General features: G+C 31.2%; 4 protein-coding genes and 1 pseudogene across 5 annotated transcripts; 3 read left to right on the forward strand and 2 right to left on the reverse strand.

Moving 5' to 3' along the window:
• Positions 1-2,625: 2,625 nt before the first annotated feature.
• On the forward strand, positions 2,626-6,377 carry LOC114386623 (cyclic dof factor 1-like). The gene is made up of 2 exons (XM_028346657.1): positions 2,626-3,213; positions 4,908-6,377. The coding sequence occupies exons 1-2, from the start codon at positions 2,992-2,994 to the stop codon at positions 6,153-6,155; spliced, it is 1,470 nt and encodes a 489-aa protein (XP_028202458.1). The 5' UTR covers positions 2,626-2,991; the 3' UTR covers positions 6,156-6,377.
• Positions 6,378-25,066: 18,689 nt separating this feature from the next.
• LOC114370857 (probable calcium-binding protein CML30) lies at positions 25,067-25,941 on the forward strand. 2 transcript variants are annotated; one of them, XM_028328265.1, is made up of 2 exons: positions 25,068-25,281; positions 25,377-25,941. In XM_028328265.1, exons 1-2 carry the CDS (start codon positions 25,279-25,281, stop codon positions 25,824-25,826), a joined length of 453 nt encoding a protein of 150 aa, XP_028184066.1. In that variant the 5' UTR covers positions 25,068-25,278; the 3' UTR covers positions 25,827-25,941. The 2 variants fall into 2 exon arrangements, with proteins under 2 accessions (XP_028184057.1, XP_028184066.1); XM_028328256.1 differs by having other exon boundaries at positions 25,067-25,941.
• Positions 25,942-29,233: 3,292 nt separating this feature from the next.
• On the reverse strand, positions 29,234-31,679 carry LOC114386633 (transcription factor CSA-like). The gene is made up of 3 exons (XM_028346668.1): positions 30,900-31,679; positions 30,153-30,713; positions 29,234-29,866 (listed from the first exon to the last, which is right to left on the reverse strand). The coding sequence occupies exons 1-3, from the start codon at positions 31,417-31,419 to the stop codon at positions 29,544-29,546; spliced, it is 1,404 nt and encodes a 467-aa protein (XP_028202469.1). The 5' UTR covers positions 31,420-31,679; the 3' UTR covers positions 29,234-29,543.
• Positions 31,680-55,249: 23,570 nt separating this feature from the next.
• LOC114386638 (transcription termination factor MTEF1, chloroplastic-like) lies at positions 55,250-57,745 on the reverse strand. Its single transcript, XM_028346676.1, has one exon. It carries the CDS (start codon positions 57,736-57,738, stop codon positions 56,848-56,850), a length of 891 nt encoding a protein of 296 aa, XP_028202477.1. The 5' UTR covers positions 57,739-57,745; the 3' UTR covers positions 55,250-56,847.
• A 4,043-nt stretch (positions 57,746-61,788) lies between these two features.
• Positions 61,789-66,353, forward strand: LOC114372555 (annotated as a pseudogene).
• Positions 66,354-67,481: the final 1,128 nt, after the last annotated feature.

The following is a 67,481-nucleotide window of genomic DNA, read 5'->3' on the forward strand; positions in this document are numbered from 1 at the left end:
CTATCCCTAGAAGAGACACTCATTAGTTATTATGCTCAAAACTCAGTTTTCAAAACATTTTCCAATGACAAAGAAAACTATAAGATAAGAAAATGGTTGGTTAATCCACAAACTAACATTAAGAATTGAGAAATAGTAATAACACTGAATATTCATTAAATAGACATTGAGAATAGTTACATGAAAGTTACTAGTACACTAGATCTCCAATTACAAAAGGGTTAGTTACTCAGACATGAGAAACCACCCCAAAACTCATGAACAATGGAGAAAAGTGGAGAAGATGAAGATAAGTGAAAAATAGGTCTCAATCGTAATAGCAAAAACCCTAAGTGGATATATTCTTCAATACAATGACTTGACAACTTAAATAGGTCCAAGATCTTTGTTTCGTCGTTTATGCATAATGGACCACTCGCTTAGCGCGACATGACTCGCTGAGTAAGCTGCAAAATTATGCTGACAAAAACTATGTTGGACTTATCGTGCAACATGTTCGCTAAGCCCAATTACAAGAATTCTTAAAATAAATTTGACAGATAGAAATTGCAGGTACTCAGCTTGCAAACAAATTTCTAAGTACCTATGGAGAAAACTTATCTAAGCCCCTTCAGCTTCCAAATTCTTGACACACGGCCTTCTTCGTGCTAAGCAGCTTCAAACTTGCTAAGCGAGCCACTCCAAGCTTCAAAATCTCCAATCTCCATTTTCCAAGTGCTTAGAGAAAACTTGCCTAAGCCCCTTCAGCTTCCAAATTCTTGACACATGGCCTTCTTTGTTGCCTTATTCGTGCTAAGCAACTCCAAACTTGCTAAGCGAGCCACTCTAAGCTTCAAAATCTCCAATTCCTTCTTGATGCAACAACACCAGCAAAAAACACATTCAAAAACTAAAAAATGTTAAAATTTAACTTCAAGAGGATAAAACCTAAGGAAACACTAACACCTAACTTATTGGGATCAAACTAAGCATTAAATGAGAAGAAATAAGATAATTGTTGTGAAAAATATGTGCAAAAACTAAGCATGCACAACAATTATCATAAACTCCCATTAAATAGGGAGTCATATAACAAAGAATTTTGGGGTGAAGAATTGAGTATTTTACTTAATGATTTCCATCATATTTTGTCTTCTTCTTTGCAATTTTCTATTTTGAAGCTCTCAGTGAAGATGTTCATGGAAAGCTAAATTCATTTTTCAATTCAAAGATCCCAAAGCCTATAGTAAAATTGAGTTTCTCTATACCTAAATTTCAAATTTGTAACCTACTTCTTCCCCATTTTTATTTTCCATTTTTTTTGGGTTTAATAGATTATTATTATTAGATTTAAAGAAGTAAATTCAGAATAAGAATAGGATTGATTAATCCTATTGTGATTGATTGATTAGATCGAGTGCTTGAATTCGGGTAAATCAAATACTTGATTATTTTTTTTTCATTTTTCCTGAATACATATACGATGATTTAAGATGATTATCTCATAACTTGTAATTAGATTGCATAATTATGAATTTGTCATATAATTCTGTAACCATGATTATTTAACCAAAAACTTTGATACTTGCGTTGATTTTATTTTCAGTTTTTAATTGAACTTCGTGTTCTAGTTTTAATTAATTCTACAATCAATGAATTTCCTGCCGTTGAATTGTGTCTCTAGAAGAATACCTAGGGTTGGGCCTTGTTCTGCAAAAATTATGAGAGATCTTAGTAGTTTTTTATAGTTACCTCCATACTGCTATCAATCACCAACCACACATTATCAACAATACAGCATGTAATATTACACTTTATTCAAGAAAATTGACTTCCTGATCTGGCTCGAACATTTTCTTAACATGTTAATCACAATTCACAACCCAAACTAATTTTTTACAATAATCGAGATAAGAAGAAAAGGCAACCTTAGCATTAGTCATCACTATTTTACGAGCAAGAAGTTCCTTTGCAAAATTAGAAAGCTTCAAAAGTGGATTGCTTCTTCAACTATATATATCACTAAACACACATTATCAACAACACAACAAGTAATTATATATCATGTAGATATTAACTGAAATCATGGTGTACAAGACCAGCTAATAATTTCTTTCACAAGAGGCGAAATTCTCTCTCAAAATGTGGCTGCATAACCATTAATTGAACTCCATAATGCTAATTAAGCCGGCACCACAACTTCACATTAATTTATCTGTGTTTAATGGTAAAAAAAATATACTAGTGCATAAAATTTTAAAATTAAAAAAACATTTTGTACATGTGAACATATTTCTTTCTTGCATTACTACTTAAAAAGTTAGGAAAGAACAATATAAAATCTAAGAGGATAAAATTTCCTCAAAGAGAAAACAGATATAAAATGGACCAAAAAGAAAAATAGAGCTGAAGCCGAAGCAGAAAAGAATGAAACAAAGAAGGTTAAGGTCAGAAATGAAAGGTTGGATTGTGAGGTTATTTGACTAACAAGAAGGAAGAAGTTGAAGAGTAGTATTGAGGGGATTGACAAAAAGGCAAAAGATGAAAGCAGCTGATGTGGAATGAAAAAGGGGGTGGGACATAGAGCCACTATCTTTATAAGTAACGTGGGGGAATCCAACCGCACACAAAGATCTCATAGGCCACAAGAACTTGTGGCTCACAAATTTTCCCCTTTGCTGAAGTGGCATTCCATTCCAACCTTACTTAATAAACCAGTTCACACCACAACATAATCTTCCCCTCTCTCTCTTTTTTCCTTTTCTCCACTATTCACTATCCATTTTTCGTTGCACACGATGATCAAGTAATCAGAGAGAGCAAAGAAACAAAAACAACACTGCTACCTACACCTACAACATCATCAACAACTTTTATACGTGTGTTTGTATTTTCCCTCATTTTTTTTCTCAAGAAAGAGAAAGAGTCTGAGCCAAAATAGAGAAGAGAGAGAGAAATACTCCTGAAGCTGAGTGGCTGTTAGTTTAGTTACAATTTACTAAGAACACAGGAATGTCTGAGGTTGTTACTAAAGACTCTGCCATAAAGCTGTTTGGTAGAACAATTTCTCTGTCACGCAACAACAACAACAACAACAACAACAACAACAACAACGAGGTTTCTTCTTCTGCTAATGGTTTTTCTTCTGATGAACCTGCTCCTCCTGAAGATTCATCTTCATCTTTTCCACGTGAAGTGAGCTCCACAACGGAACATGAAGCTGGGAGGGATAAGGTATGAACCATGATGGTGTATATTAAAGGGTTGAGTTTGAAATATGAATAGAAAAACAAAATATATATATTATGGAGCTATCTAACTAGAACTAGTGTGTTTTGAAAATTTAAGAGTGACTTTTTTTCAAAAGCTCCTAATTGTTAATGGGTTCGCTCAAATTTTTCATCTTTTTGGTTCCTTGTTATGGGGTCTAGTGAGGCTCACTGAGGCTCACTGCAATTTCCCATGGCTGTTTTTTTTAGAACCTTTTTGTTTGAAAAAGTACACAAAGTGTTTTGCATGATCACAGATGGTTCCTGAAATTATTTACTTTTTTTTCCTTTTTCATTAAATTTTATTTAATATTTTCTTAAGTGGTGGCTACAAGTCATTGTGGGGCACTGTCAGCGAAACTGGATCCAGTTCATTCCCAGAATATAATCTTAAGAATAACGAATAATATTATGTGGTTGGACTTGCTTTGGTTTTTGTCCATGTTATCGGTGAATCAATAATTTTTTTTTTTGCTTTAGACTTTAGTAATCCAAATTCCAAAGAGCTCAGTTTATTCATGTTTGAAAAGTTTGATCCTACCGGTTTGATTTGCAACTTCAAGTTCATTTCTTATTGGATCTATTGCAGCATCTCTGAAGTTCTGTAACCATTTGGATATATGATTTGAAGATTTCTTATTGAATTTCTGGCTCTACCAAACCATAATTGCTTTTCACGCGTTGGACTTCTATTGGATCTAATTTTATTGTAGTTCGACACAGTCCACATTCAATTGCTTATTCTGTTTCCAAACAAGACTTGTCGCACGGAGGAATCCTTTATAGAAGAATATTTTTGTTTTATTTATTGTTGAACTATTTATTCTATACTTTTTAATTTCTTACCTAGACCTTTTAAAAAGAAAATCAAAATTCTTCCATTCAATGTTTTTGATGTAAAACAATTGTATTCAGGACTTAATTTGCTTTTCGCTTTATTACTTCTCCTCCAATGACCATATTCTAGTTTGTTTCTTCTGAAAGCTTCGTCTGATTATACAATTCAACTTCAAGAAATACCATTCCGTATCCCTCTCTTTTCTTCAGAAATTAAGGAAGATTTTCATTATAAAATGTTCTAAATATTCTATTGATTATCTCTAATCTGTATTTTCACATACGCTCTCATTCATCAAACAAAGGTCATATTTAATTAATTAAAACCTGATTAACAAGGAAGTATAAAGCATCTATTTGGCCTCTGTTTTCTCCCCTGTTTTATCTACTTTGCTATAAATCACCTGGAGATTGCAGAAAAAACTTGTTGTGCCTCTAAAACATAACATAATATCAAGAATAACAAACAAATCGATTCCTATCGTCAATTTATGAACACACATAGCAATCTTCTTTGCCACTAAATGATATGAAATAAACCAATTTAGCTTCTCACATTTTTTTTATTTTTGCAATCTCACAATTTTTTTGTAAGCTATATAAACTAGTGAATGGCTTTTATTTTTACACAACATGAGAATACATATTTTTATACAATCAACCAAATTGCAAATCATTCTAAATATAACTTAAATAATTCTTACAAAAATCAAACAATCTTACTATACATCATAAAATATAATTACATCACAGTATAAAAAATCTCTATAATATAAGTAAATCATAAGCTTGTTTAATCTAATTATTGATTATGAATCTCAGGAACCATCAAGGAAAGAACTCACCTCGGCACAAGAAGAAGACGAGGAGGCCTCACATCAAACCATAGAGGAACCAAAATCTCCAACATCATCTTCATGCAATCTTGAGAACCCCAAGACCCCTTCAACAGAAAGAGAAACTTCCATACTGAAATCTTCCAAAACCGGAGACCAAAGCGACGCAACAACAACAAGTCCATCACAGGACAAAACTCTAAAGAAACCAGACAAGGTGCTTCCATGCCCACGCTGCAATAGCATGGACACAAAGTTCTGCTACTACAACAACTACAACGTGAACCAACCGCGCCATTTCTGCAAGAACTGCCAGAGATATTGGACCGCCGGAGGAACCATGAGGAACGTGCCGGTGGGTGCAGGCCGCCGTAAGAACAAGAACACTCCCTCTTCTCTGTCGCATTTTCGCCAGATCATGGTTCCTGAGGGCCTTCAGAACGGATCACTGCACGGTGCTGCTGTTTTGACCTTTGGATCAGACCCTCCCCTTTGTGACTCCATGGCTTCTGTGTTGAGCCTTGCTGAGAAAACAACACAAAATGGTTTTCATTCACCTAATGGGGATGAATATTATGATACTGTTATGGCTTCAACTTTGAGTGAAAGGAGAGACAATGCTACTACTAGTACTAACTCACGTCAAGAATCATTGGATAATCATAAGAGTTATCATCATCATCATCATCATCATCATCATCAAGGTTTCACTCCTCAATTGTGCTTCCCAGGTTCTTCTTCTTCTCCTTGGCCTTATCCATCCAATAACCCTATAATGACTCCTTCAGCTTTTTGCCACCCTGTGCCATTCTACCCTACACAAGCTTTCTGGGGTTCCATGCCACCACCCTCTTGGAGTGTAAACTACCAATCTGCCCCTGGTTCTGGTCCAAATTCACCCACCTTAGGGAAACACTCAAGAGATGGCGATATCTTGTTTAGCACAGACATGGCAGCAAACAACAACAACAACAACACAGTGTTGATCCCAAAGACACTGAGAATTGATGACCCAACTGAAGCTGCTAAGAGCTCAATATGGTCAACACTAGGGATCAAGAATGAGAAGGGAAACTCCCTCAATGGAGGAGGGCTTTTCAAGGCATTTGCATCAAAGGGTAACAGTGATGACAAGAAGAACCACGCGGTGATGGTTGAAGCATCCCCATCACCAGTGTTGCAAGCCAACCCTGCAGCTTTGTCAAGGTCCCTTGTCTTCCATGAGAGGACATAATTGGAACTTTCAAAAAATGTTTCTGAAGTAGGCCATGCAAGTACTTCAAGTCTTCAACTATTATAACCTTGTTCTGGGGTAGTGAATGGTGACATGTTTTTTGCTTTTCTCCATGAGAACTTGTATTATTGACCAACCTTTCTGCAGCATTTGTAGGACAGGAGTTATATATACATATATAGTATAGTTTCCTTCTTGAGCCTGTCAGAGTGAACAGGTGTTTTTTTTCTTCTTTTCTTTCAGTTTTAGAAGACTTGTTGAGTAAATATCTTTGATGTACATGTAAATATTATATATATATATATATATATATATATATATATATATATATATATATATATATATATATATATATATATATATATATATATATATATATATATATATAAGAGACAGCATGAATAACAAGGAGAAAAGACAAACCAAAGCAGATTCTTGGACTAAAATCCAATGGTTTAAGGGTCTTCATCAAAAGCCTGTTATGTTGTTGCTTCTTCTTTCTTCTTTTGTTATGTTTTTAATTTTGAATTTGAGATTCTCTGCATTAATATAGTATAATTTTAGTTCCAAAAGATTGTGACACACTTACATTTATTTCACTGTTTCTTTTTACTGTGTTAGGTCAGTTTCCGCAAGTTTTATTAGATTTAGAATACTAATGTTTGTTTATTTTACATGCTGTTACATACTCGGTGTAACTTTGACTTTTTAATTTGTTATTATCTTATTTTAGCGTACCTTTAATGTTTTGTTGTCAGTTCTGACAAATTTTAAATATCTTGTATCAGCACCAAGCAAGCATTGCTCAATAATGGGTATACAATATAGAAATCCATGATGTGCCAAAGCGATAAAGCACTGATGTGACCTTCGCACGAGTGGAGTCAAACAGCATTTTCTTTATGGTGGCTGAGGACTAAAGACTATATTGATCACTTAATAAAGTTGATAACTACCAATGAAAAAATAATGATTTAAATTTTAAAAAGAGTCTTTAGAATAATTAATTACACTTTAAAAAAGTATCAACACTATCATCTGCGACAAATTCTTGCATCTGATCTAACAATGTAAAAGACAAGGTCATATGTTTATTATCATTCAATAACAAATTATAATTTATAGAATGAGACCCTCACATTTAATCACAACAAAAATGATTTTAAAAATAAATAATTTTAAAACAAAAATGAGACTTAAATTTACTTTTAATCCTTATAATTTCGTGATGATACAATTTTGATCTCATATTTTTAAAATTAAACCATTTTAGTTCATGGTTAGTATGTTGTCAATTTTTTAATGATGAGATAACATTAACATGATAATCTGGTAGAATAATAAATATGTTGATATGGTATTAACATTGTCCTAACATGATACTGAGTGATATGCTGATATTAACAAATTATTAATGTCATATAAATATGTGTTAGTTTGTCATGTTATTTGTATCATAATATATTAATATCATATCATCATTAACGTATCACATCAATGATTTTTGTTACTTAATAAACTTAGAATAATGATATGCATAAAAGCAAAAATTCAAAAACGTCACATAGTAAAATAAAAAACCTAGATGGTAAATTAAACAAAAAACTAAAACTTAACTAAATCCTGTAGCTAGTTTTGTCGTTTCTTCTGGGTAAGTTTTAGTTTTATTTTTTATTTTTATTTCTTTTGAGGATGTCTTATGTCGATATCTTTGTGGGATTGAATGATACAAGATTAACATGAATTCTCTGAAAATTAAGGAAATGGTCGATAGCTGGTCCAACTGTCCAAGTAATGGCATTTGTTGATTTAACACATAAAAAATGTGGTTGAGATTTTAGTCTAATTAACTATTTATATGCAAGGAGTAAAATTATACTAATAATTTTTGCAATTTACAGTTGTGTTGAAAATTGGTTTGCAGTGAACACTCAAACAAATCCTACATCTCAAATGCATCATTAATGTTAATGCCTTGACTCAGGCTCCCCGATCCAATCCCAGGCGTTCTGAGCGGTGGAACCCTTCTAACTAATTAGGAAAAACTCATCCACCCACTAAGGAAAACAATTTTCTGGAGAGTGGGAAAGGCTCAAAAGACCCACACATGGGAAATTAGGATGAACTCACTAAAAACACCATTCTATTTCCATTACAACACCAACATTTTTCACCTTAATTAGTTAACTGAGGAAGTTAAAAATTTGTGAAAGTTTATCTTCACTTTTTTTGGAAATGGCAAGCTGGAGTCACGAAAAAGAAACATGAATCCCAACTAGATTAGCCGTCACTTCTTAAACATCCTCAGCAAGCCAAAATATCAATAAAGAAAACTGGGTATACAAAAAAACATGGAAGAATGTACCAAACTCCATGAACATAGAGGAATCAACAAAATCTATAGTTAAGACGGACTAACCTATTGTGCATATAATCAGATATACAAAAAGAGAAAATGAAACCCCACCAAGTGAAAGAGTTAACTATGAGACCATGGTTAGCTAATTTGTCAGCGGCGCAGGAGTTACCTAATTTATCTCCACTTTAGTTTTTTTTTTATAAAAAAAAATCCTAATTAGAACTTTTTAGTTTTCTAGTGATATTTTAAAATATCTCTACAATTTAATTTCTTAGGTCCATTACAGAACTAATCCTTAGTCAAAGTTTTAGTGATATTTAAAGTTCACTGATTCTATTCAAAGGAGTATTATGTATAAATTTATATTAATCAAACTCATATTTTTCCCAAAAAATTTAATGTGTTTAGGGTTGTGCACAATTCATATATATTTTTCAAAATTCAAAACCGGAATTGATGAACTTTATAAAAATTATTCAATTAATCAAATTATTTTATAAAATGGTTCAGTTTGATTTTTTTATAGGAACAATTTATTTTTTATAGATTAGGTTTAGTTTAATTCAATTATTCACTTTACACTCATATATAGTCCATTTTTTTTTTTTAACCAATATTCCGATTGTTTTCCAAAAACTAAAGGTGACCGAATCACTTTATAATAATGGTTTGGTTACTGAACCATTTTTATAAAATGATTTTGATTTGATTTTGGATAGGTCATAAGTTTGATTTGATTGTACACCCTTATATGTGTTGCTAACTAAGTTAAACTCATTAAATTCTTCACCTTAATCAACGCAGCATAACATCATCTTCACCAGTACTTTTAAAGGAAACAATAAATCTGAAATTGTGGAATAACTTATTCATCTTAAAAGACACCATGACCTCGCCCTCTTCCATTCACTTGCTGCTCACCACTACCTACTTAGCCATCACAAATTCATAATCACGATAAACCCCAAACCAAATTCTCAAAGAATGAAACAATACCATGGGTTTCTTTGCCATAATATTGAAGTCCTTAATAACAAATACTACCTCCCATTTTATTTATAAGAAATATTATAACTTTTTTATAAATAGAATCAAATTAAGATAGTATGTTAGAAGAATATAAATTATAAAAACCCAAAACTTAATATACTACTAGGTACAAAAAGTTGGTTCATCCATGATTCAATAATTTACTTGACTAATTTGATTAATATATACAAATTATATAACTTAAGTATATACAAGTGAACTTAATATCATATATTAGTTTAATAATATATAGGAGTCTTTTTTATTTATATGTTACTCAATTTATTTATTCCTATTTAACATGAGATTTCCTTACATTTTTTTTTACTTATTAGTTATTACATTTGTTACTTCAAAACGTAATTAAGTAGAGTTTATATTTAATATAAATATTTGAATTTATTTGTTTGACAACTAATTTAATTTGTATTTCTACCTCCTAAAATACACAACTGTTCAGATTATATATAGCAAAGCAGAACTCAAAAAGAGAAAAGAAACTTTGTAGGTTTTCACTTGTGTGGATAAACTCGAATAATTGTGACAAAAGTTCAAACATATAGTTGATAGCATCCAAAACAGGAAAAACAACATAAAGCCATCAAACTTTATACGCACCCTCTTTACTTTTTTTCATCTTTTATGTGTGTGAGCCAAGCCAGGTCCGGCTAACGAGAAATCGTTAAAAGCCAACATTTAATTATTATATCTTGTATTTATTTAATTATTTATATGATAGGCAAATGTCACGTTCAGATAATTAACCTACACATGTCACTTAAATATATGAGTCGGGGAATTTAGAAACACATAGATATTTCGTTGTTGCCGTCAAGTTTGGGTGGCCACAAGTTTTAGGCATATATGGTTGTTAAATGTTAAGGGACACTTTGTGTATTGGCATTACTCAGTCTAGCTAGTGGTCCTTAATTAATCTCTCCCTTTTTATGATCTGCTTTTCTGGTTGTTCATTCCTTCTCGATCTTTTATAAGAAAGGGCCTGTTTGGTCCCTATTTCTATCGGCATATCTTGGTTTGGCATCATCAAGTCAGAACAAATAGGGGACATGAGCTTGCCAATTCAGATGTTGAGAAACCAAACAAGATACCTAACTCCTAGGGTCGATTTAGTGATCAAAAGTTGAGATAATACGTATGAAGTCATAACCTTATTCTGATCATTATATATAGTCAAATAAACAAACAAATAAATAATATAATATTTAAGAGAAATGTTAATGATCCTTTCTGCTATTTTTTTTCTAACATTTTATTTATAATTGATTGAAATTTATTAAAATTAAAAGTTATCAATTTTGATAGGTTTTATTTTTTATTTAATGATTATTTCTCTTGATTTGAAAGAGAGATCATGAAAATTTATAATTTTTAATAAATTTTAAGTCAATCATAAAAAGAATGTAAGGGAAAGAGTGTGTGAAAATGTGTTGTTAGCATTTCTCTATGCCTAATATTTTTCTACCTAAATTCTTTTAGGTAAGTTGACCCAAAATGAGATTGAGTATATATAACCGTAAAACAAAGTTTAAGTTTTAGGTCTATCAAAAAAAAATTGTTCTTAATTTTTATATAACAAAAATATCACGTATGAAGACCAAAAATTACATATATTAGCAAATAGGCCCAACATATATAACTCTGTTGTTTAAAAGAAAATAAATTCTCAAAAAACATACAAAGAGTTTATAATTTCACCTGGTAATATTTTATCAAGTATGTGCGTGGCATATCTTTCGTACCATCAAGAGATCGTGAATTTTCGAATTATTTCAAGTGACATTTCTAACCAAATTAAAAAAAATAAATCATATAAGAGCATAAAAAAGATAATTATACTAAACCGGAACTAAATCAAAAGAAACCAAACCGTTTTGAGAAAAAAGCAAACCAAATCCCTCTTTAAAAACATATAAGCCCAAACTAAAAACTAAATTGCTTTTATAAAATACTTGGTTCAATTTTTGAAACAACTGTTTTTTTTTTTCATAGCCCTACTCAAAAACTATAAATTCCTATTAAAAATTTAATAACACTACTAGAAACTGCGAAATAATTTAATCTATTATTTTTACACTAGTTTTTTTTAAAAGAAAAAATGTGTTGGAATATACTATTTGTTTTACTATATTATACGAACCAGAAATAGCGTAAGAATGATAGCGCCATTTTTACGTAAGAATATCTTTTTGTAACTCATTGAATTATTTCCTGTCTCAGCCTGTGCCTAGATGTCCTTATATATACAAACTAGGGCTTAGGTATAGAGTGGAATTGAAGTTGTGCATTTAATATGAAGTAACTTCCGGTTGCTTCACTTACAGGTAAGAACGAAGACTTTTGGAAATTAAGGTATCCTTTTGTTTTTCGGTGCAATAAAGTCTAATAAATTAAAGGCTTCAATTTTTTCTCAGCAAAATTGTGGAAGTGCGCCCTTATTATTTCCCACCCCACAGAGAAAAATACAAGCAAAATGTCCATGCAAGCTTTGCTACTGTTTTGACCCTACCAATACCATTAATAGACAGTGGGGACGCAATAAATTTTCCTTACACTAAAGGGTAAAAAAACAAAAAAACATAGCATTCCCTCGTTTATTTAGAGGTATGGAAGTTGAACATCAACTTGCTTAATGAAACACACACACACAGAATATGGATAATGGAGCTATAGTTAAGAAACTACCCTTATATTTGGATTATAAAAATCAATGGAATAGAATGAAGGGAAATACTAGAGGTAAAAAGATTACTTGAATTTTCCTTAAGCAAAGTTTAAATTTAAATTGTGTATGAAAAAATTACTTTGTTTTACAGTATGAAAAAAATTACTTAAACATACCGTTCAATGGATGTTCATGATTTGAATATAAAAAAATAGTATAAAAAACATATTGATAATTTAGACCAAAGGAAAAAAAAAATTAAAAAGAAACATCATATATACTAATCGTAATCACAAGAGTGAAAGCAGAAGGAACCTAAAAAAATCACAATCCCGTTACATTTATAGCAAAAGACATAAAGATATCATTTTCAGGTAGTGCTTTACATCATTCCTTTTATTTTTACCAATTTTGATCATTAAGTATAATTTCATTTTAGAAAAAATGGGAATGGTGCAAAAGAAATAAATAATACACATGAAGAACAACGGAAACAAATTAGGATGCTACCACATCAACTGGGCTGAGGCCTACTTTGTATCTTTATCAAGCCTATGGGCCTAAAGGAATGATGTACAGTCCTCTTTAGGGATATGCTAGGTGCACCCAGCAATATTGCTGGTGCACCCAGCAATTTTAATGAATGGACCATTTTGCCCTTTAAGTTAAAAATTTAAAAACGCGCTCCTCTTCTCGGAAGACCACTGCTGCTTCTTTTCTTCTTCCATTCCTGTTGATCCTCCGTGACACCGCGAGCCAAGCTTTCATCTTCTTCGCGACACCACGAGCCAAGCTTCTTCTTCTTCTCCGCGAACAGCCTTCGAGGTTAGTCTCCCTAACTCTCCATTGCTTTTACTATCCAGTATTGATTCAGCAGTGGAACCTTAGGATAGTAACCTTAGGGTAGAAGACGAGAGTACGCCGGAAAAAATGACGGAAAAGGCTGACGGCGGAGTCTTCCGGAAGACCCGTTAGGGGTTCTTCCGGAAGTTCCGGGAGAACCTTTTCTGGAAAGTTTCCGGAAGAAGTGTTCTTCCGGAAGTAACCAAACGTCTTCCGGAAGACTCCCAGAAAACCTCTTCTGGGAACTTTCCGGAAGAAGTGGTTCATCCGGAAGAATTCCGGAAGACACGCTCTTCCGGAAGAACTTTCAAATTTCCGGAAGAACCACTTCTTCCGGAAGTGGTTTTTTTTTTTTTTTTTTTTTTGCTTTTTTTTTAAATTTTTTTAAACAGAAATTGTTTTGTTTTTTTTTAAATTAATTATTGTATTTATTTTGGTTATTTTGTTTTTTAGATTTTATGAAAAATGAGGTTTGGGTTTTTGATGTCATGTTTTTTTTATAATTTAAATTGTGTATTTTTACTAAATATTAATTTGTAAATTATTTTTTTTTATAAAAGTAGTTGTGTTTGTTTTTGTTTATTGTTTATTTTTTTAAATTAGTGTTTTTTCTTTAAAAATGAAGTTGTCTATTTTTATAATTAAATTTGTGTGTTTTGGAAGTTTTATAAAAATACTAATTTTTTATAATTAATTATTTTTTTTATTATAAATGAAGTATTTTATTTTCTAAAAAAATTGTGGATGTTTACTAAATAATTTTTTTTACATTAGTTGTTTAATTTTTTTTTAAAATTAAGTTGTGGATGTTTAGTAATGAATTATTTTTATATTAGTTGTGTTTTTTTTTTATAAATGAAGTTGTTTATTTTTTTTTAAAAAAATTAACTTGTGGATGTTTACTAAGTAATTTAGTTGTGTTTTTTTTAGAAATGAAGTTTCTTATTTTTTTTTAAATTAAGAGTTGGATGTTTACTAATTAATTTTTTTTTTACATTAGTTGTGTTTTTTTTATAAATGAAGTTGTTTAATTTTTTTTTTAAATTAAGTTGTGGATGTTTAGTAATGAATTATTTTTATATTAGTTGTGTTTTTTTTATAAATGAAGTTGTTTAATTTTTTAAAAAAAATTAAGTTGTGCATGTTTATTAATAAATTTTTTTTACATTAGTTGTTTTTTTTTTTTATAAATGAAGTTGTTTAATTTTTTTAAAAAAATTAGGTTGTGTATGTTTGAAAATAATTTGATTTAAGTTAGTCTTATTTATTTATAAATAAAGTTGTTTTTTTATAAAGAAAATTGTGTATATTTTAACCGAAAAAAATACGTGTTCGACATGATTTACAGATCATGGCCAGAACACGAGGTTTAGGTCGTGCCATAGGTAGAGTTGTAGGCAAAGATAGACCTGTTGGCGATGTTCCCGAGAGGCGTAGGCCTACTGCCTCAGCCCGTAGGCTACGCGTTCATCAGATGACTACGGAGGGACGTGATATGGCTGAGGACGTCGCTGACATGACTGATGATGTCCCTGAGCAGCCTACAGAGGCACCTGAGATGCTTGCGGATGCACAGGGAGCTGATCGTGCTGACGGATCAGGTGGTGATGATGCTGCAGAGGGATTCCCTGGTGGTCCACGTGACCCGTCAGTGCTCACATCATTTGTCGAGCATGTTGCACATGCCGTGTGGAGTGGACAAGTATTTTAATTTGTTAATTATTTGTCATTGTTTATTTATTTGTTTATGATTAATTTTTTTTAATAATTGTATAATTTGTACTTCAAATCAGGAACGTCCTGATTTGAAGTTAGTGTCACATGGGAGGAAGGTGACACTGATTGGGAGGCCAGTGCCTGAGATTGAAGGCCTGGTGGCTGCCACAGGATTAAGTCCACTGATAGATTGTTCAGTTATTACTGGCGATCCTGGACTTATATCCGTATTTGTGGAGAGGTGGCACAGTGAGACTATCACCTTCCACCTTCCTGTAGGAGAGCTGACGATCACATTGGATGATGTGTCGTCCATCCTACATTTGCCCATCAGTGGCGCCTTGCACAATTTCCATGCTCTCTCTACGGAGGAGGCCAAATTCTTGCTTACGAAGTTGCTGGAAGTGTCTGCCGAGGATGCCAGAGCCGAGACAGCACTCACACATGGAGCATATGTACGATTAGGATGGGTTCGTGACATTTATGAGACCAGATGTCAGGCCCGACGGTGGATTGTCGCAGCTCGCGCTTATCTGCTGCACCTTGTCGGTTGCACTCTTTTTGCTAATAAGAGTGCAACATACGTGCATGTGGTCCACCTTGACGCTTTCCGAGACCTCGCTCATAGTGGTGGTTACGCTTGGGGGGTTTCCGCGCTGGTTCATATGTATGACCAGTTAGATGAGGCTTGTAGGACCACCACCCGACAGCTTGCGGGGTACTTGACGCTACTTCAGGTAAATTTTGTGTTTATTAATATGTTAGGTTCGATTATAATTTAAACATGTTTTTATGTTATGTTAACCTCAATTATTGTGTAGTGCTGGATCTATGAGCACTTCCCTAGTGTGCACCAATGCGTGACTGACGATACATACCAGGAGACGTCCCCACGTGCTTCCCGGTGGTTGACGTCGAAGGCGCACATGAAGGGCATCACAGGAGCACCTTACAGGGCACGTTGTGATGGTTTGACCGTCACAGATGTGTCGTGGTTGCCGTACACTGAGCATCGGGCGGTTAGGGCGTTTCAGGAGATTTCATCATTCCAGGGTCAGCTCAGATGGGGTCCTATGATTGTCACAGTTCGACCGGAGAGGGTGGTACGCCAGTTCGGTTACATCCAGAGCATCCCTCCGCCGCCTGTTAGTGCACGATTGTCACACGATCAGATAGATGACAGGTGGATGGAGTTTGCGGATCACTTACTACCTGCGGGTCAGCTTTGTCTAGTGCCTGGGCAGGTATCTGCGGATTACATGGAGTGATTTTTCCGCATATCTCACCCTTTCATGACACCGACCCAGGCAAGTGACCAGCAGAGGGATGCACCAGCTGTAGACCCTGAGGACTACATACAGCCGCCCAGCCCCCAGGTTCCAGTGACATTTGACCCCCCTCCACATGTGGTAAGATTATTTGCGCGTTTAATGTTTTATGAGTTGTTGTTTATTTTAAATTTCACAATAAATGTTTTTAATGACTTTGACAGGATGATTACGAGGGATATGAGGCGATTGCATAGAGGTTGGAGCGTGTGCTCAACCTTAGGATAGTCACTGCAGGCACAGAGTTATATGACATTATGCAGGACTGTCTGACGATCGCGAGAGAGGGATCCAGTGCTGATGGGACGGTCAGGGCTCGTCAGAGACGCCGCACGGACCATTGATCATTGTATTTATTTTTTGTGTTGTAGTTGACATGAATATTTGTAATTATTACAGTTTTTGTTTAATATAGTTGACGTGTTTTGCACAGTTTATTATTTTATAATATAGTTTATTATTCCGATTGTTTGTTGTCCTTAAATGAAGTTTACGGTTGTTTTAAATTTATTTTTAAAAAAAAGGAACCTATAATCATGAGTTTTGTTTGTAAGAATTATATAAAAAATAAAAGTTTTTAAAATCATTAATAATTCATCATTCATAATTTACACCATTAATATATAAGGTTGTACCAAAAACTAAATGTTTTAAAAAAATTACATGACAATGAAATCGCCATATAAGATACTACAAGGTTGACTTTAAAAAAAAATTGATGTTCAAGTACCCATGTTTGGGATTTTTTTGCGTGGGTGTGCCAGTGCCGTGAGACATGGGAGGGCGGCCATTTGTCATGTTTGGACGTCAAAGAACCCAAAAAAAATAGTCTTGTTCCCCGGTTCCGTCAACTAACACGTCAAAACAAAACCTCAAAATCCAAAAAAATAGGAAATGGACCCTTTTTCCATGTTCAAGTACCCATGTTTGGGATTTTTTTGCGTGGGTGTGCTAGTGCCGTGAGACAATGGAGGGCGGCCATTTGTCATGTTTGGGCATCAAAGAATCCAATAAAAATAGTCCCGTTCCCCGGTTCCGTCAACTAACACGTCAAAACAAAACCTCAAAATCCAAAAAAATAGGAAATGGACCCTTTTTCCATGTTCAAGTACCCATGTTTGGGATTTTTTTGCGTGGGTGTGCCAGTGCCGTGAGACGATGGAGGGCAGCCATTTGTCATGTTTGGACGTCAAAGAACCCAAAAAAATAGTCCCGTTCCCCGTTTTCGTCAACTAACACGTCAAAACAAAGCCTCAAAATCCAAAAAAATAGGAAATGGACCCTTTTTCCATGTTCAAGTACCCATGTTTTGGATTTTTTTGCGTGGGTGTGCCAGTGCCGTGAGACAATGGAGGGTGGCCATTTGTCATGTTTGGACGTCAAAGAACCCAAAAAAAATAGTCTCGTTCCCCGGTTCCGTCAACTAACACGTCAAAACAAAGCCTCAAAATCCAAAAAAATAGGAAATGGACCCTTTTTCCATGTTCAAGTACCCATGTTTGGGATTTTTTTGCGTGGGTGTGCCAGTGCCGTGAGACAATGGAGGGGGGCCATTTGTCATGTTTGGACGTCAAAGAACCCAAAAAAAATAGTCCCGTTCCCCGGTTTCGTCAACTAACACATCAAAACAAAGCCTCAAAATCCAAAAAAATAGGAAATTGACCCTTTTTCCATGTTCAAGTACCCATGTTTGGGATTTTTTTGCGAGGGTGTGTCAGTGCCGTGAGACAATGGAGGGTGGCCATTTGTCATGTTTGGACGTCAAAGAACCCAAAAAAAATAGTCCCGTTCCCCGGTTCCGTCAACTAACACTTCAAAACAAAGCCTCAAAATCCAAAAAATTAGAAAATGGACCCTTTTTCCATGTTCAAATACCCAAGTTTGGGATTTTTTTGCGTGGGTGTGCCAATGCCGTGAGACAATGGAGGGCGGCCATTTGTCATGTTTGGACGTCAAAGAACCCAAAAAAAATAGTCTCGATCCCCGGTTTCTTCAACTAACACGTCAAAACAAAGTCTCAAAATCCAAAAAAATAGGAAATGAACCCTTTTTCCATGTTCAAGTACCCATGTTTGGGATTTTTTTGCGTGGGTGTGCCAGTGCCGTGAGACAATGGGGGGCAGCCATTTGTCATGTTTGGACGTCAAAGAACCCAAAAAAAATAGTCCCGTTCCCCGGTTCCGTCAACTAACACGTCAAAACAAAGCCTCAAAATAAAAAAAAATAGGAAATGGACCCTTTTAACAATTAATTTTTTGGACCACTGAAACAACACATTCAACTTTATTATGGGAATTAAACACGCCGTAAACAGATAAAGGTTACATCAATGAAAAAACAAAAAATTAAACATCACATTCAGTTGTTTAGCGACGTCCCACTGACCTCGTCTTCAACATATTTAGTAAAGACAGCTAAAATTTCTATTGGTCCATATTTTTTCCAGTAGTTAGATTGTACTAACACCTTCAGCAGTTCTTCGTTGGTGATCAGCTCATTTATTTCATATTTTATAACCGTATCTGAATACTCAAACCAAGCTGGTTGCCGAAAAAACAATCGTCTTACCGTTTGTGATTCGTGAATTCCAAGAGGGGGAATCCCTTTAGGTGTAACTTCCTTGATTAAATTCTTCAGTTCATCGATGGTACATGTTGAAGGAATTTGAAATTTCTTAGGATTTTTTCCTGTGAACGCGCATCCAACAAATTTGTTCTGCGGTTGCATGTTCCATTTCCCGTTGTGATACAGGATCGCGTCATGAATACGAGGCATAGTGCGTTCAAGTAAGTTTATTATTCCATCTGGTGTTCTTCCAATGGTGCATAATAACTCAATCGGACCAACACAAGAAAATTGATCATTACACATTAACATTGTGTTGACATCGTAATCATTTATCAATTTGATACACTCAAAGCGAATTTGGTTACTTGTATCGGTGAAGTCAGCCAATGTGTTGTCGCGCTCAAACTGTAATACGCATGCATGTCATTATGTGTTGTCAATTATGACAATGATGTATGCTGCACGCGTAAATGATTTTTGTTGGACCAACAATTTCCTTGCTTAACCAAACGAGTACTTGATAATATTAATTGGTTAGTAACGGGTTACAATAAATTATATCGCATAATGAATACAATTATATAAACAATGCATGTTTAGTCTTCATTTAGGTCTACATAGTGTGTTTTGAATGACATCAAGCTTGTGTATTGTTGCATTCTACTAATATATGGAATTGCCCACTGTTTTGCTTGAGAATAACAATTGCTTGACCACAACAGCGCTGGAGGCGGCAAGAGACAATGGTCTTTCAAATAAACCTGTTGTACATGAACAAACATTATATCATGCGCTGACCGTGCCAAACGAACCAGCGAAGTCATTGCATAATTGTTACACTAACTATATTCAATGTACCTGAACAAAATGATTTCCAAACACGTGACCGACACATATGATGCGGTGGCCAGAAGAGTCAGGTGGTGGTTGACTTCTAAGAGGGAAAAATGTCATGCTTTGTTGTTGGGACAATGATACAAGGATTACGTTATACCGTGAAGCAATCACATATCCCATGTCTGTTATATCTATCCACTTGTCCACACTAACCTCAATGAACCAAACATACACATGTAAGTAATTTAAACATTGTTATTAAAAAAAATTAACCTAAAAACATACCTTTGAAAAGCCATCAACAAGTAGGGACAACTTTAATTGTTCAAATCTCTCTGTGCCACCGAAGAGGTTCATGTACTCATGCGACCACCTGCCAAGTTCTTTAATCAATTCATTATGCACTAACGGCCACGAATCTTCCCCCATACCTAATAAAGCGGCAATGGACCGATATCCACAGTTACCGTCCGCTTTCACATCCACAACGTCACGAATGAAACCTTGAAAGAATGACGCAAATTGATCCAACATCAGGATGATCCTTGTTGGCTGACACAGTTGAGAACATGATACACTTCGTTTCACTGGAGAGTTGCTGCTTTGAACAGAATGAAAAGCATCAACATACTCCCAGTAAGACGGATCACGCTTTGTGGATGTTTGACTTCTTTTCATCGGTTTCTTCGGTGCACCTTTAGTGTTCACCTTTGACGGAGGAGGGCACATAGAGTTATGATCAGGGTATGCAATTTCTCGAAGTTTACTCTTCAGAGTTACTTTGCCAGCCACATCAAGTTCATCAAACCTTTTAGATATGACCTCTATCTCTTCCTTGATGGTGACTTCCGTCTCACATAACCCTTGGTCTGAAAAGTAAAGTCTCCTCCAAAAAAGATGGACTGACTCTAATGGGATGCTGCCAGCAGTATACCTAGAAAGCTCACATGCACAAGGAAGGTCGTGCGTGCTTCTCATCACACAACCACAAGAAGAGAGATTGTTGCCGAGATAACATAGACGGTCAATCTCAGAAGCAATCTGATTTAAAGCATCCCTCGAAACCATCCCAAGAAGCCTCTTGTATAAGGTTTTTTTATATACATGGCCAACTACATGCGTACTGGTTTCAAAGGATGCTTTAATTTCGACGTGTTGCAGCGTGATCATGTGGTTCATGGCATCCCAAACACTACATAGGTCTCCAACACTATTTTGTAGTACTCTTTTGAGAGCCCAATAAGCTGATTCAACCCTACATTTAAAATACACAACAAACATGAAAATATACAACAATTAAATACCATTTAATACTAATCGTTACTAACAAATAAAATCAGTTCTTAATACCTGTTTGTTGTTGTGTTGCCTAGGTGCATAACCTTATTCGTCCATGCTGTAATAAATTTTTTCTTGTGGGGGATAATCCATTTGTCGTTAACATAGTCAATGAACATCGGCCAAGGCGAACAAGCAACTTGAAACTTCTGATGTGACTCATGGAACTCGTGTTCGGACGGACAATCAACCAAAGTACCCCAGCTATCCATTACATAGTCCCACGTATTTTTTTCCTCGATTAAAGATTTGCACTTCGCCTTCACATTCTTATCGATATGAAACCTGCACAACAAATTAGTAGACTCGGGAAACACAGTTTTCACTGCATTCATCAGTGTTAGGTCTCTGTCAGTGACAATAACAAGAGGGAGGCGATCGTGTCTTAAAAATAGGCCTCGAAATCGTTCCAAAGCCCATACAATATTATTAACACGCTCAGCCTCCAGATATGCAAACCCAGCAAAGAATGTCATCGCCGTTGGTGTCACTCCAACAAAGTCAAGTAGTGGGAGTCTGTACCTGTTTGTTTTGTAGGTACTGTCTATAAAAAATACCAGATGACATGCATTACATAACTTTACTGCATCTGGGTGACACCAAAACAGATCACGCACCACAACTTCATCCTTCAATCTATGCCAATGAATCTATTGATCACGTTCGAGAAGCTTCATCAGATGCTGCATTTCGGTATCAGCTTTTCTTATTGAAGAACGATATGCACTTCTTGCAATGTAAATTTGCTTTATCGTGGTGCAACTATCAGCATTGTGTTCCTTCAACGTTACCAAGATGTTTTTCGGTTTCACCATCGACTTTGTCATATCAGCAATAATTTTCTTTTCTTCCTTAGTCAATCGCCCAGCGTATGGATGTCCAACTAAGGACTTCGCCAATTCATGATTATGAATCCCACAGATCAACTTCACCATCCAACCTTCCCCTCCATGCACTGGTTTCCCACGAAGCCTGAAGGGACAACCACATTTCCTACTCCCGGTGTCATTTCTAACGAATTCTTTATTTCTACACTTGTACGTACCACTCCTTTCACACCCAATTAAGAAAAATGAACTTCTTTCTCTGCTACCGGTCTCTGTGTCAGATCTCATAATCACTGCAACAAATCCATTTTCATGGGCAACTGTTCGAGCCCATTGCAAAACATCATCTCGAGTAGCGAATACCTACAACGCAACCCTAACATATTAATTTTCATACAAACCATCAATTCAACCAATGACTCAAATTATCTATGATTACCTGAGATGTATTAAAAGCATTTGAACAATCGACATGTGGTTCATTCACCCCACATTCTTCTTGATTATCATAATCATAATCCATATGAACTTCTTGTGACACCGCAAAGTCATACCTCCATTGATCTGCGTCCATCTTAAGGACATATGCATCATACACAACTATATTAAAATTATCATATAACCACATCCATAAATTGACTACTTATTAACTAACAACTAATACAAATATATTCTAAATTTATAACTACATTATTTACTTAAACTAAACTTATCACTATAATAAACAACTAATAAAACATTTTTGTACCATTATACCTAATTAAATCAATAATTCACAACATATATAAAATAAAATAAAAATAAAAAATATATATATATATATATATATATTATAAAACAGAAATAAATAAAAAGTTAATAATTTAACATTCCGGAAGAACTTCTTCCGGAAGTTACTCAGACCCATTCCAGAAGAAGGTCTTCCGGAAGTGTTTTCCGGAAGCACTTCTTCCGGAAGTTACCTCAGAAATTTCTTCCGGATACACTTTTTTTACTGTTTTTCTTCACTAAAAACTAGCTGGAAAAGGAAAAAAATACTCATAAATGCGTACCTCCGACGAAATAGGAAGAACAGCCACTAACAAAACTTCAAATACGAAACACGGGACCACCAAATCTTCAAATACTTCACGGGACAACCAATGGAAACTGCAAAAGGGACCACCACCGAAACAACAGCAAGCAACCAAAACAGAAGAAACAAAGCAGAGAAGAAACAAGCAGAGAAGAAAGCGCAGTAAAAAGAAGCATGTACGCGTTAATTTAAAGAAAATTACACAAGGGCAAAATCGTCATTACATACGCAGTAAATATTATTTTATTTTTACTTATTATTATAAAATGAAAATTCTTTTTTCTTCATTTTGTTATAAAATAATAATCATTTTTTTTATATATTAACTTTTGTAATAGAAATTAAATGTTATCATAATAAATAATTTATATTTTTAATAAAATTTACGAATTAATTAATTTTTATGGTTTAAAAAACAAATTACAAATATTAGTCATAATTACGTTCACTAATTGTTTATGTATAATAATATTAATTATTTTATAATTTAGTTTATCCATTAAAAGTAAATTATTACAAAATAATTTTTTTTTTTAAAAAGCTAACTTCCGAAAGAAGCTTCTTCCGGAAACTTCCGGAAGAAGGTTCTTCCGGAAACATTTCGGATGACGTTCTTCCGGAAGTAGTTTGTGAGTACTTCCGGAAGTCACAAATTCTTCTTCCGAAAGAAGTTTTTTTCCGGAAACTTTCCGGAAAACCTTTTTCCGGAAATTTTCCAGAAAAACTTCTTCCGGAAGAAGAATTACTGAAGGGCAGTTTCGCTTTCGGAAAGTTTTCGGAAAAAAACTTCTTTCGGAAGAAGAATTACTGAAGGACAGTTTCGCCACTTCACTGTTTGCTGGGTGCCCCAACAATAATGCTGGGTGCACGTAGCAACTCCCTCCTCTTTAGCCTGACCACAAACAAAGATAGAAAGAATGAAGATTCAATCACATTATTAATAGTCATTAAAAATCACATATTAATTCATTGTCCAAAAAGCAAAATTCACATTATTAATTAATATTAGGACCTTGTGCTCATGCTCAGTTTAGGAGATGGAGATCTAGTTCAAGAGAGATCCTGATATATCTAGAAGTGAACCACGACAGTGATTCCCATTGACACGGTTGTGTTGGAGATGTTTACATACACTTTGACGCTCAAGTCAGTAATAATACAACACAAGGTGGAGTGAAGAATGAAATAGAGTTAGTTATTATACCCATGTTTGACATGTTTTATATCATGCTTTAAGATGAAAAAATCAGTTATCCAGCTATGTCCAGCATGACCATCTTCTCATTGTGGCTGAGAAGGCCATTGCGGTAGCCCGAGTATTGAGGAGGTTCTCAGGATAGGTTAGTAGGGATGAAGTCAGAGATTCAACTTTGATAATCCGGATTATACGAGTATCCCGTCTCACTTGATGTTAGGATTACTTTTCCATAACACTTTGCTTTCTCATTCTTATCTTACAGTTTTTTCTTTATGCTTTACACAAGTGTTATTTAGTATGATTCGCATTGCACAAAAGCCACGAAATGATGGTTTATGAAAACACATGTTGATTTATGGAAATTGTGCTAGTGTTATTCTACAGATTTTTTCAAGAAAGAAAAAATTTGTCTTAGCTACGATTTCCTTTAAAAAAGAAGAAAAAGGAATAATTAGGCGGGTAAGTTGCCTACGCTAACTTGTTTAACTTAAGCCATAATTAACACTCAAATTTGAAAAAGAAAAAAGAAAAAAGAAACACGAGTCAATGCAATAGCAATACATGTAACATGTTGAGCCAAAATTTTCAAATTCTTTTTTTTACAAATTTTCAAATTCTAATTGTGAATTGAACACGCCCGATTTAAGTTACACGAGATGAACAATATGCAAAAGTAAAACCGACTTTAATTCTAAATCAAATCATGTCACCTAAAAGCAAGAACAAGAATATTATTCGTGAAGTGACTAGGACATCTTTGTTGGCGTACGAGGCAAAAGCTATTCCCATTTCGTTGGAACTTGTGGTAGAATTTCACTTGTTTGCGTGTTTTTTAAATAACGGCAACTTCGCGTTCATTTTATATATCAGCGTTTTTCTTTGACAAATTAGTATGTTTCCACATACTTTCACGTAACACGTTATGAATAATTGAACCATTAATTAAGAAATTTCAATACTTGTCTTCAGTCATCTTGTTCCCGAGTCTTTTCACATACTTTTCTCAACCGACAAGTCAATATTTTATCTTTGTAAATTCCATAGAAATTCAAGTTGATGAAAAAAAATACTTCTCAGTACACTAGCCATAAAATGTTCTTAAACAAACATTTTCTTTCTTCCGGGAAATCTTGAAGCAAATGTAGTCACTGTACACCTTCACCCTTGTATCACGTTTGAGGTTGACTCTTATACTTGAAGCTCAGACAGAACGAGTCAATGCATTTTTTTTCTTTCTATAAATTGAAATTGATTCACATACAAATTGGTTCAGTGTAATCTTCCCCTAGTCTAGATATCAAATATCAATATGGAGAAGAAAAATGGTAATACAATCCTATTTTTTCTCTCTTTATGTCTTGGAATTCTAACATGGAACGTTAGAATAAAGGGTTTCTTGTCTTTTTTGTTTTACTTCAAGGTTGTGTTCATTTATGTCTCTCAAACATGGAAGGCATGGACCAAAACTAGAGTTAATAACTCAAATTGTGAACATGTGAAGCAGAGTTTGGACTACATTGAGAGAAGTGCAAGAGTGAGCAAAGAAGACGTAGTTCTGGTGATGGAAAAGCTGGGAATCAATGCTGAATTATGTGATGATGGGATAGAGGAGTTTGGTTTAAAAATTATTGGGGAATTGTTTGATGATGAGGATGTTAACTTGTCAGAGGTAGAGCAAGCCTTTGATGTGTTTGACCAAAACAAAGATGGGTTTATAGAGGCAAGAGAATTGCAAAGGATCTTATCCTGTTTGGGGTTAGGGAAAGACTTGATGGAATGTGAAGAAATGGTTAATGCAATTGATCAAAACGGAGATGAACTAATTGATCGCAATGAGTTTTTTAGGATTATGGAACAGTGTTTTGGGTGAAATTTTCTCCATATGCTAGCTATCTTAATTTCTGTTGCCTTTACAAGCTATCTAATATTTCATGTACTTTCTATGATTTTTCATTTTTAATGAAAAAATATACTTTCTATGATTATAATTGTGAATCAAGTATCATTGCTACTTAGTTATCAAGCTCATTAGATTCTGTTTCTAAACCTATTTTTATGTGTAATGCGTCTCTTCTACTTGCTCTACTCGTGCCTATTTTGAAAACTTCGTATTATCTAACACAATCTCAAGTAATTGCATTGTCTGTGTTCTTCAACAATTAGTATTAACGCACACATCAGGGCCAGGATTAGGCCTAGGCTAGAGGAATGACGACCCAGGGCCCTTAACTGGAAGGGATCCCAAAAAACTATAGTTATGGAATACATTGAAACCATTGTCTCCTGTCATATGACTATTTTTTATATCTAAATTAAAATGACATGAGATGTATACTTTCTTATTCTTTTTTTTTTTCTAAGATTGCATTTATAAATTCATGTTAAAAAATCTTTAACTCGTTATGACATATAAACATGTAAGAAGAATGCCGGAAGACTCTCTCTTACCCTCTTCTTGTAATATTCTTTCTATGATGTACTCTTTTTATATTTACTTGAATTATCTTAATTTTTTTGTAATCATCATAATTTAGGGTCTTTGATTTCTCAGTGAAATATCAAGGTATCCTCACAAACTTTAATCTTTTGAGTTAACTATGAGATTAATCTTCAATTTAGAGAATCATACTTAAAGTTTGTCGTTTCTCTTTAAGAGTGTATTTTTTAAGATCAAATCAAAATTTTCTTTGACAGTTTACAGATGAAAGACATTACCATAATTTTATTAATATATAATATAGTGATATAGGTGTATAACAATTTTGTTTTTTTTTTCTTTTTATCTAGGAGATAGGAAAGGGGATGAAAGGTATATTATTAGGGTTCAAATTCTACTCTTTTTTTTGGTACAGTAGGAATTCAAACTCTACTATGAATAGCTAAAACATTAATAGAACAAAAATTATAATTATTATTTACTTAAACTAATTTTTTTTATCTTAAACTATGTTCTCAAGTTAAAAAATGAAAGACATGTAAGATAAGTTTATCCAGTTATAAATATTGCACATTATTAATACATAGTATCGTGATATAGGTGTAAAAAAAATTTGTTTATTTTTTCTTTTTATCTAGGGACGGGAGATAGGAAAAGGGATTAAAGCTATTTTATTACGGCTCGAACTCTACTACTCTACCTATGGGGATGCAGAAGCTGTAGGAGTGGTTTTCATTCTAATCAGGGTGATTTGGACATTTGGTACAAGAGTAGTCAGTGGGATTTTAAGGGGAGAATATTAGGGTCCATGCAGTGTTCATAAAGTTTAATGTAAGTTGGCCTAAGTGTAACATACTCATTTATTTTGTTTAATCAACTGAGTCCAACAATCTTAATAATAATTGATATAAGTAACTATAAATTCAAACTAAATTTTCATCTTTCCAATAAATATGGGTTCAAATATTACCCAAAAAAAATGTGGATTTGAATTTCTTAGAGTCACCAATTTTTTATTGACAGCTATATTGTCTCAGAAGAAATCTTTCAACATTCACGAGCAGTCATAAAGTCCGATATCCTAATCCTAATAAATTTTTTAATCCAATTCATGTAAACTTTTTTTACAAGAAAAAAGAAAATGAGCTAATTTTTGTGTACTAATACTATTTCAGCAATGCAGTGTTGATAATTGATAAAGCACTCTATAAGGAGCAGGACACAAGTACTTGGAATGTGGGTTGGAAGCCTCCAGAAACAGGAAAAATTAATTAAAGCAAACATTGATGCATGTGTGTGCATGGTGTGTGCATGGTAGTGCTGGAAATTAATGGGCTTAGGAGTCAGTTGCAGAGACGATGAAGGTCAACCTCTTGCAACTGCTAAGCTGTTGGAAGTGCTTGAAGAAAAGGCCTTTCAACTACTTTGAGGACATTTCAAAGCATTCTCCAATTCTTTCTGCTGACTTTGTGATTTGTTTCATGTTAGTATAAAACAGTGTTAAAGTTATTCATTTTATAGCAAAACTAGCACTTTCTACTTTCAAGTACCACCTTTTTCCTGCTCACTTTATCAATAAATGTCCCACCCTTTAAAAAAAAAAAACATTCTTCTACTTCTCTTCATGTCCCAACTCTTAATTATTTAAGCAACTATGTAGGGACAGAGTAATAATATTTACAATAATGTTACTAAAATAATTTCGTAAACCCTACTTATAAATATGTGTTGTGATTAACTGAAGTTTGTTTAAAGTGATGAAATTTTATAATAAAAACATTTACATTAATGCAACTCAACCAATCTAATTAAATGCAACTAAAAAATCAGTTTGCCTCACAACTTGACAAGCTAAATGGGCTAATAGGGCCCAATTCACCCATTTAAACTAAGAATACTTTTTTAATGCAAAATATGAAGAAAAATGATTTTAAAAATATATTATACCGCTTATTTAGACTCCACCATTTCAAGTTACCATCATTTTTATCTTCTTAACCATCAAACTTTTCTAATTTTAAAATAATTATATATCAATTTAAATTATTTATTATAAATCTAAAATATAATATATATATATATATATATATATATATTAAAATATTGATTTATCATACATTTTAATTATAACTTTTATATTAAAAATATTTATTTGTTATTATAATAAATAATTAAATGTAAAAACACCCCTCCACCAACATGATTAACCATACAAAAGTAAATTTGTTAGGGATGATGTAACCGTGGCTTGCCTAATGATAAAATAAATCCCACACCACACCTAAGTGTGGCATGAATTCTCAGATTCTGCTGATGAGAAGGATATTGATTTGAACAGTTCCACACAATGAATGCATATATGAAGTCAGTTGCAGAAAATTGTGCCTCAGTTATTGCATTCAAGGCCCATGAGAAAGCGATGTTCATAACAGTTCCAACCAAGCCCCCCCTTCTTTTCTATCCTCTTCTTGGACTTGGACTATTCTCGTCATTATTTTTCATCACCATCTTCCAAATGGTCAGAAAATCACCTGTCTGTAGCAACAACCAAAACAACCCTATGCTTGAAAAAAAATACATCTACATCTAGTAGCCCAAAAACAACCTTATAAAAATAAAACAAGACAATGCCAATAATTTTGTCCTATCCCAACATTTTTCATGCTAAAATGTTTTGATTAGCACTATCATACACACACACACACATTCCTAACGAATTAGCTTATACATTACAAGAAACAAAGAATGTCTAGGCCATTATTTAATATCCCACATACCCTATTTGGCTTTAACTAAAAAAAATTAATCATATAAAGGAGGAAAAAAAAAGACAACGAGAATGAGCACATAGGAAGATAATAGTAATAGAATTAAATTATCGTGATTATTTTCAAATAGTTTTTGCATAAGGGTCCCCCATTGTGTGAGAAAAGAAAGGAAGAAAAATCAGAAATAGAGACACGGGTGGTGATATCACCATCAACACAGAGGCAGTGAGTGACGCAAGGTTTTACACAGTGTACCAAACTCAAGCAACTATTCCTTTCTATTTGCCTCGAATGGCTTCTCAGTAAATGTTGGACCACACCTATATAGAGGAACTTCCGGGGAAGTTTTTGCAGCTTTTGGATACAATCTGATTCCTGATCCTCATGTGGCTCCTACTCCAAAGAAGTCAAAAAATGGGGGTGGAACACCATCTGGGGGGTCACTATTCACCACTTTATCTCTGATTTCTGCAACACATGGTGATGATGGTTCCCTAGTTCTTGTTGTTGATGCTGATGATGAGGAATTCAAGAAACTGTAAAAATTGTTGTTGTCTAGCTGTTGTTGCATTGCCATCAAATATTGTTGGGGATGATGAGGGTAGAAACCAGATAATTGGCAATGATGATTGTAAGATTCATTGGTCCTTTCCCTGCTTCTCATCTGGCTCATAGACTCCAACACCATGTCATGGCTTCCACCACCTTTGAAACCCAACCCAATGGAAAAAATGTTAGTTAACACTTAACAGCACTGAAGCTAGTAATTAATTACTACAACAACATGCTCATATCATTTGTGTCTGTTAAGAAAATTTAAGGCAACACAAAGATTTATGAAAAGAATACATAAAACTTGATTGGAATTAAAAGAAACAAAACACCAGTTAATGCTTGAGAATCAAGGAAGTGAGAGACCTATATGGTAGCAGCTTGAAGGAACAAAAGGGTTTCTAATTAGAAAGAACAATGAAGGAGAGAAAGCACACACCAGAGAAGAAATCAAATGGTGCTTGTTGTTGAGCTTGAGCACACAAGCCAACATGTGTGGTGTTTGACACTGCTTCTCTACCTCTAGTCATGTTTAGTGGAGAAACATTTGAGCCAAACTCAACAACTCCACCAGCACCAGCAGCTACTCCATGTAAGGATGGGAAACTAGCAATGTTATTGGTGAGTGCTACTCCACGGTCATTGAGATTGGGATAATAGGAAGGTGATGATTCTGGTTCTGGTTCTGTGGTTGAGGCATTATTATCTCTGCTGCTGCAAACAAAGGTTGGATTTTGATCCACTCTTCTGTACACAGGTTGGCTCATTCTCCTCCTCCTGTAAGCACTGGATTGTTCCCTGTACTTCCTGGCCATTATAACATGCCAGTGATTCTTCACTGCATTATCTGTTCTCCCAGGAAAAAGCCTTGCAATCATGGCCCATTTGTTCCCATAAATTCTATGTGCCTGCATTAGCCTCTCTTCTTCTTCTTCACTGAATGCTCTTCTGTTGATCCTTGGATCCAACTGGTTGAACCACCTCAGCCTACAACTCTTCCCTAATTCAAACACAAAATACAAAAATAAAATCACATCAAAGAAAGTTAAGGAAAAAAAAACACCAAAAAAGTACAACAAAGAAGACCTACAAAGGGCCATATATTCACATAACATGAGAAAATAATGTAAGTTGTGTTAATTAGTAATCATATTTGCATTTTAGAATTTTTTTTTTCTTTTCACACCTGATCTTCCTTCTAGTTTTTCAGCTATGAGGTTCCAATTCTGAGGGCCATAAAGAGCCACAAGCTCCTTGAGCTTGGAATCTTCAGCAGGTCTCCAATGCCCTCTTGCACAAAGTTTGGAGTGCCCACTATCCACCTCTTTGCCACCGGCAGGGTTGTTCTCATTAGGGTTACTTTCTTCTTCACTGAACTTGCCATTATTATGGTTTGTTTTCTCATTAATGTTGTTGTTACTGTCCCCAGCCCCTACTACTACATCACTGCAGTCTTCAAAGTTTGAAGAAAGAAACTCCCTCGTGAAAGGAAAACTCCACCTTGTACTCCTTGCATTTTCCACCCCAGAGGCATAACCATAACTATAACCATTACTTTCTTGTGATGAAGAAGCATTATTTGAAACGGTGGCTAGAGAGAGAGACCCCATCATGTCTGCATAGACCATTCCCATTGGTGAAGGATAACATGTGGGGGCATTCTGGTTTTGTTGTGGAGAGATCATGCAACACTTGCCGCTGGCCATGATTCATTTCACAAATTTGTGTCACAAATGTTGTTGTTGCTATTGTGATGATGATGATGTTGTTGTTGTTGGGTATCTGCAACTGTTACCATGCCATAGTACTACTCATGCGATTAAACGATGTTGTTTTTTATGTTTGTGCTGTGGTGGAAACAGTGTAACATGAGAGAAGTAATGTTTGACACACACGGTGAAGTTGAAGAGGAAAAGATTTTGCAACTAACGGGCTAAGAGACATGGATACCACAAAGTGTGGACTGTGAAGTGTGTTTTTTTACACTTTTTTTACACCAAATGTGAGTTTTTCACGCACTTCTAAGATGTATGAAACATAACTTAAAATGAGAAATTGTTTTGTGTTTTTTTTTTTACCATCAGTACAATTTTGGGAGGTGCGCCGGAAGAAAGTGAACTTTGAGTTTGAAAGATAATTTTATTTTTATAATAAATTTACATAAATTAATATAAAAGAGAAAAGATTTTCTTTATCACTATATTTCTAATTATTAATGTGAAGTATCTAGATCTACCAATTTTGCATGTCGATAATTAATCTTGTACATGTTTTAACATCTAAATTGACCAACCACATGCGACAAACAATCATGTTTTAAGAATCACTATGATTTATAAACTTTTTCTTTTTAAGTATTTAATGTAATTACATATTTTAAATTATTAATATGATATAAAATAATTTTATAGCAATTAATCTACGCACAAAGTGATCATTAAAATGATTGAAATTCATAACTTAGTAGTACTGTAATATTTAAAAATATAATTAATTTCATGAAAGTTAAAATCAAACTGTTGCTATTCCTTTTTATTAATGAGACTCAACTTTCAATGGTGCTTTTATGCCCTCTGACATAGTTGAAATGACACTATTATTTATTTTGTTGTTAACTATTACTCCTCCTAAGTCAGATGAGATGCTGTCATTATACTATTACCACAATCATTCCCTGGATATGATGCACCTCACTCACACGTGTGAGGGGGAAGAGACTCTCTCTCCATTCATGGGGTTGCAGAGTCTAAGGCTGTCTCTCTCTAAATTGACAAAAGATAGACCCTTCAACGTGGTGGATGCTTACTTGTGGGTCGTGGCTGTGCAGAGACACCTTTCTTTTCATAGCAGAAGATGAAAATCAGGGTTTTTATTTTATGCATCTTATTAATCAATACTCTTTAATACATAAGTTAAGAAATTAATATATATATATATATATAATATAAAAATTCTACTAAAGCGTAAAACAATATAAACAGAAAAATTTCAAATATCTTAATTTTATTTCTTCGCTTAATTTTTTAGCCAATATTCTAATAACACTAGTCTTCCCCCATTCACCTTATTTTTGTTTCCTTTGCCATTGATACACAACAGCAGGCCCTGCCATGTTGATGTACACCCTATGCCTTAGCTACCCTATTCGTGCATTCAGCTATACATGTTAGTCTTTCTACTACGATGACTCTCTCCGTCCATCCCCGTCACATCACTAAGCCAGTGCATATAAGTGTGCATATATATATTATCGGACTTCGATCAGTCACAGAACAAATGCACACATATCATTATGTACTCGTAAACCTTATCATTCATAATTTTCTTCACCCATTTTTAACTTTATACTTATTTTCATGCAATAAAGTGATTTTAAAAAATTAAGATTTCTGGGGGTGTATTTTAATGAGAGCAAATTATATTAATATTTCCTACAATTTTTGAATTACACGCAATATTTTTTATGTTAAATTATTCATTTGATCTTTATAGTTTCATAATTTTTATCTTTTTACCTCTTATAGTAAAATGGTTTTTTTAGTTTTTATAATTTACATTTTAATTTTCTTTTAGTCCGTATAGTTTTGAAAGTGGTTTTTTTAATCCTTATAATTTATATTTTAATTTTCTTTTAGTCCCTATACTTTGAAAGTAATTTTTTTAGTCTCTATATTTTATATTTTAATTTCATTTTAGTTCTTATGATTGAGTAATATTATCAATTACAATTAACTACAAAAATATTAGGTAACTAATTTATCATAAAATAATTTATAATAAAAAATAATTGATAATTTATAACTAATTTGTAGTTAATTATTTTTATATTTTTTTGTAATAAAGATTAAAAGGTAATTAAAATATAAATTATATGAACTAAAAATATCACTTTCAAACTATAGGAACTAAAAGAGAATTAAAATAGAAACTATAAAGACTAAAAAGAACATTTTTAAATTATAAAGACTAAAAAAAAATTAAAATATAAATTACATAAACTAAAAGATAATTAAAATATAAATTATAAGGACTAAAAAAACCACAAGACTAAAAAAATAAGAATCATCCAATTATAAAGATCAAATGATTAATTTAATTTTCTTTTGATTTTATTGTTTAATATTTACAACAATAATAGTCCTTATAAAGAATGTCAATGTAATGCATAAAAAAATATCACTGTAATATATAAAAAGTGTCAGTAAAATATTTTTAAACATTAAGAATATTAGTGTAAAAAAACAAGAATAGTGTTGTATATAATTAAATAAAAAAAACTCAAGAAATATGAGAGTGTAATTTACTCTTTCTACTTTCAGCGCATGGTGCCGGTGCGTGCTTATTATGCATCTAAATATCTTGAAAAATATTCAAACTACTTTTACTTTTTTTTTTCTATTTCACTTTCATCTTATTTTCTTTTTTTATTTAGTCATTGTTAACATTTTTTAATTATGTCTTTCTCTTTTTTCATTCATAATCCGAAAAATAGGATGTATATTTATCATTGCTCAAGTATGATCTCTTGCCCAATTTAAAATAAGAGCAAAACTAAATATGCTTTTTTATGAGAAGAAATGCATTTTTTATTGAAAATTATTATGTTTAAGCTAAAAATGATTATTATAAACAACAAAAAATTTTGGTCTCATAAGATTGTTATAGAAAATAAAATTTTCTCCATAAGTATTTAAGCACATTCATTCATACTCAAATTCAGATTTAAAATTGTTGATTAAACTGAAATAATTATATGATAATTGATCCATGTCCTATGGGCAAAATTAAAATATATACCCAAATAATGAAAGTGGCAATAAATTAATTATGATATGATCACAATTTTTTGAAATAGAAATTCAAAAATGTACTGTAGCTTTCAGTTGGGCACACCTTTTCAAAATAAAACTTTTTTGTCATCATCAATGAATTTTTTGGCTTATTTAAATAAAGTTAAAATAAAAAGGTGCATTTTTTATATAAATAAAATAGAAACTAATTAATCCAGTCATTACCTAAAATGTTATGAGCCTACTCTATCTGAAAGAGACTTTAACCTGGGATTCAGTTTAAACACTTCAACCACCTGAAGTCGACCCAACAACCAAACACTTTTCCCTTTGCTAAAAGCATTAATTGGTGAATAGTTATAAACCATATGTGTTGTTAGTACTGTTCCTGCACACCTGCTGCCTCAACAAATTCACATAACAGTTCACGACAACGTCATTCTCAATACCAACCGTATACTATCTGCACCTTTAACGCGGTAATTTGTAGTATTTTTTTTAATCTAGGCCTGCATAAACTTAAAATGTAACAATTCTTATAAACAAAATGAAATATTTGATATTACTATACATTTTTATATATTAGTTTCTTAATTAACATTATGCTAACAACCCTTAAACTTATAAGTCAATAATGTAAAATAATGAATCAATAATATGCTATTTGATTTGGTTTGGAATGTTCTCTTTAAAAAAAATTGATCCTATCCAATTAGATAAAATACAATTTGAATTGAATTTGATGATCTAGTTTATATCAACATATCCTTCAAGGGTCTTGGGACTTTCTATTTAATTTTTAACTATATATCTTGTCCATATATAAAAAGAAAGAGAACCAAAGAATTTTAGGATCATATTTACTCCTCTCTTTAGTTTTACCTCTGTCATGTGGGGTATTAGGTTTCTCATTCTCTCTAAGAGCTCTAATGGTGTGTTTGATAAAAAGAAGAGAAATAATATTGAAGAAATTTTTTGCTTTTTTTTTTTAGACTCACATTTTATATTCTACTTTAATTAAAAAAATTATCTTTTATTTTTATTTTCTAAACCAAACACACTCTATGAGTGTAAGGAGAATAATTAGGGTGAAATTTTACTTCTCTTCAAGTGTCTCTTGTGAAGTTTTATTTCTCTTATTTCTCGTTTATTTTTATTTTCTATGCCTAGGTAAACCTATATTTGTAAGGTTTAGGTATATTTTTATGTAACATATAGGAATCTCTAAATTAATTGGGATTTTTAATGAAAAAAATATTCTTCTTCTATTTGTCATTGTGTTTTCTTATTTTAATGCTTCTTAAGATTTGATTATCCTTAGTGAGTTTCTACATCTATTAATAAATGGAAATTTACCTTGTAAGTGTGCTGAAATGCAACCCAAGTAATCCTTTAGGCTAGGAATAGTCATTGAATGCTCGCCACTGTTAGGGATTTCTAAACTTAATACATGTTCCTTCTTAATTTAATTTAGTATATGTTTAATGGTCAATTATAAACTAAACAAATTAGAAAACTCAATAACCAATTGATCGTTATTTTGAGTGATATTGAACTCAATCTTTTTAAGTAAAATCTCAAATTCTGAGAAAAAATATTCTTACTAAAGATGATCAGCTAAATTTTTTTTATGGATATTAATAATTATCAAAATTAACAGATACTTTGTAATAATAATATGATTAAAAATAAAATTAGAAAACCTAATAGATAAAGTAAAAACTTGAGTTCAACTAAAAGATAAACTTATGTTATTTTTTTAAAATAGTGATGTGATTATTAAATAATTTTATATTTTAATTATTTATTTACAATTGTGTGGTTTAATTTTACTTTAATTCTCTCACTTGACTCATACAAATCACTTCTCATCCATGATTCACCATATGTGTGTATCGAATTACAATAGGATTAGTTACATTAACTATTTCACTCAATATATAGAGAAATAACATATTATAAGAGAAAAAATTATTTTATATAAAAATAAGAAAATTAAATCTGAATTGTATGACGATTAAATTTTAATATTATATAAACTTTTTAAAAAATCATGTGACTTTTTAATCTCAATCAACTATTTATAATTATATGATTCAAATTTAATTATCTAATTCTCATATAAAAATATATATATATATATATATATATATGGGGCAATAACTTTTATAGATTCAATAATTAATTATAATTATATATGAGGTTGATGTTTTTCTCAACTACTTCACTCATAAAAATTCTATATATTTTAAAATATATATATATATATATATATATATATATATATATATATATATATGATAATTTTATTATCATAAAGAAAATATTAAATCATTTTGGATTAATGTGAAGTTGTGAAATTGAGTGGAGAGAGAAACTAAAGAAATAAAAATAACATGCAATCAGACTGAAATTTTATCTTCGTGATCTATTTTGATCTTTTAATACAATTTTTTTTCAAACAATTTATTATTAAATTTTTATTTTAGTGGAGAAAGTTATCACTAAGGCTTGGTTTGATGGAGAAAAAATAAGTGAAAAGAAGATACATTTTTAAAATTAGCGTAGATTTCGTACATATGTCATACTACTTTAATTTAAACATTTTTTTTTACCTTTTGACAATAATAATATTAAAAAAAACCTATTTACAAAAGAGTGTAGTTTCAAAATAATTTACATGAAAAGATTTTTTTTTATGCTATTTTATCCAGTAACGCATCGGGAGGTAAGATCCTGAATTATGTTTCCTAGTATCTATATTTTTTTACCTTCTACATGGGTTATATATATAACCCATATAAAAAAAATTTATCATTATATTTATAACTAATGTAAAAGATAAAAAAAAAACTCACACTAAAAGATATTACTTAGGATGACATTTTTCACTATATGACAAAATAACGTCATAAAACAACCTGTATATTATTTTGGTGAATAGTTGAAAAGGTCAATTTTTTTGGTTAAATACTTTTTTGGTGAATATTTTTTTTAACACTATTATTGTCAAAAGGTCATTTTTTTTCTATTTTTTCTTTTTACTCTATCAAACCAATCCTAAGTTAAAATCTTCATTTAAATTTTTTATAAAAAATATCGGAATGAATTATCTCCATTTTTTACCTCCTTTTGATAAGCTTTTGAAAAAATAAATAAAATAAAGATAATACATATTTTATGGAGAGTGATATTTATTTTTTCAAAAGTAATCAAAGAAACAAAGAGAAAAAGAAATGGAGATAATCTTTGCACAAAAATATCTAAATAACTGCATTCAAGGTTTGTACCACTATGTTTTTCAAACTTTCAAATCATAATAATAATGTATTTTATAGTTCTATCATCAACGTTATTCCAAAGAAGAAAATTTCCACATTCTTCACTTCATACATACAAACTACAGTACACAGTGTTACTGCTTGATGTTTTCCATTCAGAAGAAACCTAATTCAACATAGAGGAAATCAGATGAGCATGTTTGTGTGTTTTCTCAACTGATTGACAACTCAGCTAACCATTAAAAAAGAAATTTAAGAGAAAACCCTATTTTTGTTCACAGCTCTCATTCTGACCTATAAAACCCAATCGCAGACGTTTTATTTATTCCTGTCATCTGAAACAGGAAGTACGGTACGGAACATATGTTTATCCGTTGAAGAGAAATTTTTTAACCCATCACACGGTGTGTTTCGATAAAAGGAATTATGTAGTTTCTTCTATTTAGTTAAAAGATAAAGTGGAAAAAAAAGGGAGAAAAAAATTATCTGTTAATATATTTTTATTTTTATTTTAAATTTTGATTCTCTCAGTTTTTCCATCATAATAACCATATGACTAAAGTAACACACTATTGTATTGAATTTTAAAATTAGTTATTTTATGTTAATTTATTTAATAATATTATTATTACTATATTATTTTTTTTAAATATCACTATATTATTTAAGAAAAAATAATTTACTACTAAATTTTTTCTACCAAGATGTAACAATATCAACGTATCATTTTATATCATCTTTCAAATGTATAATAATATTAATATGATAGTTTAATTAAAATAATTTATGATTAAACTATTTTTGTAGTGTAGATATAGAAATACATGGAAATTAAACCTCAAACATAACTTATTTTTATAGGAAGTTAAGTTAAAGATGTCTGCAGTAATTCAATTTAGGTTAATTTTAAGACAAAAAATAATCTAATTCGAAAATGAAAAAATAATGTGTTTTATTATAAATTGGTCTAAATATAATACTCCTAATTAAGTCTTTGTAAATAAATTTAACCTAAATTGAATTTAGGTTAATTTTAAGACAAAAAATAATCTAATTCGAAAATGAAAAAATAATGTGTTTTATTATAAATTGGTCTAAATATAATACTCCTAATTAAGTCATTGTAAATAAATTTAACCTAAATTGAATTTAGGTTAATTTTAAGAAAAAAAATAATCTAATTCGAAAATGAAAAAATAATGTGTTTTATTATAAATTGGTCTAAATGTAATACTCCTAATTAAGTCTTTGTAAATAAATTTAAATGATTTTTCTTTATTTGATAATTATTATGATTTGAGGCTTGGTTCCACAGTTATATCCAAGGTATTTCATAAGCTTTAATTTTTTTAGAAGGATTATAAGATTGATTGTGGTTCCAAACTTGATCATACTTAAAAAAGTTTATCCTTATTCGATAATGTATTAAGTGAAAATTAAATTCAATTTTTTGGCCAAACTTAATTTATGTTGCTAAGTGAGTTATAGTATTTATTAAGTGGCTTAAATGGATTCTAATACTCCTAATTAGGATAAACCAAAAAAGAAGGCATTAAAACACTAGCAGTAGGTGCTAGTCCTTGGAACACCACCTGTGTGATGAATGCTTCTTCAGAAAGTTGATAGAGATGCATAGGGTGGCTGGTGCTGCCTTATGCCATTATTAGTAAGGTGCATATATGCATTGATTTGAACAAGATTTCTGAATTCCGAGATTTATCTTACTAGTAGCTTTCTCATGAAATCAATCGTGTGCGCAGTGAGTGCATACATGATTTGATCTAACATTGGGAACTTGCGAGAAGAACAACATCTCCCATGGTCATTGGTCACTAGTAGGATTGTACTCCTTCTTTTCTTTCAGCTTCATCTTCTGACGTAGAACCCATAAATGATAATTAAGACGTAGGTTCCCATCTACATTCTTAACGAATTCATTTATTAAATTGCTTTCCTTTTCTTCTGATTCGATCAAGATATTTTAGCTAGTCACATAATTAAAATTGTTTTTATCATAAAGATAAATTTGTTGAAGTAGCTTGCATAAATAATAAATAAAAAAATCAAGTACAGTGTCATTTACATGTAAAGAAATACCCTAGGTTAAAAAAAGATAAAAAAAAAAAGAAATGAATCAAAGATCAAACCTCTAGATATTACTTCGAAATAGATTTGAGTACTTCATGAAATTAGTTATTATTACTATTTCGTGTTTGCATTGGAAGATATTGTCTTGATTCTGTCATGAAAGAAAAAGAATGAAAACTAAAATAATGGAATCAACAAAAATACTGATAATTCATATCATAATTATTTTTGCATGCTTTATATTTTAAACATTCCTTTGTACAAATTTATGACCAAAATTAGTATATTCTCACGTTAAAATAAAACAATTCATACAAGTACTAAGTAGGGTGAGTTTGGCTGTGTTAAAAGGGAAGGAATGAAATGAAAAATAAATGAAAGGTAAAAAAATGAAAAAGTTGGGTTGTTTGTTTACAATGAAAGAGATGTGAAATGAAGAAAAAAGATGGTGAGCCCAATGCTTTTAACTTTCATTACAAAATGAGGAAAATAAATAGTAACAATGAGATTAGAAATGACATTTTTGTGGCGGTTTCAACTACTAGAAATTATGGGATAAAAATTATTTTGTTATTTTCTTACTATTCAAAATCTTATTTTGTGACTATTTATGTTAAAACAGCAAAAAAAAATTGTGCGTTTTATCAGAATGTCCCTTGTGATTTTTTTTTACTTTAACATTTTTTGGCTGGAAACAAAGAAAAAATATTTTTAAAAAATTAATTCAATTATTTATCACATAATTATTTTCTCTTTTCTATTATCTAACAATTTCAATTCAAATATTTTATCTCTTTTGCACTTTTTTCATCTCAACCAAATAATCTTATTTTTCACTTGTTTTCATCTCTTTTAACTTGTTTTCATCCCTCACACTTTCACTTATTTGTTTACCTCTCTATCAAAACAGTGTAAGTAAACTTTTCTTTTGCATGAGTAAAGGATTGCATTGTGATAATTTGAATTAGAGGTTAGGATTTGTTTGACTTGTAAATTTCTTTAATTTTATAAATAATTGTAAAATATATTTTTTTTTTATTTTCAAATATTTATAAAAAAAATGTTTCATTTTTATAACTTCTTATACAATATTTACAAATAAATATAAAGTAATAACTGTATAATCATGTATAAAAATAAAAATATTTTAAAACATGCATGCCTAACCGTTCATGTGTTTCTACTAAAAAATGAAAAGGCCAAATTGAGCAAGAATCCAAAAGTAGAAAAGGACAAACTTAGATACAAACTTCAGGTATACTGTTCTGTGTGTTGTTCTTCCATTAGAATTAAAGTTTTATATTTGTAATCTCCATAATAAAAGGTTTGTATTAAAGATTTGTGCAGATTTAAAAAATAAAACTTCAATTATGTTGGGTGAACAACACAAACAATACACTCCACAAAAAAAACACAAACAATACACAAGCTATTGTATCCAAGTTTTGTAAAAAAAAAAAAAAAAACTAATCACTCTTTCGTTTGGCATATATGAGGAGATGGAGAAAAGAAAGAGCCTATTAAGCGTCCTAGTCTCTTGTTCTTCTTCTTTATTGAAATTAAGTATTTACGGATTTAACTGATTATTAATTTCTATTAAAAAATCTAACTGATTATTTTTATTGGATTCTTTATTTTCAATCATAATTTTTTCATTAACAAAACTCAAATTTAAAATCTTATTTAAGAGAACTAAGTCAATATCACTTTATCAACAACTTGTTAGGTTAAGCAATCTTAGTCTAATTCTAAATTTTGTCCAAAAACAGATAAAATATGAAAGAAATGGATTCTTTTTAATAAAATGAAAAAAAAGTATTTATATTTTCTTTCTTTCTCTTTACTTTTTGTTCAACTCAACAAATGAAGAAAAAAAAACTTTTCGTTTCCCTTTTTTTCTTCTACCAAATGACCTAAAAAGTTATATTACTTTTTGCTCTCTTTTTATTTTTTATTTTTTAAAAGCACTTTTTACACTATTTTCATTCTTACATTTTCTGTTTCCAAAATCAAACACATCATAAATCTTTTGAACCAAACATGCTGAGATAAACATGCATGTTGCCATGGATGGAGGGTGTTTTCAATTCTATTTTGTTGCAAGTAGAAGAGGTGGATTAGTTACAAACAATAAATGTCTTCGGCCATTTGGGGAGACAAACAGTTAAAACTTTTCAAATCCCCATAGACCCTTTATTATATTCTCTCGTATATAAGGACAAAGTGGATAGCTTAGTCGGTTTCCTACTTGTGAAACCCAGTGGAAAGAGATTGAACAATCTTTGTACCTGTATGTTAATATGGTAGATGGATTGACAGTTGAAATTATGCACCAAGTAGCAGCAGAAGGAATATATTTGTCTTCCTATTTTTACCTTAATAAAAAAAAAGTACTCTCTTTAGCTAGCTAGCTAGCTGTTTCTGATTGTTTTTCTATTCTCTTTTTACCCTCACAGTTCCCATGTGTACTCTTTTTTTGTCGATGCAATGCCTTTCTCCCAACTTAGGATACCCTCTGTTCAATTCAGTCAAATAAGGTGTTAGAACCTGTAATCCAGTGGGGGAAACTCCTATCCTATGTATAGAAAGAGGATTGTGATTGTGTAGCTAGGTCAATTATACAGTAGCATTAACCATATCCTTAAGACCTTTACTATCTCATGTTAAATAAGTAAATAAATTTTATTTTATACCTCATATGTAACTTAATATAAATACAAATCAAAGAATAATGTTATTCTCACAATTATTGTTTATAATATTTTTCTTTATTCTTTTCAACCCAACATTTATCTTATATTTTTCTCTTCTTTTCTTGCATCTTTTTGCAGGGATTCAAATCATTTGTCTTTGAATTTTGTTATTGTGCTTGTTCCACCAATAAAAAAATTGACATTTCATTTAAAATAATTCTATTTAAGGGTATGTACGAAAATTGAAAAACACAAGTGAATATTTTAAATGAGATATCAATGCTTGATTGGTGAACAAAGACACGAACACAATTTATAAACAAATGATTTAATTCCCTTAGACGTAATATTGATTCGTGGACATCTCAAATAGCGTAATTTACTCACTCCACACACCTTATTTCTCTTTATCTTTTTGTTTTGTACACCACATTACCAATTCCATCATTCATCTATCTCATCTCTTCTTATCTTTATATTATTAAGGGGGGTGGGGGGGGGGGGGGGGGGGGATTATGTGATGCAAAACCAGAGATGAGTTACTTGGATTGTAAAACCGCCTTACAAAATTCTGCAAGAAACAGGATAAAGTAGTCCTATACGAAAAATCTGTGTTGAAACATCAGTTAAGAGACTGCATTTATTTGTATGGAAAACATAGACCACAAATTCTTAGAAAGATTTTGAAATATTCCAATTCATGAAAGATCAATTTGTGCATGTACTTTTGCTCATAATTAATCAGAAAGTAACATAATATTTCATTATAAAATATAATTTAAAATCAAAAGTGCCGAATATGTAGACTAACGAGTGTCAAGTATATAGTGGGATAGACATAAAGTGAAGGGAAAATAAACTCCTCCATTCTAAAATGCATCTTCCCAACCTTACATTTCTTATACCATTTTTTACAAGAAAATGACAGAAAAATAATGTAAGTTACTTTTTTCCCCCCATAGAATGAAGGTATAAATGAAATTTTTTAAAAATCATGTGAAGGAATAACCTTATTAAAGATTTATGCATTCAATATATTGTTTCCATATTAGTGAATGACATGCACCTTTCAATTTAATTTTTTTTAACAAATGATCATAAGATGTTTGTAAAGAGCAAATGCTTTTGTGGCATAACCAAGTATAGTTGGGAACAGAGAGGACTATGTAACACCGCAGGTAGTTGTCACATGATTTGAAGCTTGAAATGGAGATGAAGTTAATTTGCCAAGCCATGAAGCCTTTTGAAATGACAGCAATTGGCACTTGGGGACATTGCTTTTTGTGTGTGCATGCACAAGTGGGTACACACCAGGATATGAAAGTGAGGTTTCTTGTAGAAAAAAAAGAGATATTGGTACCCCCCCCCCCCCCCCCCCCCCCCCCTCTCTTTCATGTGCTTAATTAAGTCCTGTTATAGTGAACACACATTTGAAGAAAACGGTTTTGGGGAGTGAGCCAAATCACAATGTGAAATTGTCTCCAAGACTAACTTATGTTCCTAAAAGTGTATAAATATGAAACGGGTCAGAAAATAATGGCCCCACCATATTAATAGTAGGGCTGATCCATAAGATTCTATAAAGGCTCTTCCTTTGGAACTACTTGAAAAATCACAATAGCATATAATATAATGTCATAGGCCCCTCCCTCTCCCTCCATCAGATGCTGCAACAAATGAGCAGGACAGATCTAATTGTATCTTACAAAATTGAAATCACATACTGAGCCAGAGACAGAGGGAGCATAAGTAGTTACAAACAATAAAACAAAAATGTTTTGCCTTTATACCCTCATATTGATCTGTTGGATTTCAATCATGCATGCATGTGCATCCAGTTAGACTTGTACTCTGGAAGCACAAGAGAAGAAGAAGCACAAACTATATTCTGTATGGTTCTTGTAAAATTCTCCTTTTTTCTTGTTTGGTAATGTGTGTAACTTTTTTATTACCACAGTCCACAACACTGCATGGCTTGTTTCAACTTTCAAGCGACAAGGAAACTATTATGATTTTCTAGCTACCTAAATTGAATTGCAAGCTGAGATTAACATCCAGAATTCAAACATAAATTGCCAGTTTCCATCCCAGCTCCTTGAGTGTCCACTCTCTTTGCTTGTAATTAGAGGTGGAAATGAATTCAATTAGACAAACTTTATAATACCTAAATTTGACTTAAATTGCAAATTAAAGGTTAGAATCTTAACCATTTTCTTGAAATAGACTCCTTTTATATTAAGGTCATATTTTCCATTTTCAAAAGTTTGGTATGATTCAAAAATCTATTTAAAAATCTATTTTATGTTAAAACTTTTTAAGTATATGTCAAGAAACTACTTTTAAATAACTTAATAAACTAACAACTAGTACATAGTTTTGGTTATATATGAAAATGACCAAATTTATGTCTATAAATAAACAAACAAGTACATTATTTCAAAAGGGAGGATAAAATTATACTATTGTTGTCTATACCAGCTATTAAATCATCAATAATTTTATTGATATAAAATGTAAATTTTATTAATGTAACTGTTAAATTATAAATATATATTATCCTTGATTGTTTGTCTTGAAAAATTGGATAAAAATTGTTAAAATTGGATAAAAAAAAGTAATCAAATCATTTATATTTATATTTTTTAAATATATATATATTACATTAATTTCTATGTAATGGTATTATAAATATATTTAAATTGATATATAATTTTGTAAATCTGATCATGGGAAAAAAATTTCAATTTAAAGGTGAGTTTTGAGATTAAATTATCTAATTAAAATTAAAGGTTATTAAACGGTAATGAATTTGCCTATTAAGCCTAAATGATGCAGGCTTACATAATAATATCAATATTTATTTAGATAGGTTTGCCTATTAAGCCTAAATGATGTTTTAAATATCTTGATTAAAACACAACTTTTTTTAATTAAATAGGTTTTCATAAATATTTACCGTAACTTAAATGAACCTAACTTAGGTTGCAGCAAGAAACTAAGCAGCAAGTTATTTATTTACATTGATGTCATTGTATGGTTACTAAATTTTTGGCCAAATCAACTTGATTCAATTGATGAACTTGTCATGTAAACGTTTCAAATTGCATGCTGGATTGATTGTTTTACACCTTATATAGATATGAAAAGAGAAGTGAGTCAGGGAGAGAAAATGCATATTCTTTTTTTGAAAGAAAGAAGATTTATATTCTTTATTTAACGAGGAAGAGGGAGAGTTGGGGAGGCCACAAGAAAAAACCTTCGTTCACTTCCAATATATTACAGTAAAAAGTTTAAGATTTTTTGGTTAAATTAACAATTTTATTATTATTGTTATAATTGTTGTTTTATATAATTTTTTTATTCCTTTATAAGTAGAGAGAATTTTCTCTAGTTTCTATCTTATTTTTATTTATCTAAATAACATATCCTTTTCACTTTATGTCTTCCTAAATTTCTCATCTTCATATATATTTATTTTCCTCTTATTTCTTTTCGCCGATTTTATCTCTCGTCGATGGGCTACAAATTTGATTTAATGTGTGTCAAGACTAAAAAAAGATAATTCAATAGAGAAATTTAAATTTCTACATACATAACATAAGCAAAAAATTCAATATATTATTTTCTTTTGAATAAAAAATTATAACTAGATTGAATATAAGATATACTGAACTACTGATCAACAAATGCAACCAATACAAACAATTACTATGCCTAGCAAAAACTTAAAAGAAACTAGAAAAAAATAACAACACTCTTTCAAATCCTTATCTTTAACTGCAAAAAAAGTTTTGGACCACCTCTTGTGTCATGCTTCAGTTGCATAAAGTTAGCCAATATTTCCAGAACACTCAAGGCTTTGAACATGGTCAGGTGTAATGAACAGAGAAAAACTAAATTCTTTAGATTTGCTTTCATTTTCATAGAATATAACTCGAACATTTTTTTGAACAAAATGTGATAAAGACTAAAGAATAACAAACATCAAAGAATTTAATGAATCACTATATATATCACTAATAGAGTTGTCAATACGAGTAATTTAATAATATAAATGTCAATATTTTAAATAATTATTTTTTATTTTTGTTATGGTAGGGATGAGGGGCGAATTTTATTTTATTTTATAATATAAGTACACTTGAAAATCTTGAGATTGCCTACCCCCACCCACATAAAGATTGATGTAACTGAATTTCCCTTGATTTTGAACAAGGACTGTCAGTTGGTTGGTTGGGTTACTCGGCCAAAAACAATAACAAAAGTGCGTTTTTTTTATATAATAAAACAATACGGTTGGAAAGAAAAAGATCGAAGCCCTAAGACAAGTACCCCATACTTGATCAATAACACAAGGAAAAATGACTAACTCTAGATATCACTCATTTCATGATTTATTTTTTTTAGCTTTTATAGTCTTTATTAATTATTTAATTTAAGAAGAGAATAACACTAAATATAACATTTTAAAATGAAGATTACGTTCAAATTTAACGAGGATATATACTCCATGCCTTACCGTGTCAAATGAGCCGATCGTGGATGACCTAAATTCCCGGGGAGCATTGAAGACTTAAGTACGTACTTAACCATATGAAATTTATTTGCACCGTTACATGCAGTAAATGTAACTTCTAAATTTTCGTGCATGTTTAGATACAGAAAGATCTCTGCAAGATTTTACCATACAGGAAGAATCAAAACCAATCTCTTAATGGAAATGAAAGGACACAGTCTTAGAGATTAGAGGCAAAACCAGGCCATCCCAGTTCAATATTTGTAGAGGTTGAGATAAATATATATATATATATATATATATATATATATATATATATTATCTATTAACTTTGGATATTGAAAACCAGTGTCCTCAAATATTTGCTCCGGAGAACATAAGAGAAAGTAAAAAAAGTTTTGTGTATCTTAATAAAAACTTTTCTCTTTTGAATTTTTAACCAATATTTTAAGAATACTGATTAACATTTTTTATTAATTTATAAGAATTTTTTATTTATTTTATTATAAAAATGTATAAAGGAATTTAATTAATAGTATTAATTACATTTGTTAACAATTTATATAGTTTTTCAAAATTACATTTAAAACTAATGAGAATTTATTCTCTTATCACCTAATTAGTTAATGCTATGGAAACTCTAGAAGAAGTCTTATACAAGAAATGAAGACAAGTTGTACGTCAATTTAAAAATAAATAAATAATAAAAAGATCGATGTTATAAGGAAATACAAACAGTAGAAGACCCACGTTTTAGGGCTGGACCCAGGTAGCTGCAGGGTGTAAATGCATTTTTCTTTTGACACATGTAAAATCAATTGCAGTGTTGCTGCCACAAATTAATTCAATTTGGACACTAGAAATCATTTCCAATATGTTCTATAGTCCTATGGGCCAAGGCCATTAACAACACTACAGCATATGCATTTAAAACCATGTTATTGTTATATATTTTAGGAACCTATCATGAATAATTTATTGGGAATCGAGGGAAAGTAAACACCGAAAGATTTATATGTCTTTTTTTCATTATTTAATTTTTTTATTTTTAATCAATTTGAGATTTCATCTCATATTTATGGTAATAGTATTGCCTAATCCAACTTCTTATAAAGCTGCTAGAAATTCTACCGCAGAAGAACAACAGTCTGGAAGTGGAGATAAATAAATCCTAATCGAGACTTAAATTTTGATTTATCTATTTGCTTGTAGATGCTTACAGATTCATAAAACAACTATAAAGGTGTGAACATTAATATCAGTGCTTTACAGCTGCATTTCAATGTTAGAGGATATGTATCAATCTCTTTTTTCTTTGTGTAATTATATATAAAAACACAAATATGGACGTACAATTGGATTATATATGCATCTGCCAAATGAGTAATATATTTGAATAAAATTTACATTTTTGTCTGAGTGAAAATCAAAACAAAAAAAATAGAGTGGATTTTTTTTTAAAATTCTTTTGGCACACATATACACACACACACACACATATATATATATATATATATATATATATATATATATATATATATATATATATATATATATATAACATCGATACTGATAAAGAGATAGACAAAAACCATAAAAGATACTGATAAAAAAAAAACAGAAAAGGTCCCACAAAATTTGAAAGAACCCCACCTGTTTACTATATCTTCATCTTCCATCTTTATATTCTCCTCATACGATTCTATAATGTGAAAATCACATATGAGAGAGAATTCATATTCGTCTTGAAAAAAACAACATATGTAAACTAACCACTTATATCCAGTGTGAAAAAAATATGATATTGTGTATAGCTCAAGCATGTAAAGTGTTACATAATTTAGATACACATTTGTGTTGATGATTTTTTTTTTAATTATTACTATTATACACCTATATGTGTCACTTGAAACAAAATAAGTATAGAAAAGACAATATTCAATCATCAAAACTCAATTCAACGTTGACAATCTAAATATGATGATCTATGGTCCATACCTAAATCTGATTATCTATGGTCCATACCCAAAGGGGCACAAGAAGTTTATGCTCTGTCAGTAATAAGCGAAACGAAGTATTTATTGATCTATCATTTCCTCATTATTTGTTTAAGGATACGTGGAATATGAGGAACAAAAATAGAGTTTATTTACAATGTTAACTATTTAAAAACCATCTTACATATAATTTTCAAAGTAATTACCACAAAATTTAATAATTTTACTATACATTATAATTTATTATTGGATGGTAGTAACAACGTATCTTTGTAAATGATTTGAAAACTATATGAGATTCGTGACTATATATGAAGACTTTAGTCGTTTGTAAAATGAGTAGCTAACTTTAGTGAATATATTCGAAACAAAGGACGAATGTAAAATGCTATGATGGCAAATATAATGATAATAAAGAAAGGGTGTTTAGACTGTACTAACTAATAAGCTCGAACAGTGAGTAACACATGCTGATTCATAAAGGAGAAGGAAATGACTGAGTCAGAAACACCATAATAAAGGGCCCAAGAAGTAGATGACTTCATTGCACATATACTTTAAAGAAAATGATTTATAGATACGTCGAGAGATAAAGAGATAAAAGTATTGAAAATTTCACATATGTTATGATCAGTGTATATATAAGTGGAATTTGTATGATAAAATTGAACTTAAAACTAAATTTTAAAATTAAATTTTAAAATGATATCAGACTTTATTTTAATAGTTATTATTGAACTTATCATATCACTTGTTATCGGACTATCAGATTATGAAATGACATGGAAAAAAGAAAGATAAAAAAATATAAACAAAAATCAATTAAGTGTATATAATATATAATATGAGTGTTCATATGTCACTAATGATGCTTTGAAGTTTGGACTAATTTTTCTCTCTGAGGAGGCTTGAATGAACAGTAATTTATAGTAAACCATGTGAAGTATCACTGTATCAGGGACACAGTGCTGCAAGCCAAAAACTTGTGGTTATAGTTGTGATTATGAGCACTTTTTTCTACAGTGTTCAATCGGGTTATTTTTAGCAAGAACTGATAATTAAGTAACTACATTATTAGAAGATAGAAGGGATGGCAGAAAGGAGAGAAAGGACAGTGTTGATTTTATATGTTATTTTCTTTTATTCATTGGGTATGAGAAACAACTATACTAACACAGAGGAATTGTCTGTCACTTTTTTTTTTAATTCAAAGTATCATTTAATCGAGAACTAAAGACTAATATCTTGAATTAGTGAGATTTTTTAGAAGAGTTTACCTCTTTTATTCACATAGAATTAGGAATCGAATTTGTGACTACATCCTTAAGAAACAGTGGGATTGTTATCTGCTGAATCTTAACACCATGCTGGTTAATTAAGTATGTTTGCGAATTCTAATGCAAGTTAAATTGAGTGTTTTAATGCACAAAATGAGAAGAAAAACTTTATTGTTTTGAAAGTAAAAGTATTTTTTGAATTCTTCTAACTTTAATCTAAAACATGCACGAATTCTATGTCCCTGAATACTAACAATTTTCCATCAATACTCCTTTTGACAGGTGACTGTTGTAGCTGACCACGTGCGTAGACCCGTAATGTGCAGTTCTGAAGAAACATAGCAGGCCCAACGGCTGTTCATGGCCAACGTGCATGCCACAAACATGTTACTTTATTATTCTTGTAATGCATGAGGATCTGGCATATCCCTTTGAGCACCCTATGATTTATGCAAAAAAGCTTTTTGCCATAAGGGAAATATTGGTGCTTAATTAAGGGCTATACGCATGTTCACCTTTTCTGATATATATATCTTTCTCATTCTCTTTGTACCCCCTTAGAGGACCCCAATTTCAAAAGCTTCCTATCCTATAATTAACATACCATAAGATTCACTATTCAGAGATGTTCTAATAATTCACAAAAAAAAACATTGAAATACTCGAGAGTTGTAACAGGCAACTTAAAAAAGATACTAAGTTAATAAACTTGGAACAGAAAAAGAAAGAAAAAACAAAAATCCTAGTACGTCCAAAGCTAGTTGTTGTTCCAGCTGCAATATTGCTATATATCATTGAAGCAAAATTGCATTTACATTACATTTCCACGCAGTATATTCTGAGCCCGTGATGTGACAGGTCCTTGTTATAATTGGTAATGCAAAGAGGGGCACCGTGACTTCTCGCAGTTACTAGTAGCAAGTTTCATCAAATGCTTGGAGAATCGGATTCAGAGATCAGAACAATCATAAAATTGGTCGACCCTACTGCAATTTCTCTCTACGTTCCCTTTCAAACAGGAGGCCAACAGTAAATAATTCCCATCGTGGTCTTAAAGAGACACCCTTTCATATTTTGAGGTATTTATCAGGAAAGATTGGTTCAATTTGGAAGAAACAACTCCTATCTCACAGAAACATAAGTTTGATTCCTGACGTGATGACGAACTTATTGTTCACTAAATATATATTTTGACATATTTGATTCATAAAATTTTTCTTCCACAGGTCACATATTTTATGGAAGGTAATTTCTTTTTAATTGACCAATACTATTATGTGTAGCAAAATTCTCTCTTACAACATTTAACTTCAGATTCAAACTAAAAGCTACTGATTAAACTTGAACAATCACACACTAATTTATTCATGCACTAGATAGATCTTTGGTTCTTGAAGTTCTCGTTTGAAAACTTAAGTGTTGATCTCCATTACTAACACTAGATAGCCCTTTTTGGACTTTGTAAAACTACTACAAAAAATTTCCACACATAAATTGTGCACAAAATTGATTTTTTAACGAGGATTAAAACTTAAAATAAAGGTAGAAAAAAAGATTATGTTAAGTTTATGTTGTTATTCAATCTCAAATTATTAGGTATGATAAATTTATTGATTTTAAAAATAATTATTTTAAAAATTATATGATTTATAATTAAATAATAATATAAAATTATCATACATCACAATTAAAGTCATAGGATAAGTATAAAAATCAAATGAATGATTTTAGCTTATTTTTATGTGAGAAAAAAGTTATGTAATGTCATACAATTACAAAGTATTTTATATGATAATTTTGTTGATATTTATGTTGATTTTGTCATATCAATGATAAAATGTGATAATTGGATGAGTGTAAAACTATTTTAGAACTTATAACTTAATTTGGTACGTGCAAAAAATCGAAGGGTAAAACAAACGGGCCCTGAATCTTACTCTGCGGATGCACTGCCATGAGAATTATTGCTACTTTCCTTGGAGATAGTACTCCTGCATCAATCTCATCTAACTGGATACAAACCCATTAATGGTAGTTAAAACTTGGCACCAACCTGTCAGTAACCTCGTCCACTTGTGACCCAGATGCTTCCATGAACTACAACATCATAAACTACTATTATATGCTCAAATTAATTGTAACACAGATGAGAAAAAATGATCCACCAAGGATCAATTAAATTATTAGTACATCCAAAGAGGCAATCAATCCCCCACTTGGTCCTTTTTACCAGTTATACACATGGACCAACCAAATATAACGTCATAGAAGATCAAATTAAGAAGGCTAGCTAGTTATGTAGTAGGTACTAGTAGATAGTATATATGCAATATATATACCTTCTGGGCAGGAAAAGAAAAAAAGAAAAAAAAAACATTCCCTTTGACAAGGTCATGCTTTGTTGATTATTCAAGATAGAATCATGACCGACATATGAAGATTATATAGTAAGACGCAAGACCACGTGTATAGAATTGAACTACATGAAGTAATACATGATCTATATATTTCCTCCCATCTTATATATTTATAAAAACCTGATATTTTTTTTACAGGTATAAGAACCTAATTAGAAAGTCTTGTTTAGTCTTTTTTTATACGAAACAATATAAAATGTGTCATTCGCTGATTTTTTTTACAGTAATATCCTTGTGTCATTTCTCTAAATTTAATAAATAGTGAGTAAAATACATTTTGTCTTTGTTCTTTGGGAGTCTAATTTTTGCCTCCTAAGCATATCATTTTGGAAAACCTCTTCACATGTACGACAAATAAAAATTAAAGTAATAATCAAGATTATCAAACTCGAGAGTTTACATAAACTCATGAGAATTTTATAAACTTGACTCGTAAACTCAACTCGTTAACTCGTAAGAGTTCACTTCATATAAAAATAATAACAAAATATCTATAAATAACTAACCAATCAAACATTTCAACAATATAATGAAACAAAATAATAAATCATAAATTTCACAATACTTAAATAATCAAGTCTTTAATTAAAGTCAATAAAAATATTTAAATAAAAAACAAAAGTGTATGCGTTGAATGTTAGGGGTGATTTTAGAAGAAAATAAAATTTACAACCAATTTAGCTACTATTTGAATTAAATATTTTCTCTTTATCAAGTTAGAGAACATTTGATTCACTATTTTTGTTGCTAATTAAAAATATATTCTCATCCATGTCAAACTACTCTCATTTTATCTTTATCTTTGTCTACATAGATTTTCTTAATTACTTATTCATTTTATTTTAATGTATCTTCTTCTCGTTTATTTTTGAATTAAATTATTCAATGTTTTAAAAGAAATTATTCATATAATTTTATATCATAATTTAAATTATTTATTATAAATCTATATTTATATAATTAAAGATATTTATTTATCATGAACTTTATTCCAAAATGGACACGAATGATGTGTCCAAAATGGTCTGTTATGATTTGTTTATTTCGAGAAATTATTTGTTGTTTTTGTTTTTAATTATAAAAACTTGCATTATTTTTACTTTGTTATTCCAAAGCTTTCAACAGAAAACATTAAAAACATTTTCTATTTTTGGCTTTCACAATTTCCTATACAAAATTTTATTAAAAAAGATAAAAACAGAAAACATTGTTCCCAACTACGGTCCCTGAGGTATCCATAATAGATTGTTGATGTGTTCAAGACACACCAAGTTGAGGTGGACTGGACTCCTGGATAAGATCTTGGTGTTATAAACTGGGACCCGAAATATTTTGAGGTCGGCTAAGACTCCAGTGCAGTTAAGACACCGTAAAAAATGAGTATATACATACAAAAGATACTTTGTTCAAATCAGTAATAATCTTACTAAAATGATAAATTGATACTGTACATTAAATATTTACTTGCTATAATGGCAGTAATATATATATATATATATATATTCATTAACACATAAGATTAATATAAGACCTTATTGCATTTACATGTAAGAAAACATTTATTAAACTGAAAAACTTATATTCAATTTTTTATGTTGCAAAATTCCCTTTAATTTAGCACCGTCATGCAGTGAATAATATTAGTTTTTAACCTAATAGGTTGAGGGACAAGTATAATCTCCAGCCCAAAGGCCGAAACCAAATAAAATATGTATAGACATCAAAGTTGAGCTGAAATGCTTGACATGGAGGTCTATCTAGGCCTATTGAGGACGAATATACATTGATTTGGTGTGGCAACAAGATACTTTTACTGCTAACCGAAATGTGTAGATTAAGTATCTTGTCACTGGTGTTAACTTTAATCTACACTTGTAATTTTGGACTTTCACATTGTTTGAACTTAGGAGAGTTTTTATATGAATTGGACCTTAGCCCAGTCCATATCACTTCATCCCTAATGTAGTTATTTTTAGGAATAATCAAATTTTTATTCCCTCAATTTTTTCAAATTCTAATTTTTTGTCTTTCAAAAGATTTTTTAATCATTCACTAATTTTCATTAACATTTTTAGTCTTTCAATTTTTTTTACCCATTTTTAGTCATATTTATTTTTATTACTCAAAATTAATCCTTATTTTGTCCATTTTTAGTCTCTCATTTTTATATATTTTAAACAATAAAAATAAATGAATGATTAAAAATAGGCAAAAAAATTGGGGGACTAAAATACTCACCAAAAATTAATAAAAGAATAAAAGTTATCAAATAAATTGAGAGGTTAAAAATTAGAATCGGGAGAAATTAAGGAACTAAAAACTTAATTAATCCTTATTTTTATATTATTAGAATAAGCTAAAGTATCAACAAAAATTAATCACGATGCTCAGGCGTTTGAGGAGGCCATCTATTTTATATAGCCTATCAAACTCCATGGCATCACCCACGTATAAACAGAACGCTCTTTTGGCACAAATTAAACTGAACCTCAAACCAACCATTTACTGCAACTGTAGTCATCTGTAATCACTATTTTCCAATTCAAATTACCACAAACACTAAATTAGCATCAAAGTCCATTTGAACCTAATAGTGTTTCCAGAAATAACATCGAGAGGCATGCCATTGTACATTACAATGGCCTAACAGATAAGTTGCAATGAAGAAAGGCTGAGGAGTAGGTAGCTACTATATTACTTTCCAAGATTAGGCCATGTTACAATCCTCAGAAAGAGCTTATAATGATATAGTGTAGCTACCTATAGAAGATTATTGACATCGAGCATTGATCCTTGACAAAGCACTTCCTTCGGGTTTTTTTTTGTTGTTGATAAGGAGAGCCAGAGAAAGAGTGCCGTATGAAGCAACCTGTTTTTGGGTACTACACTTCTTTCAGCGACATCAGTTCATTACACCATGCCAAAGATTAAACCTGGTACAAACTTGTATGCACATTAGTGCTATTTTCTCTCATTTGTAGACCAATTACTGAGATTAGATTCCATAGAATTCAAAAACTCTTGGCAGAGACTATTTTTGCGCATTTGCATCAAGACTACTTTGTTGCTTTCACACAACTTTACTGACTCAAACTAGTGTTTCAATAATGAGCTAAAACAGGAGCCGGTATCAACATCATTTCACAGCTGCAGCAAGAAAACTAATGCTTGGAAAAAAAAAAATGGGCACTGTAACATTCAGAAAATCTTGAAGTATCATGCAAGCAAACAAAATTGGCACACACATGGAATATAACAGAGCCGTGGATGGAGCCAAAATTACTAATACTAATGGTTTTGACAGATTTTGAAGTTCAACAAAAGACTAAACCAAATCGAGCAGTACTTATTACCAAAAACTTACACCATTGATTCAAGGAAGCCTAATACTGTCAAAGTGCATACATTTGACAACTTATATGTGGTCTATGATATCACAGATTGTCAACAACCTGGAGACAAACTACGTATGTTCTTTTATTCCCAGCCAAAGGGTAGGGGAACTGGAATGGATCCATTGATTGGTAAAAACTAAATACCAGGGATTTATGATACATATTTTTTTGGAATTAACTCCTCTAAATTGAGAAATGCACTTCAAGGGATAAAGTATCTACTTATACTAGTTGATTAGAAAGTAGGCAGTTTATATTCTACTATTCTACAAATTCCATAGTTCATAATACATACACATATATTTTACCATCAAAATCATTCCGCAATTCCAATAATGTACATCACTCTCTAAAGTGCACCTAAATCCAACTCCTTGTTTTCCATAAACCAAAATCTCATTTCCTTTGAATCACAAGAATCCCTTTGTCTACCACAACTTAACAGACATGCACTAATGCACATGTTTTTAGCAAAACCAACATCGAAGGTTTGACTTACACATTGCAGTCGTAGTCATGCCGCAATCCTTGACACTGCAGGAAATTGCGAACAAATGCAGCTGCAATTGCAGTCGCTTGCATCCTCAAAAGATCTCGAGGTTGCCGCCAAAATTGCAGTTGCTGACCAATTTATAAAACCTTGCCAACAAGAACAACGACAACTACTCCTCGGTAACCTACTAATACAAATGTTGTCCTACTCCTATCTCAAGTTTCTTAAACCTTAAATCAAGCAACCTAGCCTTAAACCCGCCATCACTAACCTTCAACATATCTTCCAAATCCATCGACACGCCAACCCGTCTCAGCATCCCGTACCGCGGCTTAATCCTCCGTTCCAAGCTAAAAGAAAAATACTGCGGAAACCTCTTGAGCTCAGCAGCATCCCCATTCATCTCCCTCAAGAAAAACTCCACCTTGGGCCTCAAATTCTTCTCCACACTAAGAGTCAACAACCCAGGTGACCTCACGACCATGTTAGCCACCTCTTCGTGAGTGAACCCCAAACCCTTCAAAAACTCAATCTTGGGCAAAAGGGTGTCCTCCACGCTGGAAACGAGAAGCAATGTGGTCTGACACGTGAGCGAGTGGGGCCCATTAAACCCTAATTTCCTCAGAAAGTGTAAAGTTGGTCGCAATCGGTTGTTAACGCTGGAAACGAGTAATCTAGGGCAGCGCAGGATTGAAAGGTGGATGTCGTGGTAGGGGATTGGGACCTCGTGGAGGAGGAAGTCGAGGAGGGGGTAGAATTGGAAATAGGGGTCGCACGTGAGGAGCACGGGGAGCATGTCGAGGATTCGACCCATGGAGGCGCGTGGAATGCCCAATGAAGAAAGGGAGCGCGTCACCGATTTAAGGGTTGAGAGAGGAGAGGAACGGAGGGTGGGGTTTAAGCGGAAGGCCTTGTCGGGGTTCACTTTGAGGGCTTTAAGGTAGAGCACTTTTTCGTGGAATACGAGGCCACGGTCCGAGGTTGTCGGGTTTGGGTTTATTGGGTGGCGCGAAAATTGGGGTCTGAGGTTTAAGGGTTTTGGGAGGGAGACGAAGAGGGAGAGTTTCAGTGTCGGCATGTCGTGGATGATGCTGGTGACTTTGCGGGTCGAATGGCTTTTATAATCATGAAATGTAAACGGCAAGTCGTTTCTGTGTCTGGGCTATTGCTTCCTGCACTACCTTTTTGCTTTCTGGAATCGACAATTGGAAACGTAAAATTACATTCTAAAATACACTCCATTTTTTGGCTTATAGAATAACTTTGGTAAAAAAAACATTCCAAGAAAAAGTGCGGGAAGCAAACAGCCCCGTGCCTGACACAATGTATTTTTGTTATTGGGCTTGGTTTTACGAGTTCGTTAGGATAGGCTTGCTTGTTCAATGGGTAGTTGTTATTCTCGTTACTGTTTTTGCTATTTACACTATGCAACAGTGTTTTAAATCACGTTGCTATAAAAATATCCTACTCACAAACATGATTTTGCTGTATATTGTCAATGGAATCATATTTCCTTGAAAAAGGGTATTTTTAGAATAATATAATTTAAAGCACACATGGGAAATGTAAATAACAAAAGAGGTAGTGAGAATAGCAACTTCTGTTAAAGGTTCGAGTTATTTGGGCTGAAATTTATATCTAGGCTCTAAGCTCACTGGGTTGAATGATGTTTAACAGCGAGAATCTGAGGGATGAGAATGAAAATTTGAGTAATGCTAATGTTTTCTTTTTCCTTTTCTTTTTCTAAGTTTAAATTATTCGCAGGTTCTTAAATTATTTCAAAAATTTTAATTAGATCTTTAAATTATTCTTTTACTATGTTTTTATATATTTTTTTTTATTATGTCAGTAAACTTGTATTTGTTTTTAATTGCATTCTTCAGTTTAACTATTGTTACGAAAATTTAATTGTTTAAATCAATTGTGTGTGAGTTTGTAGTGAAAATCTAAATAGTCTTGTAAAGACACATGAAATTGGGGATAAGAAGCAATAATGTTTCTATAACTGTGAAGTGTGAAACTGGGACAGAATTTCTTCCTTAATAATAATAAAACATTGATGTTTAAGTGACTTCGTGATTCCTAACTGTAAAAAAATTGCTTTACAAATTGTTAAACCTTATGAGCTAATCTATAAAATCAACCATATAAACATTTTCTTTTGTTTTTTAAGAAATCAAAGACATGTTTAAGAGAAGTTTATAACAATTAAGACGGTTGTGTCATTAATCATCTTAGAAACATAACTTTTAAAAATGGTTGCATGTGAAGATTGTCTTGGAAAATCATTTTTTTTGTTAAATAAAATTATAAATTCTAAGATAGATTTTGGTGGCAAACCGTCTTAGAATGTGTAGTTTCGAAAAGAGGTATTAACCAAAATTATCTTTGAAACAACTAGTTATTGTCTTTTTTTATAAAAAAAATGTAAAGTATACTAAGATGGTTCTCAACCGAAACCGTTTTAGAAACATGTGTGTTTTGATTTTTTTTAATTAAAAATGTATTTGAAGATGGTGTTGTATACTAACCGTCGTAGACATTGTCGTATACAATAACAATCAAATGATTGTTGTCGAATCAGTTAACCTACCATGATAGAGTTTTCTAAGGCAGTTAAAAACCGTCTTTGAAGACCCCTAACAACCATCATCGAATAACTTTTTTTTAGTAGTGTGCATCAACTGAACTAAACTCCATCAATTAAAGATTTTTCTCTTGTTACTTATGGTACACATCAATGAAAGATATCAATCACAATTAGATATTCATTTAAATATATAACTTCAAAAATTAAGGTTTTGGTCTTTAATACAGTTAAAATTCATAATAAATAATGTTATTTATCTATTGATTTTTTTAATACATTTAAGTTATGGTATTGATGAGTACATTTTATAATCATAAAAATAGTATTTATTATCTTTTTAGTCCTTATATTTGTTAATAATTGTATTTTTTATCTAAAAAAATTCTATTTTTGTTCCTATTTTTATTATTTTTAGTTCCCTAACTCTTTTTGTCCTTGTCTTTTCGTTCTTTGTAAGTAGGGGTGAAAATGGGTTGAGTTGGATTGAATCCTACTAAAACTTGGTTTGACATGTTTTATATTTTTATAGCACAAACTTGGACCTATTACCCGTCATGAGCCTATTTTAAGGCTTGGGTTCGACCTTTGTATAAGTTTGTCAGACCCATTAGCTTATTTAAATGTCTATTTCATATTAAGAAGGGTAAAAAATATTTTTTTTTTTATAAAACAAACCCAAAGATTTTTATTAAAAAATAAGACAATTTTAAACCACAAGACATAGACAAAATTTGTCTACAAACATTATATGTGACATGTTACTAAAGTCTTTTAAGTCTCACCAAAAGAAAAGAGTTAATATTCCTAATATACATCTATCCTTATATGAATTAACCTATTTCAAACATTAATCAAAATGATTCAAATCGTCAACTACTAAAATAATTTTTTAGCTTAAATAAAATAATTATAACATTATATATGATATTAATAATAATTTGTTTATTATAAAATATTATTGCTAAACTGATTAGCCCGTATAACTTAATTAGTTTTTCTTAAAATCTATGACCTGACCTATTTAACTAAATGTGCTTTTTAAAAAGTTTGATTTTGACCTTTTTGCCAAAATAAAATGGGACAAACTAGACCTTAAAGGGGACGAGCCATACGTCCCCAACAAGCGACCTACTTCCACCCCTATTTGTAAGGAACTAAAAATAAGAATGAAAAAAGTTAAGGGACTAAAAGTAAAGATAAAAACAAAGTTAAGGGACATCGATTAGTCTTTTGAATTCAGAGACTAAACATAAAAAATTTAAGGACTAAAAAAATATCAAATCCAAAAAATATTATCAATGAAGGTCAAGTCTAACAAAATATTTAGTGTGTGGCCATACTTTAAACATGATTACTTACAAAAGAGGATACTCATGGAAAACCAAAAAATATTGAAGACCAAAAGAAAAATGTTATTATATTAATAATATTTGATATGCCCTTTTTTTAGCTTCCTCTCTTAAAAAAATGGAAGTTCTTCATTAGTTTTTCTAAAATTTGTATTTATGTTTTAGTTTTTTTTTAAAAAACAATTGTTATTTTAAAATCTTCTTTAAATTGTATTTGACCCAACTCACCTATCATTTAGAGGAAAAGTAGGGGGGGGGAGAACTAAATCAATTGCTACAATATAATTAAAAGCAAAAACTTTATCCTACAAGTACTAAATATGGATCTTTAAGGCAATAATAGACATGATTCATCATGTATAGGTTTGTATTTTTATGAGAAGAATTACAATTAAATGATAATGTGCATATCTATGACACTTTGATGCATGTAAGTGTACATGAAAAGTGATATTCTTTTATGAGAATATATTTTGTGAACAAAAACTAACAAGAAAGAAGAAACAAATGATTATGGTATAGCCAAAAATGGTTTTGCATGGTTTTAAAGATTGAAAAACATGCATAACAATTGAAAATAATTATTTTAATGGTGATTTGTTGGTGTGGTGGGATATTAAATGAAATCTCTAACACTCTTCATCCTCCGATTCTTACAGACACTTCAACGTTCGAATATTTTTGTCACACCAATCTTACATCATTATCATGTATCATCACACCTCATTCTTCTCGCTTTCCTCTTTCTCTTATTCTGAATTTGGCATTGGCCTAACAATTTTAGACATTTGAGTTGTGATCATTCAAGTTGCGTTACATATACGAAATTCATTGTATGTCTTTATTCTAATTCTATACTTTTTTTTTTAAATTTTGGTCTCTTGCTTTTTTTTGCTACATTCTCTGTCTATCTCCTTGTCAACACTAAAGCGTGGATAAAAGAGTATGAATCTAGGAGCCTAATATGTTGGTTGTTAGATCAATTCCATGATAGCTTGGTATAAATATTTGTGTGTGTGTGAGTGTGTTTGTCAAATAAAAAATGAATGCAATGGTATTAATTAGTCTATTATTCATAAATGCTTTGTTTTAAATTGATACAAGCAATGGAAATTGATGTTTTACTCAAGCACTCTTTTTGGGATATTTTGTAATTTGAGTCTTTTATGTTATTGTTGAGATTTACAAAATGGGTAGAGTAAAGCGAAAGATTAAGCGATTGGAAAATACCAACTGTCGTCTTGCAACCTATGCTAAAAGAAAGAATGGAATCATGAAGAAAGCTATTGGGTTATCTATACTTTGTGATGTAGATATTATACTTATAATGTTTTCACCAAGTGGAAAACCTTCATTATGCAGGAGAAAATTGAGGTATTTTTATGCAATTTATTGTGACATAATCACTATAAATATACTTTAGACTCCACCTTGTAGAGTCTAAACATATTTAATGCGCTAAATTAAACCATGATAATTCCTAATTACTTTCATGTGTTATTATTAGAGCATCCATATACATGAACTTATTTTTGTTAGTTTGACTTATTAAACCAATAAGAATGTCATTTCAAAATTAAATAAGTTTATTCACACTTCCAAAACCCTAGCTAGCTATGGATTATTGTCTCTCTTTTTCTTTGGCTTTCTTAAACCTTGGCTAAAGACTTTGGCCATAAGAGAAAATGCAATAAAGTTACTTTTTTATTATAGAAATAGGCATAGCATAAGACGTAAGAAAAACTCCTACTCCAAGATTAAAGAAGCATTATGTAAAACAAAATCATTTCCATCTTTAGGAAAAAATGATAGAATCAACTATGTGATGATTCCATTTTTATTTCTTCTTTCCTTTTAGAGTCATATATGTGTTTTTCCATAGATTTATTTATCATTTTTTCTTTTTATTTCCTTTCTAAATTTGAACCTACTATACTTTACTTGTTATTGAAGTATTTAACCCCTAATTGCTTTCTTGAAGCTTTGAAATAGAGTGAGATTGAAAACATATATATAGTAGACAAACACTAAGAGAACAATTATTGTAGTTGCTTTAGGACCAGCTCTTTTAGTCTTCAATTTTCTTAGGATAATAATATATACATGTTCTTATATAGTATTCCATTGATCCTTATTATAAGGTTCAATTAATTAATTATTAGGATTGAAAAAATTGATTAATTTAATTGAGTGCATTTGAAGATATTTTTGTGGAAAAAATATAAAAGACATTTTAGATTGAACTTTATAATAAGAATCAATCAAATCACACTTTTATTGTAGACATTATAATAAGGATTAGATGAAGTATCGTATTAACACCCACAATTTCTATTTCACTCTTCTTGTATCATATAATATCACTTATCATACTTGTATTTCTTTCTCTTCTCTCTTTATGTGTCAATTAGTGTTCAATGAATGTTTTCTCATTTCTTAACTCAAATTTGGAAATAAAAATATTTATTTTGAACAATTAATTTGATACATTGTATTTTATAATATTGTAAAAATGTTATTTTATTAATTTATGTGTTATAAAGGTTACGTATTGACAGTGTAAAATTTTTACAATGTCATCTAATCATAGACCATTATATGTGATAAGTTTGTTATATTTTAAAATAATTATCTGAAAGTAATTCAAACGATAATTTATGATTACATGAGAGTGTAAAATGGATAATCATTAAACTCTATTTGGTAAATGATTTATGAGTTTTCCATACTGAGCATGACCTGTAACATATTTCTATATTATTTCTTTTATTCCCAAAGCTAGATTTATTTATTTATTTATGAAGAGCATGGATACCAAAACCATTCATGAAACTACTATACTTATTCTAATTTTAAAATAGATGTATATAGACAATATTGAATAGGATACATTTTCCTACAATTCTTCCAAATGCCTGTGAAGCCCCCTAACTTGCATAGATTATTCAAATAATGTATTTGTTGAATCTTGTCTTTTAAAAAATATGTGTAGTAATATATGCATGCTTAAAATCTTCCTTATATGGTGTTTTCTATTTACAAAGATTTGATTCCTTGTCTAATTGTTCGATCCCCTTTCTTTGGTGAATATAGTAACTTCGAGGAGATTATCATAAAGTTTGCTCAACTAACTTCACTAGAAAGGAAAAAAAATGTGCATTTAAAATCCGTTTACACTAAATTCATTACACATTTGTCTTAAAATTATTTGAATTTGATAAAATGTTCTCCATTGAATTACAACAGGAAGTTGGAAAGTTATGAAGTAAGTGATGTCTTACAACTCACTCCCTATACCAAATTGTACACTTGTTTTTCTCTTATTACAAAAGTAGTGACTGATTTGGCTGGAAGTTTAGGTATTGAAGAAAATATTTTAAAAGTTACATCATGATGTGATTATACAAGATTCTTTGGGTACGAGGTATGGCATGTTGCCATTGAATTAGCAGTTACACCTTTGATACATTTAATCTATTTATTTTACTAAGTTGAGACAATGAAATATGTTTGTTGTTACAACACTCAAACTATCGAGATAAACCACTTCAATTATTGTAATTATTGGTTCTTTCAATGTTATATCCTTTACTAAACTAGCTTTATATTCAGGACCTATGTGATCAAGCCCGGTTATTACAAACACATATTAATGAAATACACAAAAGATTAAGGTAAACATCTATAGTTTCAAGTTGTTCTTACAATTTTTTGTTGGACTCTATAGTTATTGGACTGACCTTGGTAAAAGCAATAGTGTGGAACAATTGGGACAAATGGAAAATTCACTCAAGGAATCACTTTATCAAATTTGAAGTCATAAGCTATACATGCATTAGTCTTTGTGCTTGAGTTTTATAAAGGAATTTTCAATGATTCAGTTGAGAGACAAGGTTCTTATGTTAATTGATAAATGTGTTTATAATTGACTACCTCTAATATTTTTTATATTTGGCTTTTATCTAGTATAGATGAATAAATTTAACAAACTTTAAAGGAGTATCTTAGTTATATCATGTCTTTTGAAAAGAATTACGAATAAAATACAGGTAACAATGATAGTTCTAATTAAAGCATCCATAGACTATGAACAAGGCACAAACCAATCAAGTAAAAGAGTAAAAATAAAATAAAGAAGCAACATAAAATATTTATTTTTGGCTTAATTATTGTTTTAGTCCCTGAATTTAGGAGTGTGTTGTTTTTAGTCTCTAAAATTTAAAAATATTTTTTTAGCTCCTAAATTTTGACATTATTTTTTTAGTCACTAACATAATAAATTGACATTATATGTTGATTTTTAGCACTTTGGATTTTTAAGCATTTTATGATAATTTTAAAATATAAATTCAAGTGTCTAAAAATATAAAAAATAAAAAATTGTGACAGCTAAAAACTATCATAAATTATCAATTTATTATGACACAGACTAAAAAAAATTTAAATTTCAAGAACTAAAAAAAACACACACCCCAAATTAAAGGATGATTAAAACAATAATTAAGTCTTTATTTTTTATATGGAATCTTATTTAAAAACTTATTTTTTGTTCTCATTCAATAATAAGAGAACATGCATGGTAGTAAGCAATTTTATCCTCAACATCGCATAATTGAAGTTCTTGATTTTATTTTATATTTGATAGGTCTTACTTGGCAGGAAAATATACAAAAACAACAATTTGCATCACTACAATGCAATAACCCGGTGAATAATTGTTTCAATAGTGTTTAATTTTCTCTTTTGAAGTAGTTCCCAGTGCTTGAAAATAAGAGACACGTGACTTAAATAACTTTGTCTTCTAGTTCAATGAAATGCATGTTTCCTTTGGAATGGATGTTCAACATCATCTCCAACCTCTGTCATGGATTATCAATGGTGATAACCAAAATGTAGTTATACTTGAGGACTCAAACTTGCTTTTTTGCTTCTTCATAAGTGAGTTTTTTTTCACCCCTAAAGTAGATATATTAAATTGTTCAAAATATATTTTAAGGTGTTTTTAAGAATCTCTTAAATTATATTTTAACAATTGATGAATGATTCACATAAATCATACAAAGTTGTTGATGGTAATCCTTTACAAATAGAGAAATACTAGCAGCACACTCTCTCACACACTCTTTTAAGCACACTCTATCTAATTGGTTGAGATTTATTGAAAGTAACAAAAAATTATGGGTCTCACATTGTATTCAATGACTCTCTCATGATTTTATATTTTCTAATAAACTTAAACTAATCATGGAGTGTGTGTTAGAATGAGAGAGTTAGATAATGTGTTGTTAGTCTTCCTCTTAAACATATTCAATTTGAGTTGTTTTGGGTTAATTATTTCCAACTCATTTTTATCAAATTGATGTATTTTTTTCTTAGAGATATAGAGGGCTCGACAAGCTATTCTTTCGGGAGTCATGCCAACTATCTTGGCTCAAGTAACAAAACAGATATTTCAATTTCTAAGCAAGAAAATGGTGTTCTTGGTGACATGAGAAGTACCTCTCCTATGAGACTGCAATTTTCATACCTACCAAACAATTTTAATTTATTGAATGACATGGATGTCCAAAGAGATGAAACCAAATGAAAATCATGTAGATTATAATGTGAATGGAAGTTTTGAAGCACCTATAACCGAGTATGACTCTTAACCAAGGATTGATTTCCACATCAGGGCCATGTGTTGTTACTATGTTTGATGAGCATTTGTATACCCAACCAAGTTTTCCTCCGATGCATATTGGCTTCACATAGTAGCACTTTTTTCCTTTTAATCTGTTCTTAACATTCTTAATGCATGACTTCCTTTTGAATTATGCTTTCGATAGCCTTACTAAAAATTGTAAGTAATTTACATGAGAGTCAAATTGTTGTACTCAATTATCCATCATAGAAAGGCATTTTTGTTGTATATCTTTTGGCCCCAAAACTTTTTTTTAGAAAAAAGACTAAGAACTTAAAACGTTCATATATCTATCAAAAAGTTTGATAGAAAGTAGTAATAATAGATTAACACGTTCCAATATTCACCATGGGTACAAATGCAATGGTAGCTCACTTTTTTATATTATTATTATTATAAAGCTCAAATTTTTAATATATTAACATGTTCACACAAACTTGATTTACAAATAATTTCATAATGTATAATTAAGAGAGAGAAAAGGAATTAATCTAAAGCATATCATGAGATCGATATTGGGAATAAAGGATAACATCATTCTATTTTTAGTATATTTTTTCCATTTTTTTTTTTGCAAAATTGCTAGATTGAATCTCGAAGCGAACACTTAATTTTAATCCGATCAAGCTCGACAATAGTTTCAGAAACATATACAATTATGTTGACAACACAAACAGAGGCTACATGGGTGTGGCCTTATATGCCTCTTCGATTTTAGTTTGTAAATGCAGCTGAAGCCTCATATTATTCCCAATCTACATACAAATTTTTCTTTGGGTCTTTAATGTACATAAAGGCTGAGTTGAAATGCAAAACACACACTGAGATATTTCTTTTTACACTGTGGAAGAACAAAATAGGCCTTGGATTTATTTTACCCTATTTCACATTTGGGATTTTCTTTCCTAGTAGTTAAGAGTTGGGCAATTACTTCTTACACCCATTTCTACTTCCTGCAACCTAAAGGAAAAGTTAATGGACAAATATGTCCCTTACCTAGCACCCCCTTCCCTCTCCTTTGTAATTTAGCACAACCCTTACTGTTCCTTGTGCCGCTACTATGAACCCATGGTAGCGTGGATAGAGAAGGATCTTGAACCTGTTGTGAAGCATGACCATTGTCCTCACCCTCTCCGACCTCCGCTCCACGTGATGCTCTGTGAGGTATGCAAGCTGACAGTGACACACACTACCTACAA

Source organism: Glycine soja, chromosome 2 (genome assembly GCF_004193775.1).
Source record: "Glycine soja cultivar W05 chromosome 2, ASM419377v2, whole genome shotgun sequence".
NCBI classification, from domain to species: Eukaryota; Viridiplantae; Streptophyta; class Magnoliopsida; order Fabales; family Fabaceae; genus Glycine; species Glycine soja.

What these genes read in the sequence shown, in the direction of transcription:
- LOC114386623 (XM_028346657.1), top strand. Translation starts at nt 2,992, where the DNA reads ATGTCTGAGGTTGTTACTAAAGACTCTGCCATAAAGCTGTTTGGTAGA. An exon ending in ATGAAGCTGGGAGGGATAAG is followed by an intron (nt 3,214 to 4,907) that starts GTATGAACCATG and finishes TATGAATCTCAG; the next exon opens with GAACCATCAAGGAAAGAACT.
- LOC114370857 (XM_028328256.1), top strand. Translation starts at nt 25,266, where the DNA reads ATGGAGAAGAAAAATGGTAATACAATCCTATTTTTTCTCTCTTTATGT.
- LOC114386633 (XM_028346668.1), bottom strand. Translation starts at nt 31,419, where the DNA reads ATGGCCAGCGGCAAGTGTTGCATGATCTCTCCACAACAAAACCAGAAT. An exon ending in AAAACTAGAAGGAAGATCAG is followed by an intron (nt 30,714 to 30,899) that starts GTGTGAAAAGAA and finishes TGTTTGAATTAG; the next exon opens with GGAAGAGTTGTAGGCTGAGG. An exon ending in ACCATTTGATTTCTTCTCTG is followed by an intron (nt 29,867 to 30,152) that starts GTGTGTGCTTTC and finishes TGGGTTTCAAAG; the next exon opens with GTGGTGGAAGCCATGACATG.
- LOC114386638 (XM_028346676.1), bottom strand. Translation starts at nt 57,738, where the DNA reads ATGCCGACACTGAAACTCTCCCTCTTCGTCTCCCTCCCAAAACCCTTA.